The following is a 71,566-nucleotide window of genomic DNA, read 5'->3' as shown; positions in this document are numbered from 1 at the left end:
ATCCTAGAGGAGCACACAGACATAGATCCATGGAAGTTCATCCCAACGTTATCTGTCAGGGCAAAACCTGGAAGCAAGTTACGTAAACTTCCAAACTGGAAGGTGGATCTACACATTGCAGATTTTTATGGATAAAATACTATGCAGCCTTTATAAATAATGTTTCAGAGGAATGGTGACATGGAAACATGCTAATATGTGCCACTGAGTGGAAAATGAAATATAAACAGGTATGTACTGAATGTCCTAAATTAAAAAAAAAATCAGATATAAAGATAGTACATAAAGATAAGACATTAATGTACAGCATGATGACCATAGTGAACAATACTGTATTGTATATTTGAAAGTAGCTAAGAGACTAGGTCTTAAAAGTTGTCATCACAGGAAAAAAAAATGGAACTCTGTGAAGCAGTGGAATTTTTTTTTTGTTTTGGCCACTTGGCAGGTACGATCTTAGACATGGAGTCTTAACCACTGGACCACCAGGGAAGTCCTGTGTGCAGCAATGGCTGCTAAGTAGGCTTACTGTGATCATTTCATAATATATATAAACCTTGAATCATTATGTTGTACACCTGAAACCAATATAGTTATCTGTTAATTGTATCTCAATAAAAAATAAATTTAAGAAAAGATAACACACAGGCACAAAAATGGCAGATAGTAGTCACCTCCAGGTTTCGTGGCACTATGGGCAGTGGGCCCTGCAGGAAATCTATAATGGACTCTTTAGAAGCCATTCGAAAGGGGGCTAGGGACTTTCTCCTCAAACTGTAAGCTGCTCTGCTAGGCAAGCAGAGGTTTCCCTTAAGTTGCATGTGTATTTGGAGTGACTTTGGGGGTGCTGATGGAGGTTGCGGTAAAGCCCCCCAAGCCACCCTCTGGTGCCAACCTAAATGATGTTTTTCTATTTTTATATTTGTTTGGTTTTCTAAATGTTTTACGATGAGCATGCTTTACTTTTTATATCAGGAAAAGATTAAAGAAAACATTGCTCCATAAAAGAAAGAGATGTCTGTATGTTGAATGAACGGACACAGTGTCCTGCTCAGGCATGTAGGCGGCTGGAGAGGGCCTCCTGGGCACAGAGCCGGGCCCACTGCTTGCGGCTTCCTCGCATCCCAGGCCTGCTCTGTCCTTCTCATTTGCAGCCTTCTCTCCTCTGGCTTCTGGCACTTTAGACCAGAACACCACCAGGCAGCCTCGGGGCTCCCTGGCTGGCCAGAGTCCCATCCTGACTGTGGGCCATGGGGCTCCATGGGACATGTCACCGTAAGTCATGTCCATGCACAAAGACACTTACAAGGGTCGTTCAGTGATCTTGGGCCGCTGCTCTACCTTTAATTATGGTGGCCCTAGCTCCAAAGAGCAAAGATCATTTACCGATTGCAGCTGTGGCCAGTAGATGGCAGAGAATGACTGTCCCCAGTTGTAAAACTGGTATTTAAAGCTGCAGAGATTTCTCATTTTCTGATCATTTCTTTCTATTTGGAGGAGTGTGACTATTATTATAATCTCTTACTGATGGCCTGAAAAATCCAGAAAAACATCTTTTCAAGAGAGCATTGTAATCATCTAAAGTCCATGGAGGTGTCAGCCTTCTCTTTTGCTGTAAACCAGGTGGAATTAAATAGAATTTTCCTCCCTTGCCCCCTCCCCCGCCCCTCTTCCAAGTTATTTAGAAATTTTCACAGACAGTCAATGGGGAGGTGAATTTGTCACTGCAAGCTGAGGAGTTAGATCTTCTCTGGAGAGGGGTAACCTGGGAAAGAGGGCTGGAGGTGATGACACAGTCGGAGGCGGAGGAGACACAGATGTGAATGGGGAGAGACAGAATGATCTCTGGCCAGCCAATTGGAGAGGAAGTGAAAACAGAGGAGACCAAACGGCTGGCTATTGGTTGAATTATGTCTCCCCACTTCCAATAAATTCATGCGTTAAAGTCCTAACCCCAAGTATCTTAGTTGCTCCAAGGCTTGTGGGATCTTCCCTGACCAGGAATGGAACCAGTGTGCCCTGCATTGCAAGGTGGACTCTTAACCACGGGACTGCCAGAGAACCCCCATCATCTGTTCTTGTAAATAAAGTTTTATTGGAACATAGCCATGCTCATTTCTTTGCATGTTGTCTATGGCTTCTGTTGTGCGGCAAAATCAGTGCTGAGTGGTCGCGAGAGAGACCATATGGCCCACAAAGTCTAAGATATGTAGTATCTGTGGCCCTTCACAGAAAAAAATTTGCTGACCCCTCCTCTAGACTGGGGTGGTCTGAGCCACCCACCACTAGAGGCTGTGGCCCCTTAACAAAGCACCCACAAACCCAGAGGTTGGCCCTGGTGGTAGTTACACATTGCATGGCATTTAACCTGCAGGAATTCACATGTAAGTGCTCAGAACAGAAAGAGATAAAAATCACTATTTTGTGCAGCAATTTCACCCTCTACCACTCAACGAGCAGATAGCTCGGCTGAGCATGAGATTCATGGGAATATGACTCTCCTGTTCCCTCCATCTCAGTGCCCATGTGTGTCCCTTGCATGAGCATCTCCCCCGCTGCTGTGCACAATTCTAGTGTTGACTCTTTGCTAAGCTACCCCTTGGTAGCTCAAACAGTAAAGAATCCACCTGCAATGAAGGAGATCTGGGTTCGATCCCTGGGTTGGGAAGATCCCCTGGAGAAGGACATGGCAACCCACTCCAGTATTCTTCCCTGGCGAACCTCATGGACAGAGGAGCCTGGTGGACTACAGTCCATGAAGTCGCAAAGAGTCAGACATGACTGAGCGACTGACACTCTCACTTTCAAGCCGTGTTGGGGCACCATAGGGCTGGATCCAGACCTCGCACATAAACCAAGACAAATGCCCCTCATCAGAGACTGAGAAATTCTTTCCCCACCTGAGGAGGTCAGGTTGGAGACATGAATGATGACTGATGCCTTGTGGAACCCAGTGATGGCAAGGAATTGCATTGATGGAGCTGGTCTGCAGCAGGTGGCCCCCTTGCTGAACAGAACGTGGCCTCCTTGGGCCTTTCACCTGCATATCTCTCAGCACTGGCCAGTACGTGGGGCTAAAACACCATCTAGGATGGAGCAGACCAGTGGCTCATGCAAGGTGAAAGACTCTAGAGCGTATGTTGATGTCACAAGCAGATCGCAGCCCCTCAGCCCAGGAGGTCAGGCGAACTGTTGTTCATTAGTTACTGGAAGATAACTGGGGCGCTGCACTGCTCAATTACCATGACCATAGTCTCCACCCACAGCCCACCCAGATACACAGAACCTCAAGAAGTCCACATTCTGAGAGATTCACAGCCCGTGGAAAAGATGGGCTGTTTCATTTTTCAAGTAGACAACTGGAAACCAAGCGATGAAGCGAAAGGGAAAGAGCTTGAGGCACTTTAGACCCTAGCTGGTGTCTAAATCCTTGCAGAGACTCAATCTCAGACTCTGAGAAGTGTTCACCTTAACAACAATAACAAAACAGGTATTAACTCATGTAGTGATGAGGTGAATGTTATTTTTATTCCCATTTTACAGATGAGGCACATGACAAGTTGCACATTTGTCCAAAGTCCTGGGCCCTGAAAAATAGAGTCCAGGGCCCCCAGGGGCCATGGCAAACGCTGATGGCCAAAATCCTGCTAGAAAGCAGACAGTGTGCCATTCCTGGAGGGTAGTTCACCATCTCCAGCCAGATAGCACTTGGTCAGTGGTCACCTCAGCCTCCCCCACCCCCCACAGCCTGGGGTATTCCCAGACCCCCACAGCAAGTGCCTTGAGTCAGAGCGCAAAGGTTGGAAGCTGAATTTCTGGAGCTGAGTTCCTTTTTAAATTCCTTCAGACTAGTCTTCTGCTCCCGCCTGCAAGGTCATCTGAGGCCCCAGGTCTCTCAGCTCCCCAGCTTGGGGCCCAGAACCTTGGCTCTGGCTGCACACTCAAAGCATCTGGTGTGGAAGAGAGAAGTGGGTGGGACATTTGCTCGTTTCTTTCTTTCTCTGGCCGAGACCCCAGAGAGGGTGGCGGCATGCTGGAGAGCTGGACAGTCGCCCTTGATGGTGGCAAGGCCCACTGTGCGGCTGGCAACATGTCCACTGTGGGGAACCCATCTGTCAGAGCCGCCACCCCTCCACAGGCATGTATGGGGAGGGGATCCTCAAACACAGCTACTTTTATTGATTTTTATCAAATATGGAAGACTGAGAATTTAAGGGACACTGACCAGTTCAACCCTGAGTCCTGACAAGGACAGAGACCTCAGGGCCTGGTTGTTCAATTCTTCAGGTGTAACCTTGGGCCACCTCTCTACCAGCAGGTTCACTGAACAGATGTGTTGTTCAGATCCATAAGAGCCAAAGAGTGCCAACAGAACTCCTGATAGATGGCCACCAGAAGGGGCAGGACCGCTGTGCCCTGCCAGGGGAGAGATCAGGATGGTTAACCTCTCCCTGTAAACCAGCCCAAAGACCAGTCTCCCATCTCACCTCAGGCTTCCTTGGTGGCTCAGACGGTAAAGAATTCGCCTGCAATGTGGGAGACCTGGGTTTGATCCCTGGGTTGAGAAGATCCCCTGGAGGAGGACATGGCAACCCACTCCAGTATTCTTGCCTGGAGAATCCCCATGGACAGAGGTGCCTGGCGGGCTACAATCCGTGGGGTCGCAAAAAGTTGGACAGGACTGAGCGACTTTCACGTCATCTCACCTCAGCCTGCAGTGTGCTGTGTGACCACTGGGAGGTGCTGTTGGCTCACAAGAAGCTCTGAGAAGCCCGGCCACCATTCCAGTCCCAGCCTTCTCGGGGTGAGAAAGGCCCTAAGGAAATCTGTGGCTTTGGGGAATTGTTTGGGATTTTCCTCCCTGGCAGGAAAGATGTGTCCTAATCAACCACAGAGGCCTGGGCTGGGCACCCCATGCCAGTTGTTGTGGAGCATGGAACAGAGAGGCAAAGAACAGAAGCCTGAAGGTGGCCCAGGTGACACTCCAGGCTGCAGTCCATGGCTGATAAAGTGGACCAAACAAAGGTTGAGACCAAAATTCAGAACCAAGCAGATACGGAAGCCAAGGAGCTGGGCAGAGGCATTCGGGGACCTGCAGGATATCTTGGCTCCTGGGTTCAGGGATCTCCAGGAGGTTTTAGGAAGAACCCTTGACCTCAGTGTGTGTGGTGTTTCAGGATGGGGTGCAGTTAGGGGACCAGACACAGAGCAAGCAGCTCAAACTGAGAGTGGATATGATGTTTGACACTTCCTTCTCATTTTCCATCATCCACAGCATCTCCAAGTTCTTCCATTTCTGTCTCCAGAATACTTCTGGAATTTTTCGACTTCAATCCCAACTCTACTGCCTCCACGCTAGTCCAACCCTCCATCATCCCTCTTTGATGAGTCTAGGATAGGATTTCCAGATAAAAAATGAGATGCTCAGTTAAATTTGAATTTCAGATACACAATGATTCTTTGTATATCACATACAACATTTGAGATCGACTTACACTAAAAGTTGTTCTCTGTCTGAAATGTCAATTTTAGTGGACATCCTATTTTTTTTCCTTCTGTTTTTTTTTTTTTTTTTTTTAATCTGGCCACCCTCCCAAGAGCTTCACCAGCCTTACACTCCTACAGCCCGTTCTCTACAAAGCAGCCAGAACGAACTCACGGAAATTCACCTGTCTGTACCCTGCTCGGAGCCCTTCAAAGACTTCCCAATTACCCAGGGATAGGGTCTAAGCCATCTGAATGGCACACGAGACCCTTCACCCCTTGAACACCAGCCAGCTCTCAACGTCATCTCCCACTGTCCCCCCCAACCCACACTATGACACCAGTATATGAAACATTCTGTTGTCACTTACATATGTCCCTTGCCTTCACACCCACACCCATCTCTGTCCAGAAGGCCCTTAAAGAACGTAAAACCAGTCATCAAACTCAACCACCACCTCTTCTTGCCAAGCTCTTCCTGACATGTCCCCTGTCCCTCCCTCAGGCCAAACATAATGACCTTTAACAACCTTTATTTCATTGTATCAAAATGATCTCTCTGTGTGTCTGTCTGTCCCTCAAGACTGCAGCCCCCTAATCAAGGCCCAGCAATGAAGTCAGGGAAGAAGTACGGGATTGTAGATAAAAAGGAGATGTAGCCAATATTCAGTTCACAACTCACCAGGTTTATTGCACAGGTTGGTCAGAGTGGGGAAAATAGAAAGGGGAGTAAGGAACCACTCCAAGGAGGAGCCCGGGGATGAGACATCACCACAGGAGCCACCGTCTCAGGTTCAGCCACAGGTCTGGCCACGGGTCTCACATGTGTGACCGGGGATCACCCTCTGCTCTCATAGTACCTCCAGCAGTGACCCTGTGAACAGCTCTCAGCAACACAGAGCCCGGTCTTCCAATGAGGAAACTTCATGTCGCTCAGCTCAGTGGTCCCTTTTTAAGAAGTCCATCAGTCGGGTGTAACAGTTATGCCCCAGGGTGTCTTGTCTCTGTCAGTTGCTCCTGTTCCAGTGAAGTCTTTTTGTGGACGTTGCCAAACAAATTTCTTATGTAAGTAACACTCTTTGATTTAAGACACTCTAAGACACTTGCAGTCCTATACCACATGCTTTAAAACCACTAGTATGGAAGTTCACATTGGCCACTGTGACTCCATTTAAACTGCTTAAGATAGCTGTACAAACGTATCTTAAATCCTGTGTTGCACAGAATATGAGTAGGAATCACAACACAAAAGAAGTCATCATAACAAGGCCCCTTCAAGGAGGGGTCATAACGTGATTCATCTTTGTTCTCACAGTGTACAGTGCAGAGCTTGACCCAGAGTGGGGCCCTCAATTCGTGTGAGGGCTGAATGAATGGGTGAATGGCCATAAGCGAGTCTAGATCTGAAACCCAGCAGGCCCCAGCAGTGGCTGCAGTAGCAGGACAGTCCACCAGGGGACAGAATAACCTCAGTTTTGTTTGGCTTGTTGAGGGAGTGGTACAGAAAGCTGCCTCCCTGGCATTCAGCTCCCTTTCCCAGTTCCAAGTTTTTGTTTATGTTTTGTTTTGTTTTGTTTTTAAATCATGGAAACACAGAACAGGAAGGGACCTTGTGAGACTATACAGACCAGCCCTCTGCTTTCAGATAGTTTAAAAAAATTGTATTTCCGTTTAATATCTGCTTTCAGACTGTTGGTCTTCCCTGGTGGCTCAGCTGGTAAAGAATCTGCCTGCAATTAGGGAGACCTGGGTTCAATCCCTGGGTTGGGAAGATCCCCTGGAGAAGGGAGCAGCTACCCACTCCAGTGTTCTGCCCTGGAGAATTCCACAGACTATATAGTCCATGGGGTGGCAAAGAGTTGGACACGACTGAGCGACTTTCACTTCAGATAGTTTAAAACATTCTTTGGTTTCTTACAGATAATCACAGGGAGCTTAGGAGACCTACTCCAAATTATACAGCAAGAGATGGAACAAGGAGGCCTGTGGCCCACAGTTTAGCCAATGGCATCTCATTGGCTTCTCCTGCAGCCCTCTGAGGGCGGCACCGCCATCACCTTCTGCCTGAGGACACTCACAGAGAGGTCGTTCTTTAGCCGAGTCAGTCAGTGGGAGAGCTGGGCCTCAGACACAGGTCTCCAACTTTCCTTTCCACTGCTCTTACCTCCCTCATAGTCACAAAACTTTGCTTGACTTTTTTGGGGGGTTGCGAGGGTTGGAGGTGAGGGGTGCTATTCTCCAGCAACTTCCTTGCAGGCCTTATCCAGGCTCCCCCTGAAGGAAAGTCTATGTTCTGGGCCTGCCTGTGTAAGGCAAGGTCGGTTGCCATGCCGGCCCCAGAGCCTGTCCTCCATTCCTCCAGCTGCTGGCTCAGCCTCATCCCAGAGGGGCCACAAGGAAACCACAGCCACGAGAGCTCTGTGAAAAAAGCTCAGAGGGATGGAAGGTTTTCGGGAATGGAGTCTCACACTATGTAACTGGTTTGTTGTGGAGTCTTGACTCAGTAGGGTACAGACATACAAAGCTTTTCCTTTTCTTAAGTCACTACCCCCAACCTGGGAACCGTCTGGGGGCCTCCCCATGTCAGAATTTCCTGAAGTGGAAGAAGTTCTTCAGCCATACAGGTGACATCAAGTATGTAGAAGCCCTATAGCAACTGTGAAGTGCTGGTCCAAGAAGTGCTAATTACTAACCAGTTAGAAGAAGCTGTATGTGTGTGTTAGTCCCTCAGTCATGTCTGATTCTTCTGAGACCCCATGGACTGTAGCTCACCGGGTTCCCCTGTCCACAGGATTCTCCAGCAAGAATACTGGAGTGGGTTGCCATGCCCTTCTCCAGGGGGTCTTCCTCACCCAGGGATCAAACCCGGGTCTCCTGCATTGCAGGTGGATTCCTTGCCAACTGAGCCACCACAGAAGCCCAGAGGAAACTGTTCATACCCTCAAAGAGCTTACAGGGATTGGGTAGGGGGAGAGCAATTCAAAACAGATGATAACAGAAGTTGAACTGTGGAGGGCAAGATAGTGTGGTGGTTATAGTAGGGGGGTCTCAGAATTGGTTACACCTGGAATCTTGCAGGTTCTGCTGTGTGACTTTGTTTGTTTGAGCTTTTTTTGGTTTGTTTTTATGGCCATGCCACTCTTGCAGGATCTTAGTTCCTCAAAGAGAGATCAAACCTGAGCCCTCGGCAGTGAAAGCTCAGAGTCCTAACCACTGCAATGCCAGGGAATTCCCTACTGGGTGACTCTGGATAAGTCACTTGCCCTCTCTGAACTTATTATCTCAGATTTAAAGTAGGGATGATAACACCCTCCCCCCTCAGGATCCAGAGGATCAGATGAGATGGCATTCAGGTCTTACGAGCTAGTGAAGGGCTTGGTGTGTGAGGTAAATGTTGGTTAGAGCTATTGGTATTAGATCAGCAGGAATTAGAAGGGAAGGGGGAGTAAGGGAAGGCTTGTTAGGGAAGGTTAGGGTTAAGCTTGGCTTTAAATGGGGAGATGAATTTGGAAGGTCAGATAGAAGAAGATTCTTATAAGTCTTGCCAAGCATTTGAATGAATGAATGAGTAAAAGCAAGGCCTCAAATTTCACTTCTATCCTCTCTCATGGATGGTCTGAAGACATGGTCACACAGGTGGCCTGACCCAAGAGGAGCATACCACTGAGAAGTCACAGGGAAACTGAAGTCTTGAAATGACCCTCCTACTCCTGATGAAATTCAAACCTCCCCATGGCTGGGGAGGGGTAATCCTGGGCCAAGCTGTGTGGTCTGCCTGTCCCTCCAGCCCTCCCCTGAGAAATGGATCCCTAAGAAAGTGCCTCCTGGTCATTAGTGGATAAATGAATGACCCCTTCCAGGGAACTAGTCTGCATTTCAATGGGAGCTGTCTGGAGACAAGCCCTTATCTCCCAGGATTTCCCAACTTTTTAGCAGCAAGAACTCCTGTTTTCTCACTTGAGAGCTCCATGAATTCCTGGAGCAGTTTACATCTTCATTGTTGGCTGAATCCTGGGACCCAGAAAGCATGATTTGATTTGCGTCTGTTTGAGAACCCTGGGCTCACTGGATCCACACACAGTTGTGAGGGGCAAGCTGGGCCAGAGAGAGAAGCGCTGGTGGCACTCCTCCGCTTCTGCTCTTCTTTGGATAAACAGTCTACTCCACGTCCTTTTCTCTGCCACTGTGCATTGCTTGAGGTAGGCCAGATTTGCGGCAGTGACACAGAAGCACTGAAATCTCAGGGGTTTACCACAGGAAAGACTTGTTTCTTGTTCAACCTGTGATGCAGGTTGAGTGACAGGTAGCTGGGCTGTCTGGAACATGTGTCCTCTGAGAGCTCCACAGCAGGGAGGAGAGAGACAGGGAAGCTCGAATCTTAGTCATCTGGGGCGGCCATGACAGACTACCACAGACTGGGTGGCTGACACAACAAAAATCTACTCCCCACAGCTCTGGAGGCTGGGAAGGCCAAGATCAAGGTGCTGGCTGATTTGATTCCTGGTAAAAGCTCTCAATGGACATGAGTTTCAGCAAACTTCGGGAGACAGTGAAGGACAGGGACGCTTGGTGTGCTGCAGTTCATGGGGTCACGCACAGTTGGACATGACTTGGCAACTGAACAACAACAACAACAAGCTCTCTTCCTGGCTTACAGATGGCCACCTTCTCACTGCGAGCTTCCTGGTGTCTCTTCTTATCAGAGCAACAGTCCCGTCAGATTAGGGTCCCATGCTCATGACCTCATTTAACTGTAATTCCTTCCTGAACCCAAATACAGCCACCCTGAGAGTTAGGCCCTCAACATATGAAGAGGAGACACAACTCAGTCATAGCTCATAACAAGTCTTAAGCCCCTCCGCCCCCAAAGTGATGTACATGGCTTCCAACAACTCTCCCTCGGTCAGAATTCATCACGTGGACCAACCTTAACTCCAAGGGAGGCTGGGAAGCATAGAGGAGCAAGCGGATATCTGCTGAGCATGACGCTTGCCACACATGGTCTGCTGGGCAGGGTCAGGTGAAGAACAAACATTTTGAGAGTCAGAGCAGCAGCACTGAGATATAAGGGAAGAAACAAACTCCTGACGTGGCCTTCCAGGCAGGTTTGAGGAGCCAAGACATGGAACCCAATTCTGAATAGGATTCTTGGGGGTGGGGGTGGGAGGGTAGGAAACTTGTCCCTGTGGTTGGGATATTTTGAGGTTTTACTGTGTCTCCTGCCCAGGATGTGGACACAAACGTTTCCTCACAGTTATATCAATAGGGACTCAGGAAATTCAGATGAATTGGGCACAGACCAGGTTTTGGATTCCATTTTTTCAAACTGACATATTGCATATTTCCCTTCCCAAAGCTCCGTTTCTTATTTTTTATAAATTCATGTTCTACTGCGTGTGTGCATGCTAAGTCACTTCAGTAGTGTCTGACTCTTTGTGACCCCATGGACTGTAGACTGCAAGGCTCCTCTCTCCATGGGGATTCTCCAGGCAACAATGCTGGAGTAGGTTGCCATGCCCTCCTCCAGGGGATCTTCCCGACCCAGGGATCAAACCTGAGTCTCCTGTGTCTCCTGCATTGGTAGACAGGTGGTTCTTTACCACTAGCACCACCTGGGAAGCCCTCGTGTTCCACTACACGTATACATACAAGGGAGTTATCAAACACTGCCAAGGACAAGTCTTCAGGAAGCTGCCTTAACAACTAGATACTTGAGCAATGTGTTCTGACAGGTTGTTTGAGGGGAGAGTATGGGTCATGGCTTCCCTCCTGGAGGCTCACAGGGCCCACGCCTGCCTCTCCAACCTCACCCCTCTGCCTAACGACCCAGGTTCACTGGCCTCCATTCTATTTCCAGAGACTTAAAACCCTTGGCTGCTCTGGGGCCTCTGTGTTTACTGTTCCCTCTGCCTGGAATGTTCTTCTCCCAGATCTTTGCAGTCTGCTTCCTTTTCATCTTTCAAGTCTAAGTTCAGACCACCGCATAGAGGTCTGACTACCCATAAAAGGCCATAAAGTCTCCCACCCTCCCCCAGCCACCGCATAGACAGATACTCTTTATCATCAGTAGGTTTATTTCTTTGGTATTATATCAATGATCACAATCTGCACCTACTTGGGTTTTTTAAATATTTTTAGCCCATTTATTTATTTATTTGGCTGTGTCAGGTCTTATTTGGATGTGCAGGCTCTTTGTTGTGGTGCTTGGGATTCTCCACTTGTGGTATGCGGGTTTCTCTCTAGTTGAGGTACACAGGCTCCAGAGCCTCGGGCTCAGTAGTTGTGGTGCACAGGCTTAGTTGCCCCGCAGCATGTGGGATCTTCCTGGACCAGGGATCGAACCCACGTCGCCTGCATTGGCAGGTGGATTCTTAATCACTGGACCACCAAGGAAGTCCACTGTGCCTACCTGTTTGATTATTTCCTTCTGAATGGCCTGCAAGTTATTTCTCAGGTCTGGACCTATTGAACTGAGTTTCCCCAGGGAAAGCAGAGGAGACTATGGTGTCTCTAGCCTTTGTGTCCCCTGTGGGAGGGAGGGCCAAGGCTGACTCACGTATAAGAATATTTGAGTCCTAACATGGCAGGAGATTTTCCAAAGCCCTGGGTGAAAGTCACACATGAGAGTCAATTGAGCACCTGCTGTGTATAAGCTTAGTGCCCACTGTGTTCTAGGGATCTAGGCAATCCTGGGCCCTGCCTGCCTTCATGGAGCTTGCAGTTCCTACAGAAGGCCCATCAGTTCAGTAGTGACATTACATGTACCCCTCCTGCTCCTTGTTCTCCTCCTCATGACTGTTATATTGATAACAGTATCATTAGCTAACATATTTTGCTCATTCTCAACGTGGTGGGGCAGAGGACAAAAATTCTCTCCTCATACATTCATTGTCTAGAAAGAACTATACAAATAATAAGTGACACTTGTGTAATGCTTATTACCTACCATGCTTTGTTCCAAGCACCTTACATCTATTCATTCATTTTAAGGCCTACAGCAGCCCTATGAGGGAGGCAGTATTATCATTCCCATTTTTACAAACAAAAATACTGAAGCTCAGAGAGGTCAAGTAACTTGCACGAGGTGGCCCAGCCAGTGAGAATGAAATGAGCTATTATTAGTCACTAGCTGGGGAGTTCCCCTGTTTCTGTTGTGGTCATTGTTGACCTAGGTTGCTTAGGAAATTCTCTATCAGCTCCTACTGCAGTTTAGATCCTGTCTGCTGATAGTCGTGATAAACAACATTGCTGGAGGAGACCTGTGTGTGCCCGGAGCACTCCTGAATTTTCTCATGGCTTCTGTATGTGATTGAAAAACTTTAAACCTCAGTGAGGCCCTTCCTTCAGAGTGACGATTGCAGTAACTGATCTTGGCGGGGAAATCATGTTTATAATATTTTTTTTTGTTTTAAATTAGGATCTCACCCTGACCATTTTACTGTCTGTATTCCCAGATACCAAGCCTGCCCCTCCAGAATGGCTGAGAATGCATGAGACTGTAAACACCATCATATTTTGCATCATGCTCAAAAATAGTAGAAATCAGTGAGTTTATTCAATCAACATTCTTCTTGAGCGCCAACTCTATGCAAGGCATTGTTCTTGGTACTGGGGCTACAGCAGTGAGCAAAACAGCCTAAACCTCCCTGCCTTCATGATCCATACAGTGTGCCAGAGAGATAAACAGACAATAAAGAAAATGAATAAGTATAACATATCATTTGATGATAAATGCTATTGGAGAAAAGAAAAGGAGAGCTGGGGGTAGGTGCCCTTTTAAATAGGGTGACCTGGGCAGGCCTCACTGACAAAGTGACTTACAGGCAAACCTCTGAAGGAGTGAGGGTGTTTCCTGTGGCCTAGCTGGAGACCTTTGTATACACAGACCTGGGGCACTGGCTGGCTTGCCAGGGCCTGGGAGGTGGATGTCCTCTTTCTGACTGTTCCGCGTGCTCAGCAGCTAGTGGGTGGGGCTTGGCACCACTAGCTCAGACCAAGGGCACCCACCCACCCTGCCAGGGGCTTGGGAAGCTGCTGTGTTGAAGTGACCCCACCCCTGTGCTTCTCCTGCAACTGAAGGGATGGGTGGACAACCACAAGAAGCTCCCAAAGTCTCAAAGGGGCAACCCTCACTCCGCAGTGCTTTATCAGTTCCCTGCTGAGAGCCTCAGCTGCTGTCTGTTCTTTTGACTTTGTATCTTTACTGTGGAGGCAACCCTGCCATAGGCCCTCTGTCCCCCTCTGACCCCTAGGGATGCGCTCTGCAATCTTTTTCCCTGCTGGAGGTTGTAACATTTGCATCAAAAAGATGTTCTGAAAGCTGGAATGTGTGTGTGTGCCCTGTGTGTGTTTGTGTGCCGTGTGTGTGCACTCCATGTGTGTGTGCCCCATGTGTGTGTGTACATGTGTGTGTGCTCAGTGTGTGTGTGCTCCATGTGTACGTGTGTGTTCCATGTGTGTGTGCATGTGTGTACATGTGTGCACGTGTGTGTAAGCCCCGTGTGTGTGTGTGTGTGTGTGTGTGTAGATGTGTGTACTTTGGAAGGGGAGCTGTATTTCAGACCTTCACACCTAATGAATTCATGTCTTGTGCTTCGAGCACACGACTGCTGAGGTCAGAGTGGCCAATCGAAGTTTCTTTCCTTCATTCCACAGTGTAACATGGGGCAATGAGCCTGACTCTAGCATCAGACTGACTTGACCTTAAATACCAGTCCCACCACCACCTACATGCTCTGTGACCTCAGACAGGTCACTTGTAACCTCTCTGGGCATGCATTTTCTCATCTGTAAAATGGGGCAAAAAATAGCACCTTCCTCACCAAATTGTCCAGATTAAATGAGATGAGCCGGCAGTGGCCAGCAGGGGCCAACTTGGTTCTGCTCTTCACCTGCTCAGATCCAGCTGCCACACCCATTAACCTTGCAGTTGGGCATTCAAGCATGTGGTGTGGCTCCCACAGAGGCCAGGCCAGAGAGAATCCCCAGATCAGTGCACCACCCACACCCACATGGTCCACACTCCCTCCAGTGCTAGGGTGGCAGCTAGGGGTGCAGGGAGCTGCTCCCCCGTGGAGGTGGTGCCGGCGTGGGGCCAGCATAGCAAGTCATTGTGTCTCTGTTCCTCTCCTCAGCTTCTGGGCCACAAGCAACGTGTCATCACTCTACCATTTTTTGGGAAACGGCTTCCTCTCCTTGTCTGAGACTCTTTCTATTCTCTTTTGGGCCCTTTTCTTTTGCCAACTGCCCATCCCCCAGTCTCCCACTCCCCCATCCCCGTCCTTACTCATCCCTTGTCTCAGCAGTTAGTGGATCCCTCTTGTCATAGGGAGGCTCATTGGATCATATCGTGTGTCTCACTGGGCGTGAGAGCATGGCCCATTGTTGGGTGCTATTGGCGAGAGAGGAGGAGGGAGAGGAAGGGAGGAAGGGAGAAAAAAAGAGCAGACCTGGTCTCGGCCCTGGCTGATGGTGGACTGTGCCACCTCATGTAAGAGGGAGGGAGGAAAGTCTAGGGGAATTCTGTCCATAGCCCAGTGCTGGACTCTGCAGCCTGTACTTTATGCAGCAGAAGAAGGAGTCTGCACGTGGGGAGTGGGGGTAGGGCTGGACGCTGCAGGAGAGGAGGGATTGGCATGGGATGGGTGGATTGAGTTCTGGCCGGGTTGGGATGCACTCATCTGTGTGAGGGCTGGTGGAGGGGACCAGCAGGGCTTTGGTGAGGACCGAAAGAGATGTGGGTCAGGTGCAGGCAAGAGGGCAAGCAGCCAGGTGGGGGCAGAGGTAGGGGCAGCAGACAAGCAGAGAGGGACCTTGGGCCAGATGGCTGCAGGGGCCATGGGGGTCACCCTTTCTCTCCACCCCACATTCTCTTCTCTCTGTATCCTTTATTTTCTGCACACATCCCTACTCTCTCTCCCTCCCTTGGGTCTCATCGTCATCCCTTTTTTCTTCTAAGTCTCAGTTATTTCATCTGCCGAATGAAGGTATTCGTGCTGGAGACTGCAGGCCCCCAGTGTCACCTCTCCTGCTTTCCCTTCAGCTTCTGAAATCTGATTCAATAAGAGAAGACCTGCTGCCTCAGGACTGTGGATGTTCCCCAGGCTGGTAGTGGAGCACGAGGGCCCAGACCTTGGCTTCCCTGCCCCTGCTTGTGTACCAGCGATTGTGGAACAAGCCTGTTTCACTTCTCACCCAGGCTGGACATGGGCGAGGGTGCCAAATCTAGTAACAACTTTTCTTCCACAGTCAAATGGCTTCCTCTCAGCACCAGTCCCTTTAAGATGAGAGGGAAACCAGAAAAGGAGATCTTTGATATTGTTCAATTGAGAAATCCATCAGGTGGGAGAGAGCCGGAAATGCCAGAGAGAAGGGTTCCGTGGTCGCTGCTTTGGCAGGAGCACTGCCTGGACTTTGTTTTTGTTTTTGTTTTGATGGTAAATATCCCCTGACATAAACATAGGCAGAGCAGGGTAAAAACAACCTTTGGTCCCCAAACAAACAAAACAGGAACGGGACCAGCCTTGCATGGGCAATGGGTCTTGCTGCAATGATGCAGCTCAAGGGGCCTTCACTGTGGAATTTCCTGCCTTGAGCATGATGGATTTTCCATTCTTGTCCCTGGATGAACACCGCCTCAGTGCTTAGTGGATGGCAGGGGCCCTTGGCAAAGCCCCCCAGGAACTGGACAGCACTGTCTCAGCTGGGCCCAGCTTCAGAGGGGCGTGCCTCCCCCTCTGGAGTCGGGGCTGAAGCGAGTGCCGAAGACTCATTGCTGTCAGATGCCTGACGACTTAACTGGAAACCACCTTCCTTTTCTGTCCCATCTTGGACTTCTCCCTTCATGCACCAAACACTCCAGTCCTAACAGACTCATCTCTTCTTTCCAGGAGAGGGGCATCTTTTCCTGCATCCCTGAATGTCTGCTTATTCTGTTCCTTGTACCACTCTGCCCCCACCCCATTTCTGCCCATCCAAAAGACAGTGTAGTCCAGTGGTGACAAGCACGGACTCTGTCTAGATTTGATCCTGGGCTCCCTTGCTTGCCATCTGTATGGTCTCTATGCCTCCATTTCCGCACCCATTAACTGGAGGTAATGATGGTTCTTCCTTCGCAGGATTGTGGCTGATCCTAAATGAGTTATCATATGTAGTGCATGCAGGAGCTGCTGCTGCTGCTGCTAAGTCACGTCAGTCGTGTCCAACTCTGTGCAACCCCATAGACGGCAGCCCACCAGGCTCTCCTGTCCCTGGAATTCTCCAGGCAAGGACACTGGAGTGGGTTGCCCTTTCCTTCTCCAATGCATGAAAGAGAAAAGTGAAAGGGAAGTCGCTCAGTCGTGTCTGACTCCTAGCGACCCCATGGCCTGCAGCCTACCAGGCTCCTCCGTCCATGGGATTCTCCAGGCAAGAGTACTAGAGTGGACTGCCATTGCCTTCTCCAGCATGTAGGAGAGTATCTGGTAAATCAGAAGCACTATATGAAAGACTAGTAATTCATATCTAAATCCAACTTCCTTTCAAAAGTCAGCGCCAATGCCACCTCCTCCATGAAGTCCTCCTGATCCACTCAAGTGAAAATACTCTCCCTCCTTTAACTCACATGGATCCACTGCCACTCCCTGATCAGGCCCCCCAGGCTGGGGCACAGTCGACAGCAGACCCCATGCTGGCCTCTGACAGTAGTAGTGAAGCACACTCTGGGCCACATTTGGGCTGCTTGATGCCCCCTCTCATCCTGGGATTCTCAGCCTACAGTATAGCCAGATTGACCAGGATCTCAAAGCCAAACCCCAGAGATTTCCTGCCCCCCGCAGTGTAGCCCGCTGATCCCCTTCCTGCATGGTTGACCCAGTTCTGCTGACCTTGGGCTCCAGATGCTCTCTCTCTCTCCTGGCCAGCGATTATGGATGCATTTAGCACCTCCTTGAATCAGGCCCATCATTCACTGGGGCCTTGGGCCCTATGAGGGTGCTGAGCTGTTTTCTTGGTGGCCCCAAGCACCCCCATATACCTTTAACTACTCTACTCAGATTTTTGTTCATTGCCTATGCCACCACTTGCTGAAATGACTCTGTGGCCTTCAAGTGACCGTGGCTTTTCCATCCATTTCATAGCACCTAGCATGATGGGGTGAAAGTTTTGGTTTTGCACACAGTAGAAGCTTAAGGAAGAAGATTAAGGAATCCCTTCTAGTTCAACTGCTGAATTAAGCTGTGGGAGGAGGGAAATACAGCTGCAGTCACTCTGATCATATTCTTCTTAACTTTGAAATTCTGAGCATACTAGGGATCCCAGAGTTACCAAGTCACACATGCCCCTTGAGATCTAAACGATATTACTTTGAGTTCTCCCATCTCCATCCCCAGGCCATGACCCAGGCAAATCAAGAACGGTGTCCAAAGTATTGGTCAATATCTTAGGGTGGAGGTATAAGGAAGATTTATATTCTCATGGCCTCCTGTGCCACCCAGGTTCCTGGAGCTTTGGGCATGGTCTCTGCTTCCACCCTATTGACCAAGGCAAGAAACCTAGACCCTTCCCATCAAGAAAACAAGAGTAGAATTGACTGAAGGTTTTTGGCTGATGGATCCACGGGGAAGGAGTCACATCACACACAAGTCACAGACTTCATCCAGCTCCCCATCTCCTCTGTCCCTCTTCCTCTCTGCTCCTTACTCTTTCCCTCCAGGGTTCCTAAGGTTGCCCCAAGTTCTTCCTCCACTCCCTGAAGCCTTTGGGACCCTTTTGTCTAAGTCTTTTTACCAACATAGGTAGTTCTTGCCCTGTGGATTCGTGTCGTTAAGGAATAAAATTTTCTCCACCTCATTATACGAGCAAGCTCATTTCCCTCTCTGTGCCTCAGTCTCATGATATGTAAAATGGTCTGCAATCACTAGAACAGACCTGTCCAATAGAAATGTAATGAAAGTCATATATGTAATTTAAAATTTTCCAGTAACGGCATCAAAAAAAGTAAACAGGTGAAATTAGTTCTTGTTTATCCTCTCGGGTAGCAGTGAGGAAGCTACTAAAGAATTGTTTAACAACATCAGAGAGGTATAATTGATATATAATAAACTGCACATATTTAAGGTGTGCAATTTAAGATCTTACATATGTGTATACCTGTGAAACCATCCTCAGAATAAAGGGTCCTTGTGCCTCTTTGTAATTATATATGTTTAATAGTATACTTTAAGTCAATTTATCAAAATAGTCCTTTTTACATGTATTCAATATGAAAATTATTATTTTTTATTTTTTTGTCAATATGAAAATTATTAATGAGGTATTTAACATTTTTTGAATACCAGGTTTTAAAATTCCAGTGTGTCTTTTTTCACCCTTTTTTAAAATTGAAGTATGGTTGATTTCCAATGTTGTGTTAGTTTCCTGTGTACAGCACAATGATTCAGCTGTATATATATATATATATATGCATTCTTTCTCAGATTCTTTCCCATTATAGGTTATTACAAGATATAGAGTAGAATTCCCTGTGCTATGCAGTGAGCCCTTGTTGTTTATCTATCTTATGTATAGTAGTGTGTATCTGTTAATCCCAAATTCTTAATATATCCCTCCCCACCAAATTCCAGTGTGTTTTACACTAACGAGGTGTCTTCTTTCACACCGGTCACATTTCATGTGGCTGCTGGTGACTGTTTTGGACAACAGAGATCCATGGGATTTCTCCCTACCCCTCCCTTTCTTTCATTGAGGGGTTCTCTGTGTCTGTCTCTCTCCCAGGCATCGCCTGATGCATGCCCTCGTCTTAGACACTACAGCATTCTGTTCCTGGATCCTTTACTTGGCCCTCTCTGAATGGGGTCCAGCTTGGTGGCGTATGCCTTGGGGGTGGTGAGCAGGCTGCAGGGTTCAATTTGGCTTGAACCAAGCTGCAGCTGTGGTTTGTATGCTTGTCTGTGGTCTGGGTGCTTGTCTCCTGGTGCAGCCCGCCATCTGGACTCATGGTCACCCCCACCCTGGTGGAGACATCCAAGAAAGGGCCACTCACTGAAACCTCTCTTATGCAGTTCAATTCCAGAGAAGGTTCTGGATGAGGCCATTTCCATCAACAACAGACTTAAGGCAGATCAGCTGTGAGGTGTGTGACTAATCATAGAACAGCTAAGTGTGCAGATGAGTGACCTTTTATGATAAATGAGATTGGATTCAGCATCATTCTTATTTAAATAAAAGTAGAGTCAGAGTTTCCCATAGAGTAAGGTCACTTTCATCCCGGCAGGCCTTCTTAAATGGGAGAGAAAGTGGGTTATAGCTTCTGGGCTGGGAATCACGCATGACCCCCAGCCTGTCTTCCCACCCTTGAGCAACCATTGAGGATCACGAATAGGTGCAGCCATGATTACCACATATGTCTGTGTGTAGGTTGGGCTGGGGGTTGGTTGTTACCACAACCCAAGTATGTCAACAGAAGCATGCTCAGAGTGATTGTGTGTTCAGTTGTTTAGTCCTGTCCAACTCTGTGACCCTATGGACTGTAGCCCACCAGGCTCCTCTGTCCATGAGATTCTCCAGGCAAGAATGCTGGGTGGGTTGCGATTTCTTCCTCCAGGGGATCTTCCCAATCCAGGGATCGAACCCACATCTCCTGCATTACAGGTGGATTCTTTAACACTGAGTCACCTGGGAAGCTTAGAGTAAGGTGCAATGCGTAAAAAGATTAAGGAGTCCTAGAACAGGGAAGTCAGGTGGATTAGACTGTCCAGAGTGAGAGGCCTCCATTGGCCTGAGGCCTAGCATTGTACACTGAGACACTGACATGAGGTGAAGACGTGAAGGCCAGCAGTGCCCAGCCAGAGCACACTAGGAGGGGCTCAGGGAAAGCACAAGAGGGCAAGCAACCTTCCAGACCCCGAAGCCCTCAGAAGCAGCCCTTCTTGGCAAAACAGAACAAACCCAGGGTCAGGGAGGCCCAGCTTTCCCTTAGGCCTATGGGGCGCCCTGCTGAGGGTTGAGGGAGCTGCATGCTCTCCTCAGGGACAAGGAGGGAGGCTGGTAAGGGGACCCGACAGCTCCCAACCTCTAGGACGGCCATTTGGGTCCAGAGGGAAGCAACATCTTTGCTTTTGCAGCTGCAGCGGCAGTGAAGAAAGCGGGAGGGCATCCTGAGGCGGGAAATGCCTATCAGTGTCATCCCCAGCTGCTTCCGGCTTCCTCCTTCAAGGATTCCATGGCTCCTCTGTATCCCCGCCAGCCCCTGTCCGCTGCCCTGGGTTCTGGCCGGCAGCTGTGAGCCCCCCTCGAGGCCCACGTCATGGGGCCACCGAGGGGCTGTTGGCTCCCCATTGTTCTCGAGGCTTCTCTGGCATTCCTTTGACTCAGGAGGGGAAATGCCTGAAGCTTCCCCTCCACCTCCTCAGAGATGCTTGGCCAAATACTCATTACCAACGTGGATCCCTCAGAGGACACTGCAGGGAGGGTCTGGCCATGCCAGAAGTCCACCTGCTGGAGGCCAAGGACGAATCTGAGGCACTGACTTGCTCTCTGCTTCTTCGGCTGACCCTAAAGGCCCTTCTCTCCCTCTTGAGTGCAGTCACCCCACAGTTACCACACACACACCTGCACCCCTTGTTCCCCATCCTACCCATTTCCACACAGTTCTGCACACACTGTTGTACACGCACCCCACCTAACCCATTCTCCCCAGAAAGCCGTCAGGGGTGGCAGAGCCAGAAGCTACTGCTGCTGTGAATGTGACTCGAGGCTCTTTCAGAAGCCTTCCCTAACAATAGGCACAACTTCCTGGGTGGAAGCTGCCCCCAACCCCACCTACTGTGTGCCAGGCTCATAGACACTGAGAATGCAGTGCAGAACACCCCAGACCAAATCCCTGACCCTTCCACAGTTTATGTTCTAGTGAGAGGAGGTAGAGAACAATAAACTAACCAGTAAAATGGACAAGAAGGCGGTGACAGAGGACAAGATGGTTGGATGGCATCGCTGACTCAGTGGACATGAATTTGAGCAAACTCCAGGAGACAGTGAAGGACAGGCGAGCCTGGTGTGCTGCAGTCCATGGAGTCGCAGAGTCAGACACAACTTAGTGTCTGAACAAAAACAAAATGGATAATATGGCACATGGTGCTAAATGCTATTGGATAAAAAATAAAGGAAGAAAGAGGAATGGTGACTAGGAGAGGGTTTGCAGCTTTAAATACAGTGAGTAGGGAAGGTTGACCAAGAAGATGACATTTAAGCAGATATTGAAGGATGTGAAGGAGTAGACGGTGCTTATATCCAGAAGAACATGCTGGACACAGGAGTAGAACATGCAAAGTCCCTGTGGTAGGAATATACCTGGAACAAGCAAAGACTAACAAAGAAGCCAGTGTATTTGGAGTGGAAGACTGGAAGGAAAAGCAGCAGGAGGTGAAGCTGAAGATATAATGGAGCCCAGATCCTAAGGGCCTGAGTTGCCATTGTAATGAGGGAGATGAGGGCCACTGGAGGGTTCAGAGCAGAGGCCCAACCTAATCTGATTTAGATTGTAAAGGATTATTCCAGCTCCCGTGTAGAGAATAGAATGTAGGGGGCCAAGGGCAGAGACAGGGAGACCATTTAAGATCCTCTTCAAAATAATCCAGGTGAAAGGTGATGGTGTGCCCCAGAGGTAATGGTGGGTGAGACATGGCAGAATCTAGATATATTCTGAAGGTAGAGTTGACAGGCTTAGACAGGAGGGGTGGGATGTGAAAGAAAGAAAATAATCAAGGATGACTCAAAAGATTTCCACCTGACCCACTTTGGAGTTGTCATTTACTACCATTTCCTGCAGGGGGAGCAGGTTTGGGAGTTGGGGCAGAATCAGGCAGGTGGTTGTGGCCATACTTGAGAAGCCTATAAGATGTCTAAATGGGGAGGACATGTAGGCAGTAGGGTGCATGAGTCTGAAACTCAGGAAAGGAACCTATATCTCTCTGTGCACATTTTTAATGTTTTTATGATGCAGTGTGTATAAACAATTTCTATGATTGCTTTATGAGTGTTTAAATTTTATATAAATGATACCATGTTCCTGTTTGAGATTGATCATGTTGAAACATACCGTTCTTTCCAGTTAACTCTATAATGTCATTGTACCATTATGCCCCAATTTATAGACCCAGTCCCCTATTAATGGACTTAGGTTGTTTGAATTTCTAGATATTTTTTTTTCTGAGTCCATGGAGTGTGATAGAATGTTTTCTGCTGCTGGGCACACAGATACAAAGTGATTCAGTGCTTCTGTTTACCTCCATCTATGTGTCTTGGATCATTAATTCCAAAGCATTAGGAAATAAACCATATCTGTTGATTTCACTGTGCCCTGTTCTCTAAGCTGGGCCCAGCCAGATTTCTCCCTGATGACATTTGGTTAGCCGTGTTGTCCAAACTGCTGGAAAGTAACAGCAATAATTTGAACTTCATAAGTTGCCCCCAAACTTCACAGCTTCAGATGACAGGCATTTTTTTTTTCAAACATTAAACTGAATATTTTGTATTGGGTTATAGCTGATTAACAATATTGTGGTAGTTTCAGGTGAACAGCGACAGGACTCAGCCATACATATACATGTATCCATTCTCCCCCAAACGCCCCTCACATCCAGGCTGCCACATAACACTGAGCAGAGTTCCATGTGCTAGACAGTAGGTCCTTGTTGGTTATCCATTTTGAACATAGCAGTATGTACATGTCCATCTCAATCTCCCTAACTATCCTTTTCCCTGGCAACCATAAGTTCATTCTCTAAGTCTGTGAGTGTCTTTCTGTTTTGTAAGTAAGTTCATTTGTATCATTTCTTTTTAGATTCCACATATAAGGGATGTCATACGATATTTCTCCTTCTCATGACAGGCATTTTTATCTCATGGTTTGTGTGGATCAGGAATGGGGTACACTTAGCTGGACTCCATCTCGGGCTCTCTCACAGGAAGTTGAAGTGATGGCCAGGTACAAGCACCTCAAGGTTCACCTGGAGGATGGTCACTTCCAGCTGTCTTATGAGGCTGTTGGAGGGGCCTCCAGGCGCTCACTGGCTGTTAAATTGAGAGCCTCTGTTCCTTTTTTTTCAAGTTTTATTTCTTAAAGTGAATGATAGGTACATGTATCACTTTCTATATCCTTCTGTATTGTAAACATTGCCTAATGCAATTTTAATCTGAAGTACATTTAATTAAAATATAAATTGCTAAAACATATAATATCTCCGATGCTAAATTTTATTAAAACTTTGTTTAAAAATGAATTGGAAAAAAATCCTAACACGGAAATTTAAAACTGAAAACTACTCCTAGATCCCCTAACTAGCTACTTCACAGAGCCAAAATAATAAAACCAGAGAGGTTAAGTAGTTTGCCTATTCATCACTATAGACTGGATCTACTAACTTATAGTCTTTTCATCATAGGAGTATGGGTTAAAAGTAAATTGACAGCAAACATTATTTCTAGCACATATTTGGAACTGAGAAAATTAATTTGCTATGGATCATAAAATACCTGCTTTGCTATGCTAAGCACTCCCTATGCATAGTCTCACTCGACCTTATAAGGTAGGTATCATAATACCAGTATCCCCATTTTAAACATCAGGAAACTGGTGAGCCTCTGTTTCTTGCCAGCTGTCGGCTTAGGGCAGCTCACAACATGGTAGCTGGCTTCCACAGCACCAGCAAATGAGAGAGGATGGGAGAGTGCAATAAAGACAGGGGTCACAGTCTTACAATCTAACCTTGGACACAACAGCCCATCACCCTTCAGTTCAGTTCAGTCACTCAGTCGTGTCCGACTCTGTGACCCCATGAACCACAGCACACCAGGCCTCCTTGTCCATCACCAATTACTGGAGACCACCCGAACCCATGTCCATTGAGTCGGTGATGCCATCCAACCATTTCATCCTCTGTCGTCCCCTTCTCCTCCTGCCCTCAATCTTTCCCAACATCAGGGTCTTTTCAAATGAGTCAGCTCTTCGCATCAGGTGGCCAAAGTATTGGAGTTTCAGCTTCAACATCAGTCCTTCCAATGAACACCCAGGACTGATCTCCTTTAGGTTGGACTGCTTGGATCCCCTTGCAGTCCAAGGGACTCTCAAGAGTCTTCTCCAACACCACAGTTCAAAAGCATCAATTCTTCGGCGCTCAGCTTTCTTTATAGTTCAACTCTCACATCCATACGTGACTACTGGAAAAACCATAGCCTTGACTAGACGGACCTTTGTTGGCAAAGTAATGTCTCTGCTTTTAAATATGCTGTCTAGGTTGGTCATAACTTTCCTTCCAAGGAGTAAGCATCTTCTAATTTCATGGCTGTCATCACCATCTGCAGTGATTTTGGAGCCCCCAAAAATAAAGTCAGCTGCTGTTTCCACTGTTTCCCCATCTATTTGCCATGAAGTGATGGGACTGGATGCCATGATCTTAGTTTTATGAATGTTGAGCTTTAAGCCAACTTTTTCACTCTCCTCTTTCACTTTCATCAAGAGGCTCTTTAGCTCTTCTTCACTTTCTGCCATAAGGGTGGAGTTATCTGCATGTCTGAGGCTATTGATATTTCTCCTGTCAATCTTGATTCCAATTTGTGCTTCTTCCAGCCCAGCGTTTCTCATGATGTACTCTGCATATAAGTTAAATAAGCAAGGTGACAATATACAGCCTTGACGTACTCCTTTTCCTATTTGAAACCAGTCTGTTGTTCCATGTCTAGTTCTAACTGTTGCTTCCTGACCTGCCCTTGGCCATACTCTATTTGTGAGAAGTGAGTCACTAGGTTCAGCCCATACCCCAGGGAAGAAATAGACAAGAGTGGGAATCTCAGGAGGTGGGAATCATGGGGACCATCATAGAGGCTGCCTACCACAGAAACCAGAGGACTTAGGTGGAGAGGGGTCAATGAGACCATGTGCCTGCAGAGACACACACTAAGAAGGATGAAGGGTGAGGTGGGGAAGGGGGAAGAGCCAGAGAGCAGAGCTGGGGGACGACTCTGAGTTGAGCTGATGAAAGTATCTGGCAGAGACTCTTTTTCTCAGATTTGGCAGTGAGAGTGAAGTGCCTATCAGTGAAGGGATGGGAAGCTCCTAGCACATTTGAAGGTCAAGGGAAGGAGCCAGTGGAGAGACGGACAATGCAGATGGTGGAGGGGGAAGGGGAAAGTGTGGAGCCAGACCCCCCTAGGACAGGACAAAAGAAACCTGTCAATTGCTGGAGAGCATTTACATAGTGCACTGTAGGCTACAGGTGCTTTTACATATATGTACTTATTTGATCCTCATACCAACCCAGAAATGTTAGCAGGGCAAGTTATAGCATCACCCCCATTTTACCCCTGAGGAAACAGGTGTAGAGAGGGGCTGTCTGAACCAGGGCTAGAATTCAGGTATTCTACCTCCAAGTGTTTCAAGTCCGTGTGGCTTCCTCACAGGGCCCCAATACTCTCAGCGTGCTACTCCCCTGCTCAAAAACCAGCCTTGGCTCCCTCGTGCCTGTGAAGTTGAGCTTTTCTCACCCTAAGGGTACTGATGAAGGGCGACAGTTTCACTTAAGGCAGGGTTGCAGATGGGAAGGAGTAAGAATTCCTCAACCGCCAAGGGGGCTGTAACTCAAATTTGGCAGCTTTGGGGTGGGAGAGGGGTGTGGGGAAGACCCTGCAGAGTGGCCTGGTGACATATATGTCAGGGTCTACGGGATTCTAGACGCCGTGAGGCAGTGTGCGGGGACTGTTGCCTGGTCAATGTGGGCCAACAAGGCCTCCGAGGCTGACTCTCCCATTGGAGGGGTGGTTCCCGTGAGTTCCTCTCTCAGCCACTCAGCGTGGCTGACTCTCCTGACTCTGGCAGCATTTGGAAACTCACTGGGGAGATGTTGGCCTCCCTCTGGGAATGTCTGCCTCCAGCTCCACCCCCCTCCCCCACCATGGCCTTAACCTTGCCCCAGGAGACCTGGAGCACCTTGGAACTGGGGGATGTGTCTTGCCCAGCAGGCAGGGAATCCAAGCCCTGCCCTTGGTGAGCTCCAGGACACACATACAACACACACACACACAGCAACATACACAACAACACACACAACTCACCCTGGCCCCAGGACAAGAAGCCAAGAACACCCGGCCATCTGGAACCACCTCAGCTACAAGGGTCCTCAGAGACTTTTCAGAGCCTCATTTTTAGATAAGGAAAATGAGGCAAAGGAGAGGAAGCTACTGAGTGGCTGATAGGGAGGGAGGCTGAATTGTCTGAGGGAGATGTGATGCTAAAGCGGGAGTACTGCTAAGGAGAGTGTGAAGGACCTGATGCAGGCAATGCTTGAGAAGGCCTGGGAGTGGCATGCAGTAGGTGCTTAACAAATGCATCGTAAATAAATGAAAGAGATTCTTGCTGCAGGAGTGGGGGAAGGACCAGGCCACAGGGGTATAAAATTCAGTCCTGCTGGGTTCAGATCTGTGAGAATGGAATAGCCTGGCTGGGCTTTTCTTTCCTTTTTTTTTTTTTATGATCAGTCTGTTAGTTTATTTTTATTTTTTTAAATAAATTTATTTATTTTAGTTGGGGGCTAATTACTTTACAATATTGTAGTGGTTTTTGTCATACATTGACATGAATCAGCCCTTGGGCTTTTCTTTTCATGGGACACAGCTCTGATGGGAAACTGAGGTGGGGACAATGGGGGGCGGGGTTAAAGGGAGGGAAGCCCCACCCTTAACTGGGGCAGGGAGTTCCCTCCTTGCTTTCTCCTACAATTTTTATGGAGCATTTACTTAGTGCCAAGCAAACGCTGGTGCACACGCACACAGACACACATACACAGCAGTGACACACACTATCAACACCTCTGTATCCCAGATCAGGAAACTGGCCGTGAGAAGTTCAGGACCTCACCCATAGTCTCACAGCTGATAGTGGCCATCTGGTTTCAGTGCCTGCGCTCTTAACCCCTACACTACATGCATGCCCTTCTGGCTGTAGGGACAGCAGGGCCCTAAGGAGACTGCCCCAGGGAGGCCTGCAGTCACAGAGCTCCCAGTCTAGAGACAGAGAGCAGCTAGCCAGGAGGGACACCGCCGTGGGACCAGGGCCCACACAGGAGCAGTGAGAGGGCCACGGGTGCCCCGAAGAGGGGCCAAACCTAGATCTAGTCCAAGCCTGGTCTAGCGCACTAGGGAAGGTCTCCCTTGAGCACTTAACTCTTTCAGCTGAGATCTTGTTTGATTCTTGCCACAGCCCAGTTTACAGAAAGGACAACTGAGGCCCAGAGAGGTTAGATGACTTGCCTGGGAACACAGAGTCAGTGAGTCACAGAGCTGGGACCCAGAGTCCAGAATCAGACTCCCAGGCTCCCCCCTCCTCCCGCCCCCACAGCAGGAGCAAATGCAGACAAGCTCCAGCGAAGGAGGGAAGCTCTGCCATGGAGGAGGGTGTGAGGCAGCGATCCTTGGAAAATCTCTGGCCGGAGCCTGCACACTCTGGCAGTTCCTGGGGGCAGACAAAGGGGGGGCCGCACCCACCAGGTCACCAGCTGAGAGGTAACTCCATGTGCTTCTTCCCCAGACCTTCTGTGTAATGGACGCGGTGTTCACGACACTGTCCCCTGAGTTTCCATGGCAACTAGGAATCATCTCGCTCCCCAATCACAACTCATAAGATGTTCTGCCTGTTGTGGCCAGCAGCTGTGTCAGGTTGTGAAGAATAACAGATGCCTGCCCTTTGAGACTCAATTTGTTCTCCAGTCATCTCCGATGGGGCAGAGGTAGATGCGGGTTTAGTTGGGGGGATCAGGGTGGGGGAAGGTAGTAAGGGGTTTCTAATACTTAGAATGCATCCACCTGCCTCAGCTCAATGTCACTAAAGATAGACCATGATCAGCATTCATCCCACAATCCCCTGCTAGAGCTAGTAAGGCAATGTCTCTGCTGAAGACATGCTCAAGATTCAATAGACCCAATCTTCAGTTACCCTAAAAGATTCCATTTTCTCACCTGCTAAATGAAGATAATTTATTTTTCTTTTTGGCCGTGCCACGTGGCATGTCAGATCCTAGTTCCCTGACCAGTGATTGAACCCATGTTGCCTGCATTGAAAGTGTGGAGTCTTAACCACTGGACCGCCAGGGAAGTCCTGGAAGAAAATTATACCTGTTTAAATAGATTGTTATAAAGAAATAAGATGACATCTAGCACAGAAAGTATGTTTTAGTAAAATGTGTAGCACACAGCAGGTGCTCAAAAATGTCAAATTTGGAAGGTCCATTCTAAACATTTTTGCCTGCCCCCACAGATCCTTATTAAAACCTCCACAAATAAGTAGAAAGACAGAAGCCCCAGGGGTCTTCGAGAATTCAAAGAGCCCAAGTTAGAGGTCAATCAGATGTGCATAACACACTGGTTTATTGACAGTGGGCCTACCAGCATGAGAGTCCTGGGTTTTAGTCCTGGCTTCCCTTGTAACTCAGCTGGTAAAGAATCCACTTGCAATGAGGGAGACCTGTGTTCGATCCTTGGGTTGGGAAGATTCCCCTGGAGAAGGAAATGGCAATCCACTCCAGTATTCTGGCCTGGAGAATTCCATGGACTGTACAGTCCAAGGGGTTGCAAAGAGTTGGATACGACTAAGCTACTTTCACAATGATTGGCTCTGGGGCCTTAGGCAAGTCACCTGCCCTCTTTGGTCCCCAGTTAGTCTTTCCATTTGGACTGGCTTAAGCAGAGGTTTTTCAGACTATGTTCCACAGAAGCTAAGGTTCCTCAGGGACACTGAGGTAGGGAGAGGGACAAGACTGAATGGGGGGTGCCCCCGCCCATTCAACTTTGATGGAATTCATATGTGCCACAGCTTTCAAAGTAGTTTGAAAACTCTGGCCTCATTCTCCTGGATTTGCTAGGCAGACATGGCACCTTGGCTGCTTCCTTAGCCCCAGAGGTTAGTGAGTCCAGTGGCCTGGCAGCAGCCATACCAGAACATGTCCCCAACCCCAAAGGTATCCCAGACTTCATTTTCCCCCATGAAAAACCAACCCGAGCCTTCTTCCTGCCCTGGCACTTCTCCCTGACAGTCCCAATGGCCCAAGCCCTGGCTGCTTCAGCCAGACACCCCAGACCATTATGGTCAAGGGCCTGGGGCAGAGAGGGGGCCTCTGAGGGGGGAAAAGGCCGGGCTGGCTGACTCTTCCCCTGGGGGGAACAGCAGGAGCCAAGCCCCAGGCCACTGGACCAGTTGCCTGCCTCCCAGGGTGTTCTTGCTGAGTGTGGTGGGTGGGGGCCTAATCTGCATTTGGGACAAAGCCTACCCGGTGCTTGAGTGTTGTTGCCATGGAGACTCAGAAAGGTGTTATTAGCATCTTTTCAACTCAGTGGCCCTGTGTGGTCCGGTCCCGTGCAATCTTAGCAGTAGCACACCATCACCCTGGCAACCCATTAGCCTAGTGTTGTTACCATGGAAACCCCAGCAAGGTCGATCAGCCCAGGAATTCCCCCGAGGAGATGTGCGCTGGGGGACCCACCCATGGCAGTGCCCACTCCTCAAGCCTCCCAATTGACAGTGCCCCAATCCATGGGCACTGAAGGTAGTTTAGGATCTTTTTTGGATGAGCTCAGAGTCAGTGTGACAGGAAAGAATTTGGCCCTGCAGAGTGGCAAATCTATATGCTTCGTTACCATGGAAATGGTGCTTTTTAAGGATCTCAAAGCACAATGCAAAACTAACTCTTCCAGGAGATTGAAGCTGGCAGGAAAGGAGGCTCTGAGCCTCATTCATTTGTGCATTCATTCATTCATTCATTCAGCATTCATTGACTACCTATTAATACAGTGAAAGCTGTGTATGTCTTAGTGCTTCCCTGGTGGCTCAGACAGTAAAGAAACCACCTGCAATGCAGCAGACCCAGGTTTAATCCCTGGGTCGAGAAGATCCTCTGGAGAAAGGAATGGCAACCCACTCCCAGGTGACACTAGTGGTGAAGAGCCTGCCTGCCAATGCAGGAGACATAAGAGATGCAGGTTTGATCCCTGGGTCAGGAAGATCCTCTGGAGGAGGGCATGGCAACCCACTTCAGTAGTCTTTCCTAGAGAATCCCATGGACAGAAGAGCCTAGAGGGCTACAGTCTATAGGGTCACAGAGTCAGACACGACTAAAGCAACTTAGTATGCAAATGTATGTGATGGCTTCTAACTATAGAACCATCTTCTCACTCACTAACCCCCAGTTGAAAGAGGACTAATGAGATGGGGGTAACCATCCTACTTCCTGCTTCAGTCTCCATTTGAGGAGAAGGTATTGGCATGCCAAAGAGAATGGAATCACAGGGCCTCTGTATGTCTAGGGATACAAGGAAAATATTTGCCTTCTGTAATCTCCTGTTTTAACTTACACCCTTCTCAAGTCTTCAGGAAATTGGGATCTTTGTGTAGTCTGGATCACCAAAGGCTTGGCCAGACATGTGAGAAGATTCTAGCAACCACAGTTGCATGAAGTCAGAATAGGCTATGCAGGTGAGTAGTGAGCTCTCCATTACTGGAGGTATGCAAGCAGAAGCAAAACAGCTGCTCAGTGAAGACTGTCTATAGGCCATCAAGCACAATGATTAAGAGCACAGGTTCTGGGGGCCGACCGCCAGGCTTCAACTCTTGGCCCAATTGACTCGCTAGGTGACTTGGGGCAATTTTCCTAAGCTTATCAAGCTTTGGTTTCCTTGTCTATAAAATGAGAATGATAAGAGTTTCTACCTCATGGGGCTGTTGTGGGGATTACATGAGTATAATATATGCAAAGCACTTAGAACAGTATATAGTAAGTGTTCAATAAATAGTAACTTCTATTATCTACTGATGGCTCAACTAAGGTCCCTGCCAACACCAGGACTCTTGGTTACACCTTGGGGATAAAAAACAGATTCTGGCAAGGCTAAGATTGCAAGCTCCCCTGTTGGGAACCTGCCTGAGGGAAGCTCTCATTCCTTACCTGCTTCTAGCAATGATTTCCCAAGTGCTTTGGGAATCAGTGACTCCACTGAGCCTCAAGACAACTCAAGAGGTACAGTGATCATCGGCATGTTACAGACAAGAGAGGCCAAACTCGGAGGGGAAGGGTGACACCGCTACCAAGGGGCAGAACAGGGATGGGAGCTTCCCTTCTATCACGCTGCCTGGAAGTCCTCAGGGCTGCCATATGGGGAAGATGGCAGTTGGAAGGGGCATGTCACGGGGCAGGCAGAGAAGGAGCCCTGCTCCAGCAGTAACTTGTGGAGAGCAGCTCCGCATGGTTTGCATTTTTCCTAGGAGGAGCTGAGGCCCAGAGAGCAGAAGAGGGTGTTTCCTAGAAATGCTGTGGGTGTGGCTAGTGTGCACTACCCATGGGCAAAGGACAAGGCCAGGCCTGCTCATGTGTACTTACTTGAACCTAAACTTGAATCCTCCCGAGCGCCCATCCCTTTGATCTCACTGAGAAAGCTGGGCCTTTGGGCAAAGTCCAAGGGAGTCATTAGACTCTGGTCTGACTTTTCTGTTCTCAACCTAATGGCACAAGTATTTAACTGATGGCTGGTGGCCTGAGCAAGTGATTTTGCTTGCTGAGACTAGTAAGGTGAACTAGTGTTTTCATGCCATTTGGAGACGTGATGAAGAAGGGGGCTGTTTAAATAGAAAAAACCTGCTGTTAGGCTGGAGAACAAGAGTAATACTCATGGTCTCCTGAAGCTCCAGGTTAAAAAATATATATATATATTACCTGGGAGTATAAGAAATGGACAAGGGTGACTGATAATCTTTAATAATCAGCATGGCATGGCCACTAACCGATCGGAATGTTCAGAAACACCCAGGAAGGCTGCACTAGAGCACACAGGGAAAGAGCAGCCTTGGATTGGGCCTTGCCAGGCAGTGGGATGCTCCTTTGGGCCTCTCCTGGGAGCACATGCAGAAATCAGATTTGTTGTTGCCTCCAGAGGCTGTGAGATTCCCACAGTAGCTGCGGGGGTGCAGGGGTGTGCCTGCTGGGGGAGAACTGGTGGAAATGCTCTTCGGGAAAGCCCGAGACTCAGACAGCCTAGGAAAAGTCTGGTATGGAGGCAAATAGGGCCCAGCCTGGACTCAGAGAGCCGAATGCCACCTTTTGAAGCTACCAACTGGAGAATTTTAGCCCAGCACCCTTGGGTGGCAATTTCTGTCCCTCTTCCAGGCACAAGCAGGTAGCATGCATGCATACTGTGCATGCTGTGGAGCAAACGCACATACCTGCCCAGACAGTGTTCACACAGAGAGTCCACCTGTGCGCATGACCTGTAGAAACCCTCTCAAGTCATGGGGCCTCCACACTCACACCCACAAAATCATTCACAGACTCAGAGTCCTGCAGCAGAAGCAAGCAAAACAGTCAGCTTTCACTAACTCCAGTTGGTTGCCCTCCACATACACCTTGGTCTTTGCCCTTTCTCACTCCTCCCGGTGAACCACAGAGCTAAGGTGACCTCAGGAACTTTCCTTTAATGGCCAGTGAGAAGTCCCTGCCATTCCCAGGCTCAGCCAGCAGGGAGCAGCCTCTCACGCCACACTGAATTTCACCGGAGGACTAAGGGGCTTGGAGGAGAAAGGGAGGCGGAGCGCAAGAAAACTGGAACATCTAAGAAGCGTGCCAAGTGTCCAGCCAGCCTGAGAGCAGGCCCAGGCACAGCCAGCCACCCAGTCCTGTGGGTGTGGGGCCTCAGCCCCTCCTGCCCAGCTGATGAAATCGATAGAGCCTTGGGCAAGCTAATGAGGAGATGATATTTTAGTTACATAGCAGGGCCCTGCTGTCGCTCTGCCCAGCCGAGAGCTCAGAAGGGAATCAGCTAGCACACACGACTTGAATGGAATCTCTCATTTTGTGAATCATAGCGCCTCTCATGGCCCACTTTCTGTCTGTGAAATGGGTTTAAGAATAAATCACACACACTCACTCCCTCCAAGCCGTAGGCTCTCTCTGCCAGGACTTCCTTTTTCTTGCTTTAACTCTATTCACCTTGCCACATACTTCTCCTCAAGGAAGCTTCTTGGACTCTCCTCCCCAACTGGATCCCGCCACTTCTCCATGATAAACTTCCTGTGCTTGCCCACAGGGCCCTGACACCGTCGTGGTCAGACCTGCCTTTGTGACTTTTGAATAACACAGGTCTCCCTCACCAGGTTCTAAGGAATGTGGCACAGAGCAGGCACTCAAAGGCATTTGTTGAATGTTGAAAAATGAATTTCTACGGCCCTTGGCAGGAGACACCCTCTGAGGTAGGCATTGTTCACACCTGTATCACCTCTGTAGTGTAGCAAACTTTTTCACTTCAGAAACTTCAGCCTCTCGACAAGCCTGTGAGGAAGCTAGGGATTATCATTTCCATTGTACAAGCTGTAAAACTGAGGCCCAGAAAGGTGAAGTGTGACCCAGGCTTAGTGCTTGGAGGAGCCAGGATTTTTAAGCCTCCAGATCCCGTGCCGATGCAGGTAGATGTAAGAGACGTGGGTTTGATCCCTGGGTCAGGAAGATCCCCTGGAGGAGGACGTGGCAACCCACTCCAGTATTCTTGCCTGGGAAATCCCATGAACAGAGGAGCCTGGTGAGCAACAGTCCATAAGGTTGCACAGAGTCGGACATGACTGAAGTGACTTAGCACAGCACAGCACCCCGTGTGGAAAGGTGCTATCATTAGATTTCCCTGTCAGTCATCACTTTGGGCATCATCACCTCCATTCTGGTAAAGGTCATGCTCAGTCTGGCAAGAAAGTATATATTTGGCAAGGACACAGAGTTTGGTGGAGGCACAAGCCTGGATTCTTATCTGGGCATCGCCTGCACGTGACCTTCAGGGCTGGAGGAGCATCTAGTCAGGCTTCATGGGGGAGGCGGCCTTAGCTGGCACTTGAAGGACTGTGAGAATTAGAGAAGGCAGAGAGCCAGGGAAGGGAAGGCTGGGGAGACTAGAGGTGTACCGAGAAATGGGGTTTGGGTGACGTAGGCCAAGTCCTTCCCAGCCTCTGCTTCCTGAAAGATACATGAGACGCTCACTCTGTCACACTACTGCTGGGACCAAGGCAGCAGCCAGGTCCCACCCTTGCCAGAGGCAAGGCAAGGAACAGTCTTCTCTGCGGTCACTCACCTACCATCCTGCACAGAATAGGTGCTTTTTCTGTTGAGCTCATTGTCCAGGAGATAGGTTCTTTTGAATCGGTCTTGGGTGGGGGCAGGCAGAACAGGTTTTTCTTGTGCTCTGGTTCTGAAAATGTTAGCCTCGGTTGAGGCGAGTTGGAGCTACTTTTGCAACTTGCACAACGCATGGGATCTGAAACTTGACAGGCCATTTGGGAGCTGGGATGGGGGTAGAGAGGGCTATGGAGCTGGGCTATGGGGTAGCCCAGAGTCGCCTTGGGGTGGGGTAGGAGGGGAATCAGTTTGAAACTCCTGGGGAAAGGAGCATCTGAGGTGATGCAGGTAGAAGGGACCCAGAGGTGAGCCCTCCCTCCTGAGATGCCTCCTCCCCACCTCCCCCATCCCTGTGTGCTCTCTCCCCTCCCTGCTTTGTTTTTCTTCTCTTATCATTCAGCTTAAGAGTTCCCAAAAAGGTGAGAGGACTCTGCACACATGGGTGCTAAGTCACTTCAGTCGTGTATGGACCGCAGCCCACCAGGCTCCTCTGCCCATGGGATTTGCAGGCAAGAATACTGGAGTGGGTTACTATGCCCTTCTCTGGGGGATCTTCCTGACTCAGAGATCGGACCTGTGTTTCCTGCATTGGCAGGCAGGTTCTTTACCACTAGTACCACCTGGGAAGCCCCAAGAGGACTCTAGGCTATGAGGAAGTTTGGGAGTCTAGAGATAGGGGTAGGAAACCTTATGACAATGCCAGGGTCACTGACTCCTGTCCCCACAGTTGCTGGGGAAGGAGCCAGAGACATCCCTGCCTAGATGGAAAGGTGGCTTCTTCATCCAGGCCAGGCCAGTCTCCCAGATCCCACAGACACAAGTACTGCTGCTGCCCTGGGACTGAGGGAGCCAGAGGGAAGGCTTCCCCATCCCCGGGGAGTGACTGCTTGGCATTTCACTAGTGCTTTTGGCTTCCTTTAAAACAGTGTCACCTGGGTCCTCATTCCGTTACATACCACAGAAGATCCTCAGATGAACTTAGTCTCTTTGTGCCTCAGTTTCCTCAGCTGTAAAATGGAGTTATGATGGGGACTAAGTTACCCAGGACAGGTGATGCACTCAGAACAGTGCTTGGCACCCAGGAAGCACTGGCTCCTTACGTGTCTGTTAAGACTGGCTTGGAGTGTCCCTGTAAGTGAGTCCCTTTCCTTTTCTGAGCCCAACTTTCTGTAAAAAGGAAGAGGCTCAGGAGGCTGAATGGCCTCCGAGGAGACTGCCAGCTCTGCCCTGTTAGGATTCTGTAAATATGAGGGAGGGGGAGCTGCAATTCTTGTCCTGTGAAAATAGATGAGGGGGAACTGGGACCCCCAGAAGATGAAATGACTTGCCTAGGGTCACACAGCCAGTTACAGGCCAAGGTGGGATTAGGATCCCAAGTGCTGAGCCACTAGCTTCAGGCCACTGGGCTGCAGCCTGCCAATTCTCTCACACTCAGGGAAGGTCAGAAAGCATTTGGCTTGCAAGATGGGAGAAGTATAACACGGAGGTTCCAGGGACTTCCCTGGTGGACCAGTGGTTAAGACTTTGCCTTGGGCTTCCCTAGTGGCTTCGACGGTAAAGCGTCTACCCACAATGTGGGAGACCTGGGTTTGATCCCAGAGTTGGAAAGATCCCCTGGAGAAGGAAATGGCAACCCACTCCAGTACTCTTGCCTGGAAAATCCCATGGACGGAGGAGCCTGGTAGGCTATAGTCCATGGGGTCACAGAGAGTTGGACACGACTGAGACTTCACTTTCACTTTCACCACAAGGTGTGCAGGTTCGATCCCTGGTCAGGGAGCTAGGATACCACATGCCTCGAGATCAAAAACCCAAAACATAAAACAGAAACAATATTGTAGCAAATTCAATAAAGACTTTTAAAAAATAAAATTAAATGAAGTTTCCAGCAGCCTCTGGGGCCAAGGGAAGCTTAGACAGACCCACGGACCCCAGTCATGGACTTCCTCAGTGACCAGGGGTCCTGTTTCCCACCATTTCTTTGGTTTCTTCTCCCAGAGCACTGATTCCCTCTGGAGAGTGGCCTGAAGCATCTTCGCTGTTTGCTGGGACCCCAACAAAGCCCTGTTCACAAGCAGGTGCTTCCTACCCACCCCCTCTCTCCAGGCAGCCAAGGCAGGTGAGGAGGCTGAGACCCAGAAAGGCTGAGGGGAGACTTTGCCAAGCTGCCCAGCCAGCCCTGGGCAAAAGCAGATTCCAGACTGGAAGTCAGGTTTCCGGGTCTCTGGCCTCTGGTAGAAAGGACCCTGGGGCCAGGCAGTTCTTTTGGAGCAAGTGCCCAACTCTGAAATTCCGGATCAGGTGCTGCCCAAGGAAACGCTGCCACAGGGGAGAGTGCTGAGGGCCATCAGTGCCCGGGTAGGCCCTGTGACCTGTGGGTTGTCTGCATGTGCGCATGTGTGTCAAGTCGCTTCAGTTGTGTCTGACCCTGCGATCCTATGGACTGTAGCCTGCCAGTCTCCTCTGCCCATGGGATTCTCCAGGCAAAAATACTGGAGTGGGCTGCCATTTCCTTCTCTAGGGGATCTAAATGACCCAGGGATTGAACCAGTGTTTCTTTTGTCTCCTGCATTGGTAGGTGGATTCTTTACCACTAGCGCCACTTGGGAATCCTGTGGGTTGTGTAGTCAGCTAACCTGAGCTGAGAACGGAGCCAGCTTTGAGACTGCCCTGGCCAGTTAGTGGCTCTCTGAATCTGAACAAGTGACTTAACCTCCCTGAGCCTGTTATTCCATCTATAAATTGGGGACAATGATGGCTGCCCTGTCCATTTCTCAAGGTCAGACTGAGGCTTAGTGAGGATAATATTACCTCCCACTAGGGAGCTCATACATGAGCCAGGCATGGTGGCCAACACTTGACCTGCATCATGGCATTCCATCCTGGCCAGAGTGCTCAGAAGAAGCCAGAGGATCCTGTCCACAGAGGAAACAGGGCTCACTGAGACACTGGTTTTCAGGTCTCACAGAGAAGTGAGCGGTGGTGCTGGGAGTTGAGTCCTGATCTGACTTCAGACTTCCCCTTCCACAGACAGCCCTCTGCTAGTATATCTATGGTCAGATAGCATGGCACAGGAGCCAGCTCGTAACAAGTTGATTAACTTCTTTTAATTCTAGACCTTGCTGCAGAATGGGAGTTCTCCTTCTGGGCCCAGACAAAGGTTCAAGGGCTCTGTTGGAGGATTTGCTGATGCTCCACATGAGAAAGGCTTCCATGGCCCACCATCTGTTTTTATAAATACAGTTTGAAGCACAGCCACTGTGGTTCATTCACATTTTGTCTACGGCCGCTTTTGCAGGGCAATGGCTGACTTGAGGGCTTGGGACAGAGACCTCACAGCTTGCAAAGTCAATTTACAGGAAAAGTTCACTGATCCCTGATTTGAAACATTCAAGGAAATGTCCTAGATGCCCCTCTGGCCTTTGACTGAAGTCCAAGGCAGCAGTCAGGAGTGTCCTTCTCCGAGCACTGGACAGTATGTAGGGAAAACTGGATTTTCAAAGGAACCCTGGAGAGACCTTCCATTTCAGGGATTCCAGAAAAATGCTGGCTCAGTCAGCAGCCCCTTTTAGGATCAGAAAAGAAGGTAGTAAGTCTTCTCCACCATGCCCTTTGGCAGTCAGCTGAGAGAGGTTCACTCTATTCAGAAATTTGGAGTTGAGAAATTTCAGTTGAATAAACTTCAGACCTGAAAGATAGAATTCTATAAACACCTCGGAATGGTCAGCCCCAATTAGCAGTACTGAGTCAGCCAGGGCTTGTGGGAGAACCTGAAATGTTACACATCTAAGTGGCTATGGCTCATTTTATACCACATATGGGGTTCTGAGAAGCCTTCTATAGCCTAGTCTGTTTACCTCCCTAATCTCTGCCTTTTGGGGACTGATTTCTAGGTGGATTTGAAGAACTGTTGTTTTTCAGGTTCATCTGCCTCCCCCCCCCATGCCCTTCCATGTCTTGGTCCAGTAGTAATCAGTGAACAAAAAGTGAATTCCTTTTTTTTTTCTCTTTTTCAAAACAACTCCCCTACTCTGATTCTATTGTATTCACTTGGTCAAGATATCTCCAAAAGATGGCAACCCTTATGTCCCACCTTCTTTGGGTTTGATGTCTAATTATACTTACAGATGGCTTCCCAGGTGGATAAAAAGAACCCATCTGCCAATGCAGGAGATGCAAGAAACACAGGTTTGATCCCTAGGTTGGGAAGATCCCCTGGAGGAGGGCATGGAAACACTCCAGTATTCTTGCTTGGAGAGTCCCATGGACACAGGAGCCCAGCAGGCTACGGTCCATAGGGTTGCACAGAGTTGGACATGACTGAAGTGACTTAACACACATGCATGCCTATCTTTACAGAAAGCCACCAGCTTTACTTCTCCTCATCATCTGGTCCAAGGAGATCAGACTTAACCACCACCCACTAGCATCCAGTGATGACACATGCCTGGAGGACCCCGGTAGCTATTCCCCTTCCTTGTCCCCACCTCCATTGTCCACCATCTTCCTGCCAACTTTACCAAATGCAACTGGGTCTTCTGGGGCCAGTGTTAGCTGGTCAGTCTCCATTAGCCTTTCTTTGATTCCACCAGTCCACACCACACCATCTATTTCAAGTGCACTTACTGGGGTTTAAGTACATTTTGTACTTAAGTCTTCTCTCTAATTAGGGGATCTTTCATAGTACTATAGAAAGAGTTTACATTGTAGAAGTCAAAGTCCAGATTCTAGATTCACTTACTGGCTCTGAGCCTTTGGGCAAGTTCTCTTAGCCTGTTTTCTCATTTGTAAAACGGGGGATCTGTGTTGTCCAGTTGTTAAGATAATAAAGAGTTGATATTTTTTCAAAGAGTTCTGTAAACTGTTAAAGGGCTACACACTTATGGGTCAGTATTAAGTTGTCCTGTCCTGCCACCACCCACCCCCTCCTTGGTTTCATGTGAAATTAGAGCTTTGGGGGTGATTAGGGAGGTAACAGACCAATCAGCATGAAGCCAGCCCACCCCAAACCTCCTTGCCTAAAACCAGTTCCTTTGACGACCAGTTTGCCTAAAAGTCAAAGTAGTAATTTTGAAAGAAGGCATTTTGTACCAATTCTCCTAAGAGGCACTTTCAACATAATGTCGTTTTTTTAAATCACTGTCACAATCTGCAACATTTTGTCAATGATAAGATTGTTGTGTATGCTGGTGGGTGGTGTTTTCTATTTTACCTTTCATTGAGTAGCTTTATGACTTTTTAGCAAGTGTCTCAAGACCCTTTCTTCAAATTGTATATTTCTAGAACTAAATACCTGTCAAATCTGTAGAATTTCCAACAAGACTTATTGAAGGCACCTTTTGGATCACTCCTGTCTCCTCTTCACTGGGTTTTACTCTGGATTGTGTATGCCTGTGTGCACCTAATGAGTTGGTTAACCAAATTAGCATGTACCCAACGTTCCTTTCTGTTCTCCAAGATATTGGCATTGTGACAACAAGCATGAAGAAGTGAGACAGATGGGGCAGAATTGCATCAAACTCCTTGCATTTTATTTCTCAGGCTATCTTGTGCATCAAGCAACTCTACTTTGTGAGACATAAAATGATACATACAAAGTCATTACCAAATGTATTTATTGCAGGAAACAGAACATTTCTCAAGAAAGGCAAACTGGCTAAAAGTCCCGGGAGTGTTCAAAAGTAGATAAAAATAGAAGAAGGCACGCACCAAGGATATAAAACAATTTTTAGTAGAAATCCCACTTTTAATCAGAATGTTCTTAAATAAATTTTTTTAGAGTCCTTTAAAGGACACTGCACACAACAATTAGGACACTCAGATGCCAGCACACTTAAAACTGGACTGCATGTTATATGAAGTGGTCAATAAGCATAGTGATTCTTTTTGTGAGTTTTTGGCAAATTAGTTAGAAGCCATCTGACCTAGAACCAATACAGAAGGCAGGCACTTCCGTCCCTGTGCGTGAAGTTCATGGGCATGGGGCAGGTGGGGGGGAACGGGGACCTCAGGGGAGAGGTGTGCCCCTCCTGAACATGACCTCCAAGAGTAAGGGCGAATTGTCAGCTTTTCACTCTTTATTATAAAGACATATTTACACTGAACAATCTTTACAAACACAGTGAACACAACTAGGGAAAGGGGATGCTTTCTTAATGAAAAGGGCCTTAATAACTTTGTATAAATTAGTCTAAGAATCATACACAACCACTTTAAATAAGACAGCCCCCCAGCACCCCCACTGCTCGTGTCCCCAGACTTTCCCAGCCATCCCTTTCCATCTCATTCCCCACAGGGCTGGGCAACTGATGCGACAGGAGAAGCAGAGAGGAAGAGGGGGAAATGGCCCAGTCCCTGGTGGGGGAGTCCATGGCAGAAGAGGCTTTCTGGACACTGGTCAGCCCCCACTCCGGGCTGAGAGGCACTGAGGGGTCAGTGGGTGCCCAGCCTGGCTCCCCAGGGTGGGCCTTGAAGCAGCAGCAGCAGCAGCAGTAGCATTAGCAGCAGTGGAGGGAAGGGGAAGGGTTCGGGTATAGGCGAAAGGGATTTGTTGTGGGACTCGGGGGGCCGGGACTCCCCCTGCTCCCACACATACATGGGTGGCCATCAGGCTCCTGTCTTCCCTTTTCTCCTTCCCAGGCCTCTCAGAAGAAAGCCTGCTGAGATCCACACTTCCTCCCATCTTTCCTTCCTTCCTCCCTCCCTTTCTTTCCTCTCTCCTTTCTGTCTCCCCCCTCCCCAAGGAAAGGCCACTGGGAGAGAAAGTCCTGTCAACATGAAGGGAAGGTTATTGAGTCCAATTGGTTAAGGCCACCTCCTGGTTCCTGGGAGTCTTGGTGCCTGAGCTGCAGCTATGAAAATACCTGGGGTCTGCGAGTGTCACAGGAATGAGAGTGGCTGGTCAGTCACAGAACTTTCCAGGCCAGGTTGAGGAATGGACCTGAGAGGCAGGCCAGGGAGGTGGGGACAGCTCCGTCCCACCATGGGGCAGCTCATAGCCAGCTCCCTCTCCCTTCCTAGGCACCCCGAGCCCCAACCCTGGGAGAAAGGCACTTCATGGCTTTGGAAAGCCTTGTCAAGAAGGAAGAGGACATCCTCACATGGGAGCGGGAGACCTGGGCCCTCATTCTGGCTCTGGTGACACTGAGCAGGTCACCATCCCCCTCCAGGCCTCTGCTTTTTGCAGGAGTTTGCATAAGGAGGTGGAGCTAAGTGATCTCCAAGGTGCCTTTTGGCTCTGATAGTCTGTAATTCTTGGCAAAACCAAGTGTCCTGCTTGGCTTTCGTTCCTGGGAGGGTACAGAGTCACCTCAGGCCCATCTCTTCCCCTCCAGAGCTGGAGCTGAAACCAGCTGGGGTAGGGGGAGAGGGAGTGAGTGAGAGGGACAGTCAGGCCACGCAGCAAGGCGGTGAGAGAAGTGACAAAGTATCCATAACAGCTTTATGGAAAGCCCGAATGAACTTCTTGGCCAACCGAGTACAGCATGGCCCCTCTCCTTCACCTCTTCCTTAACTGGGCCAAACTCAGGGAGGAGGAAGACACCACAGTAGCTATTCCTCTCTTCTCTAGTGCTTCACCTCCTCCTTGGCCAGAGCACCAAGCCTCCATTCCCATGCCCCCCAAGGCACCCTGTCTGCATCCCAACATCCCATCCCTCTCCCCTCTCACTATAGTCTCTTATTGCTCAGCTTCCTGTGCCCCTCTGGCAGCCAGGGGAAGGCTGATGCCCTAGTTGAAGAAGGGAGGGTTCCACCCAGCCCACAGGGCATACCTAAGGCAGGAAGGGCCAGAGATGGGTTAGGCATTAGGGTATCAAACAGAAGAGGTAGGGCTTAAAGCAGGGGGAGGACTGGCATTTCAGCGCAAGGCCTCCCAAGTCAGGAATCAGGGGCTGAATGGATCCTAGATGGGAAGGCAGGTGGGGGAGAAGAGCCAGCCGGTGAGCAGCTAGAAGAGGGGCCAGGTGAGGCGAATGGCTGTGAGGGCTCCAGAGAAGCAGGCCGATCTACGAGGAGTAGAGAGAAATCGCAGGGGGTAGGCGCGTGGTGGCCCCTTCAGTCCTAAAGAGACAAAAATGACCAGAGAGAAGTCATTGATGTGTCCTAGGTCAAAGGAACCGCCCGGGGCGGGACAGAAGACCAGCTTCACCCTGCTCTGAGCAAGCCTGAACCTAAAGCCTCAGGTCCCTGAGCTGGTACCCCTGTCCTGGAGACAGGAGGAAGGACAGCAGGTCACCTCTAACCTCTCCTCCCATAGCTCTGGGCAGCTCTCTTCCTGTCTTCTGCCTGCGGTTACCCCCAAAGCTCCCTGCCTCCTTCTCTGCCTCTGGTGAGGATCCACACCCACACACATACCCTGGGGCACATCCCCCCAGCTTATCAAAGCGCCCCCCCTCCAGTCTTCCAGAACACTCCACCTGGGCCAGCCAGCCCAACTCTAGGCAGCCGGGCGGACGGGAGCCAGCACCTGACTCCTGGGGGAGCGCCAAGCCCCTCTCCAGCCTCAGCCTCCTGTCTGTAAGCCCCAGGGTTCTGTGTGGGGCTGGGACTGCCGGGTGCAGGTCTCTGGCCAGCGATCAGCAGCAGGGCCACCCAGCTTCCAGACTGTTCCTCTCCTGCCCCCTCTGTACCACCCACTCACCAGAGACTCAAGTACCTGCTTCAGAAAGGCATGGGGCCCTTGTGGGAGAGGCGTGGCCGCTGGCGCCGAAACTTCCTCCGACCTCCCTGCCAGGGCCCTGGGCCGCTCCTCGACCCCCTGGGCTGCACCAGGTAGCGGATGGTGCCTTCTTCCATCTCCTTCCCGTCAGAAGTCTGCAGCAGGGGTCCTGTAGGAAGAAGAAAGCCAGTGAAGCCAGTCATCCCCAAAGGCTGATGCAGGGGGCCGGAGCCCCAGGGGAGGGTCAGTTTCCCCATGAGGTGGTGCTCTCATAGCTTGTCTTTCTTTTTGAATCCATGAACCGATGAACTTTTTGCAATGGTTACACGGTTCTGGGGCAAATGGAACCCACGACTCACAACTTGCAAATTATACATCTGACTTTATGTCCTTTTGAGAGTCTTATCATGTTTCTAATGAGCACAAATACATGTTCTGTGTTCAGAACGTCATCAAGAGGTGCAGTTTGGGGTATCAGGCCTGTACTGAGGCTGGGGCATGGCAGACAGTATACCTCCCACTGCACACTGGCAACTGATACACTGAAAACATTTCAGACACAATATTTCAATGAAATGAACTCCCCCCCATCACGTGGCCATCACCTAGATTCAACAGTGATCCAGATGGAGTTACATATACTTTGGTTCTCCTGTTTCTTTCTTTGCGGAGGTATTCTAAAGCAAATCTGGAACATGATGTCATTGTATATCCTTTGATATGCAGGTGACCCACTTTTGAGTCCTAGAGCTCTCAGACCTCCCCGCTGGGCATCTCATCAGTGTCTAGCCATCTTGGGGCTCACTTGCTCCCATGGCCTCCTGGTGGCTGTGACTGGGGGACTGCTGTGGGGGCAGTCTCTGGTTCTCTGTGTCAGGGGGGCAGGGCGGTCTCTGACTCTGCCTTATGCTGGATTCTACTCAGGCTGTGACCAGATTCAGAGGCCAATAAATATTGTACAAATGAATGAGTAAACAAATGGTGAACGTCACCTGAAGCAGCAAGTGCATCAGGAAGGGGGCTGGGCTGCTAGAGTCGCCCCCCTTCCCACACCTCTTTTCATCCCCAGATCACACCCCCATCCTGTGTCTGATGCATATTCCTTCTATTCTGATCTCAGTTGGCTTCTTTTCTGCTCTAGGGGCTCCCCTCTACATCTGTGCACAAGGTAGAAACCTCCTGATGCCAGAGCAAGCCCTGCCAATAGAATCCAAGTGGTGCTGGGTGTTCCTGGGTGCGATGAGGGACAAGACCCATGGGCCACCTCTCATGGAGGCTGACGTCCAGCCAGGGCAGGCAAGCTGGCACACCACAGACAAGCCAGCTACCAGAGGCCAGCAGAGCAGGGAGTGGTGACGGTGTTGGGCAAGAGGCAGACCAACAGAGTGTTGGGCAATGCCCAGGATGGGGCTGCTCAAGGCAGATACAGCTTCTGAGGCCAGTGATCGTGAATCTGTCTCCCTCTTCCCACACCAGCAGGTTCGCCTCCAGCTATATCCCTCTCTCTCGAGACCTGTTTCCATCCATCCAGGAGTCTCCACCACTAGCTCACAGTTTCCATATAACCGCCTCTTGGCTGCCAGTTCCCCCATTATACCCCTGGCGGCTCTTCCTTTCCTTCCTCCCTGCCTCCAGCATCCCCATGCTCCAGTTCCTTCCTTGGCTAGTTGGCTTTTGTGATTCCTCCTCCACTTGCACACAATTTCCAGGCATTTATCCTTCTCTTAGGCCAGAAGCAGGTGAGGTCTGTCCTTAGGGCCCTCCCTGCCCAGGCCCCTGGGGCCTGCCGCTCTCCAGCTCTGGCCCAGACATGCATGTGCACACTCTCTAGCCCTCCACCCTCCCGGAGAAGAGTCACAAGCCCATTAGGACCTCTCTGTTTACCAGCCACTCTTCATGCTTCTGGTTGGGGGTGGGTTAATGTGGTCCCCTAAACCCAGCACCTAATGTAAATTCAAACACAAATTGTCTTCGCGCTTTGGGGCAGTAGGTGTGGACAGGGGCCAGGAGGCTGCTTCCTCCTGTCGTGGGGCTACCTTCTGCAAAGGGGCTGGAACGTGTGTAGGGACAGGAGGGAAGCCCCTTCACTCAGCCCCCCACCCCAGCTGCTTCAGCTTCTGCCCTGTGTTTTGGAGCCCCCTCAAGACTGTCTTGCCCTCTGCAAGAGGATAGGAATGATGCTAATGAAAAGTGAGTACCAGAGAAACACTCGGGGCAAAAAGGACTGTGCTGAGGGTGTGGCCAGGCACACAGAAGCACCCTAAGGACCATAAAGGTGTCAATGAGGTCTTGGTTCTTGCGTCTGAAGGGTGACCAATGGCACAGGCTATGGTCCCAGGAACAGCAGGCAGGAGAAGAGAGGCACAGTGCCCAGTTGGGAAGGGTATCATCTGCAAATGCTCAGACCCAGGGCTCTAAGTGGTGGTGGTAATCAGGGAGGGAGGCCTGGTGGGGAAGGCTGCTAAGAGGGAGGGAGGCCCAGAGCCAGGATGAGGAGCATGGCTGGTGGGCTCAGACTCTAGCCAGGGAGATGTCTAGACACTAGGGCTGCAGAGAAGAACTACCTAGGCTGACTGAGTTCTCAGCCGGGCCCTGGAAAGCAGTCACCCAGAAGCCCCAGGCATCTTGCACCCCACTGGACGGGGGGCTCACTGTCCTCCTCATAGCCAGAAGTTTGTGGTTCCTCTCCCACCCTGATCCCATCACCCCCTTGTTTCCTATTTTTGATTCTGAGTCTGGTTCACCCTAAGATAAGCTGACACCTGAAACCCAGGCTTTGTCCTGTCTAAAGGGGCCAATCAGAGGCTTCTGATTCTCATCACTACAGAGGTCCCAGCTACACAAGAGAATTCCCCTGTAGAAATTGGGGCCATCCCCAGTGAACTTAAATATTTTCCTCTAACTCATCTGCTACTTAAAGGAAGGCTAGGGCAATCTGGCCAAGAGTCGCAAGCCTACAGGGACCGAAGTGCCATCAGCATCTCCACTGTGAACCACAGTCAGGGGTAAACAGGGTTTGCTTTTCACACCACATGAACTCCAACCCTGCCAGAGCACAATGAGGTGTGTGCCACTTTTCAGGAGCATGCCATCCTCACTTGGAATGAAGATCATTTTTTTTTTCCTATTGCCATCCAGCCTGTCTTGTGATGGCTTTAAAAGCCCACACAAGTGCCCTGGTGGCACTGGCTGTGTCCCCTCCACTGCTCTGGGGTCCTGCATATGTCTCTGGGATGAGGTGCCCCTCCTCTGTCTGCCCAGCCCCATGCCCTGAGCCGTCTTCCCATGCCAGCCAAGCCACTGAGGACACCTCGTGCCCTGGCAGCCCTGCTTGTCTGCTTCACCTGTGTTAGTCCTTTACAGACTCCAGTTACCTGGGGGCTTAGCTCTGAGGCATTGGGGATGGAGTGGAGACGCCCCCTCCCTGAGTCAGAGAGGTCAGAGGCTGTCCTCATGCTGTCACGGTGGCCAGGCCTCAGCTCGGGCTGGGGAGAGGCAGGAGGGGGCTGGAGAGAGAGAGAGGTGCTCAGACAAAGACCAAGGGCTGCTTGGCCCTGGCTCAGCAGTTTGCAGACTCAGAAGAGCAAAGTGTATCCCAGGTCAGGAGGCAGCGGAGGAGTCTGTGTGTGTTGGTGGGGGTGCATTCCAAGTCAGGGCACAGTGTTGTGGAGGAAGCATGGATTTCAGGCCTGGAACTCTGACTGGGGACTCGGGCTGCGGACAGCATGTGAGTCTGCGCCAGGGGTGAGGTGCTTCAGAAAAGCTCCCTTTTTCTGACCCAGGACAGGAGGCACGAACAGCAGGACCTGTGTCCTTGGACCCTGGGCTGGTGGCCACCTGCACGGAGGTGGCCTCCTTGGCTCCAAAAGAGGCTGGGGGAGGCGGTGGTGGAGAGGCAGGGGGAGCCTGGGAAGTTTCCAGTGCTTGGCTTAAGCAAAACATGAGGGCAACGAATTTACCCAAAGCAGGCTGTGGAGATAAGGCAATCTAATGAAAAAAGGTGAATTGAAGCAGGAAGTGGCAGGGTCTGAAACAGACAGTGCCTTCCCTCCTGTTGAAACCGGCTCTGCCTTTACCTCAGTGCTATCCCAACAGCTGGACACCTAAAGGGTCTGAATGCTGGTCGGTCAGTGAAGTGTCTCCCTGGAGGATCTGGGGGATCCCCAAGCATGCCGATCAGGCAGGCCCAGCTTGCTTTGGGATGCCCTCTCTGCACCCACTCTCCCTGAAGGCACCACTTGGGGCCATTTGCCAGTGGTAGTGTCCCCTGGGTGTCTTGTCTTGCCAAGTGCACTGGGCGGCAGGCTCTCAGAGGGCAGGTCCCTGCGGGGTCCTTCATTTGTATCTTTCGCTCACTTTCCGCCGTTGCCTGCCTGACAGGACTTTGTCAGGAAAAACCCTGCTCCCCTTCTTCTCAAGTAGGTGGTTGACCCAGGGTTCAGGCCCTGAAAAGAGAGACCACTGGACAGCTAGCTGAAGGCAGGTGGTGCCAGAGCCAACCAAGTCACCTTCCTGAGAAGCCAGGCAGGGCTCCCTGGGGCCAGAGCAGTGCCAAAGGCAAGAGCTGAGAAAGCAGGTGACCTACAAAGAGAGAGGTGGAGCCCCGCCAGACCCCTCAGAGCCTCCAAGATTGTATTGTGTTCTGAAGGGCCTGGAACCAAGGAGGACCCAGAGCCTGCCTCTAGGAAACGTGCTGCCCTGCTTTCTGTCTCCCTCGGCTCCCACCTCCCCAAAACTCCAACCCTGGCACTGGCATTAGTCCACCTGGTCTTGGCCTTTCTATTCTGTGGTGCCAGTCAGGCAGCAGTGACAGCCAGATCACAGGACTGTGGCACCTGGAGGTGGGAGCTGGCAGCCCCAGGAGACACTGACGCACAGACAGGCAGCCTGGACCCGGATGGCTGGGCTGTGGGTGGGGACCGGGCTTGGGGACGATTGCCAAGTATGCCAGGTGGGGCTGTGGTGCAGGTGGGGGCCAGCTACCTGGAGGTATTGATCGGGTCAGGTGCTCTTGCCTGGTTTGGTGCCTGGAGACAGGGGGACTGAAGTGCAGCATGACCATGCCTGGGGTGGAGGGGAGGCGGGAGGGAGCCAGGATCGCGAAGAACTGAGTCCCTGAGGTGGGACCTGGGACCGAGGCCTTGGGGAGGGCCTTCCCGTATGGGAGCAGGAGAGCAGACCAAACAGGACTTGGGGGTAAGGGAGGAGACCAGCCCGGCCCGGCCCTGCCCGGCCCGGCCCAGGGGAGGCTGCCTCAGCTCACATGCAGGCTGCAAGGAGCAACATCTGGGCTCCACGCCGCCGCCCCCGCCGCGCTCTCCTGCCTATGCAACAAGTGTCACGTCTGCATCTTGGCACATCATCCCCAGTGGCCCGCGCCCCCGGACCGGCCGGCGGCCCCTAACTTTCCACGCGGGAGCCCTGCCCACCCGGCTCAGGTCAGTTCCCTCCAATGATCCACGAGGGGAGCGGGACGCGCCTCCCCCCGATTCCCTGCAGCACGTGGGGCGTGGGGCGTGGGGCGCGGGGCCCCGGGGCGCAAGCCTGCGGCCCTGAGCTCCTCAGACTGCGAGGGGTGACCGGGAGGGGCCAGGCTCCGGGCGGGTGAGGCCCCAGGCCGAGCCGAGCCCCCTACTCACCCGGAGGGAGCGGTGCCCGCAGCCGGCGGGCCCCTGACCCCGGGCGCCCTGTCAGTGGGCGGCCCGGCGCGTGGCGGCTCCGGTACGGCTCGCGCGCGGCTCCCTGGAGGCGGAGAGGGAGCGAGCGTCGGGGCGGAGGGCGGGGAGCGCGGGGGCTGCAGCGCGGACGAGCGGGAGGGCGCGCACTCACCTCCGCACACCGCGCTCAGGCAGAGCCAGAGCAGCAGGAGCGCCTGCACGCAGAGCCGCAGATTCATGCTGCTCCGCCGGCCGCCGCCGCGCGGCCCGGGCCAGGGGGCGGGGGTTGGGGCGGAGAGGCCGGGGGCCGAGGGAGGCGCGAGCCGCGGCTGGGGCGGGCGGCAGGGCGCGGAGCTCGCGTGGCTCCGGGCCGCGAGACGGTGCGCCCCGAGCCGCGCCGCGGGCTGGCCGGCCGCCGCCTCCTCTCTCCCGCAGCCTCCCTCTCCCGCCGCCGGGCAGCGCCGCCCAGCTGGTCTCGGCGGCTCCGGGGGCGGCAGCGAGCCCGTTCCAAGTGGCTGGCGGCTCGGCTGTGGCTCCAACGGCCCGGGGCTCAGGCTGCCAGCGGGAATGCGCCCCGCTCACTCCAGGGGCTGCATTTTGTAGCCTGTGGCTTGGCCGCGAGCCCACTTGGTCATGTGGTCATCGGGAGGGCTGGAGGGGGGGCCAGGAAGAGGGAGAGGGAGCGAGCCTCCCGTACCGCCCCCCTCCCGGCACGCACTCGGCAACCCCAGCCAGGGCGCGAGAGGGAACCTCGAGGTGGCCCCACAACAAAGGCGGCGCGGCCGCTCTGACAGCCCACAAACGGCTCCCCGGACAATGCCCGCCTGGCCGGGGGCCAGAGGGTTCTGGAGACCTGAAGGATTTCAAACACAGGAAGCGTTTGGGGCGGTGGAGGGGCACACTTAACCCTTTGTCGCCACGCTTCCTTAACAGCTGTCAAGGAACCGAGGCGCTGCCCCCACTCGCCCCTCTACCCCTGACTCGGTCCATCCGCACGGCCACCCCGCAGTTGTAAGGACTTAGCCGAGACCCTCAGGCACTGGCCCGCCTCTCTCCTCTGTGTCTTCAACTGGGTTTGAATTGTGCCCGGTGCCCCCATTTCTCCTACTATCCCTCCAGGAGGCACCCTCTAACTGGAATGCCCCCACCCCATCCTTCCACTTCTCATCCAGAACACTTGCCAGGATAAAGGATAATCCAGAAGAGGCTGCCCCGGTTCCTCCTCGTCCTTGGGACATGCGACAGCTCCTAAGAGAGGGCATCTACTCTCTTGTTCCCCATTATCACAACAAGGGACCATTTACTGACTCCAGACAGCCTAGGCTGGATTCATTTTGCATGTACTTGGGACTCCTCCCTGAAAGTGGGTCCCGAATTTGTTTGCCTTCCCCGTCTAGACTGTCCCTTCCTACAGCCTGTGAGCTCCCAAGACAAGGAACTACCTTTCACCGCCCTGGGAACCCCCTAAGATAGGACCTTGTCTTCTCATCCTTCTGCCTCTCTCCAAAGTCCCCAATATCGGGCTCTGCACATAGGTGGCACTCAACACATGTTAAAAGACTAAATTGAAAGGTGTTTTCACATTTAAGCTGGCCAAGCAGTTTGCTTGAAGGGCAAGTCCGGATTTACACAAAAAAACACCTTGAATAGTGTGTGTGTGTGACATTGAAGATGTGAGAGACCACCGTAGATTTAACATATTTTTTGAAATGTTAAGACAATCCAGTGTACGCCCAATTTTTTAGGAATCTCCATCCAAGATAATTGTCAACTCCAGAGTGTGGGTCTCTGCTTTGTTCACAGCTGCATCTCCAGGCCTAGAACAATGGCTGGGGCATGGTTGGTGCTCCCTACATAATTTTGACTATATAAACGAACTTTTCAAAACGCTTCCTATCGCCTAAATCAAGGTAGTGGGAAGGGGATAATATAGGGTTCTTGTTCATAGCCTACGGCCAGATTGGCCCCAGTCCAGTAGGAAAAAGGCAGAGTCAGGAGAGGAAGAGGTGTCTTCACCTCTTCATCCGTGAGGCCCAGGCAGTGAGCAGTGGGCATTAGCAACGTGAGATCATTTCCCTTGTGCTGCCCCCTGGAAAGAGTCTTCCCTCTCCAGGCGGAGAAACACGGGACCTCTAGTTTTCACCCTCAACGGCTGCAGTGCCTTGCTGTTGTCACCTAAATTTACTGCATCTCGCGGGGATGATCATCTCCGTGCTACTCCCTTCAGGGTTGTTAGGGGATTGAATGAGATAATGTACCTGAAGGCACCGGTGCAAATCGGAAATCAACCTTTGCGGGATGCTTTTTAGGAACCGTGATCCTCTAACCGCTGATGGAACTAGCCCAGGCATTTGCGAATGAGCGCCCCCGTAAGTCCGTTCATGGAAGCGTTCATATTTAATTGCTCCTTCACCAGGGTGTGGATGGGCTATTTGCCAAGTGGTTAAGAGCTGCTCTCTCCAATGTGATTGGCCCCAATGACATCCTTTCAATTGTTGCAGAAAGTTCTATTGGACAGTGCTGGGCTAGAGTAGCTCAATCATTCTTCTTCTCTCTTTCTTTCTTTATTTGGCTGTGCTGAGTGTTAATTGAGGTATGCAGGATCTACTTCCCTGCCCCGGGGATCGGACCTGGGCCCCCAGTGTTGCAAGCATGGAGTCCCAGCCACTGGACCACCAGGGAAGCCCCTAATTCTTTCTTCTGTAATCCTTTTCCCTACCTTACTTCGTCTTCAAAATGCGCAAGGGAACAACATACAAAAGCAAAGCCAAATACAAATTTAAGGCAAACAACTCTCAGTAAATAGAAGGCTGCGCTGTGTAGCTTGTGGAATCTCAGTTCCCTGACTAGGGATTGATCCCAGACCATCAGCAGTGAAAGCTTGGAGTCCTAACCACTGGAGTGCCAGGGAATTCCCAAGGCATGCATCGAAAGCAAGATTTAAAGAGCTGACCACGTGGGAGAATTATGTTTTAATCTAATCCTTCTCTCCACTTCACTGAACTGCATCCATTTTTCCAGTCCTGGATCCAAGATCACATCTTTTTCCTTTCTTAGTCCTCTAGATATCATCTTTTTCCTTTCTCAATCCACTCTTGCCCACGGTAACTTTATCTTCTTCTTAACAGCTATGGCTATAACTTTCATTGGCAGTTATTTTGGCCTGCACTTTTGTATCTGCATGCCATGTTCTGTGGGCCTGTGGAGAGGGTCCACCGCCAGGATACCCATTCTGGAACCAAGGCCTGTGAGGTAAGGGATGCAACTCAGCTTAGTCACCCTGAAACCCCTGTGGATTCCTATATATCTCAGTAGCTTATTCAAATAACTAGTTTGCATACTTGTCTCCACCCACTAGACTTGAAGGTCATCAGAATGATAGCAACTCACGCAGTGTGTGGCACAAAGTTGGCACTTGGAGGCCACTTTTTGAAGAAATAACTGACTGTTGGTAGAAATGTGTGCTGTCTTTTGTTTGGAAGAGGACACTGTTGAGTTCATATTAGCAGAATAAATGTTTAAAGGTCTTTCTCCAAGGGTGGGGAGGAGGTGCAGGGTGCCGTCCCCACCTTCCTGCCCTGAGGCAGCAGCATTCTTGCAACTGGGGCTCAGGCCTGTAAGGAGGGGCAAGATTTGGTTTCCAATCAAGTTCAGGGGCAATTCTGAGGACCGGGGTAGAATCCAGTGTACTGTTGGGGACAGAGATGAGATAGAGGACCCCTGTGAAGCCAGCCTGTGACTCGTTGCCCTCATGGGCGCTGTGCACAAGCTATTCCATTCTGCTTGGTGCCCTCTGTATGTCTTCACCGCCAGCCTCTGCTGCTTGGTTGACTCCCTGTCCTCTGGGTTGCAGTGAGCAGGGTGGTGTATCAGAAAGAACTCAGTTTCTGGAATTTCAAATACCTGAATTCAAATCCTGATGCTCAGCCTCAACCCTTAGCTGTGTGACTTTGGGCAAGTTATTTAACCTCTCTGAGCCTAAGTGTCTTCAGTTAGTAAATGAGGGTAATAATAGTACCTACCTCATTATGTTGGGAGATTAAACAAAATAATGCCTGTAAAGTACTTAGCACAGGCCCCAGCCACAGTAGTTGCTCAGTCAATCTTTGTTTTCTCCTTTTACTGATACAATCCTCCCACCCACCCACCTTTGGGCTCTGGCCTCTGACCTTTTGGAACTGATCAGGAAAGAACAGCTCTATCTTTGCCCTGTTCCATCCATACCTGTCTTCTCAGTAGCCATCAGAACTGTTCACTACCGTATTCCCCCAAAGCACCCATCTCTACTGGAGTTAATCTGATGAATACACTTGATCCAGGAAGTTAATGCATGATAGGAATTTGAGGTTTGCCTCCCAGGTATGGTATTATGATAGTAGTCCGTTGAAGTATGTCCTATTCCCCAGAGTAGCATCAAGCTCCACCCTTTCAAGCAAGGCGATATTTTTGTGACTTTGGCTCAAAAAAGACACTGCACTTCATTGTGGTGTGTGGGCTTCTCTCATTGCAGAGTGTGGGCTCTAGGTGCGCAGGCTCAGAAGTTGTGGCACATGGGCTTAAGTTGTTTCATTTGACTGCTCTATATAGAGCTCCAGCTTCCCTCATAGCTCAGTTGGTAAAGAATCTGCCTGCAGTGCAGGAGACCAGGTTCAATTCCTGGGTCGGGAAGATCCCCTGGAGAAGGAAATGGCAACCCACTCCAGTATTTTTGCCTGGAGAATCCCATGGACAGAAGAGCCTGGCAGGCTACAGTCCATGGGGTTGCAAGAGTCAGACACGAGTGAGCAACTAAACCACCACCACATAGAGCTCACCTTGCTTCAGAGTCAACTCAAAAAGGGACCCCCTCTGACAACTTACAACCAAACCTTCTTTTTTAAAAAAAATTTTTGTTGGGGTATAGTTAATTTACAGTATTATATTAGTTTCAGGTGTACAACATAGTGATTCAACATTTTTATAGACTATACTCCATTTAAAGTTATAAGAAATTGGCCATATTCCCTGCACTGTACAATATAATATATCCTTGTAGTCGATTTATTATATACTCAGTAGTTGGTGCCTCTTCATCCCCTGCTCTCACCTTGCCACTCCCCCCTAATCTCCCTAGTGGTAACCACTAGTTTGTTCTCTGTATCTGTGAGTCTGTTTCTGTTTTGTTATATTCACTAGTTTGTTTTATTTTTTAGATTCCACATATAAGTGATATCATACAGCGTTTGTCTTTCTTTGTCTGACTTATTTCGCTAAGTGTAATGCCCTCCAGCTCCATCCATGTTGTTGCAAATGGCAAGATTTCACTCCTTTTATGGCTAAATAATATTCCATTGAATATATACCACAGCTTCTTTATCCATTCATCTGTTGATGGACACAGGTTACTTCCATCTTGGCATTTGTAATAACACTGCTGTGAACAGTAGGGGGTTGCATGTAATTCTTCAAAGTAGTGTTTTTGTAACAACCCAAGTTTCAACTCATAGGTTCATCCACTGAAATCTCAGAGTGCATTCCTGTTGTAGCCCATTTTTCTCTTCCTGTCCCCACAGAGGAGGAGGAGGATGTAGCTAAAATTTATTGAGCATCTGCTGCACGTGAAGCACTGTTCTAAATGCTTCACATATGTTAACTCATTTAATCCTCATGCCCATGAAGCAGTCCTACTTCTTACCATTCCCATTTTACAGCTGAGGCAACTGAGGCTAACAGAAGTTAAGAAAATTTCCCGGATCTGCCTAACCTGGAAGACCACACACTTCCCTCACTGAACTTTGAGAAGCAAATTCTCACTTCCCTGAGCCTAATATATCACTTTATTTGCACTTCTTTTTTTTTAAGATTAACTTATTTATGGCTGCATTGGGTGTTGGTTGCTGCGCATGGGCTTTCTCTAGCTGTGGTGAGCAGGGGCTGCTCTTCATTGCAGTGTGCAGGCTCCTCTCGTTGCAGAGAGCCTGGGCTCTAGGCACGCAGGCTCAGTAGTTTTGGCACATGGGCTTGGTTGTTCCATGGCATGTGGGATCTTCCCAGACCAGAGGTCAAACCCATGTCCCCTGCATTGGCAGGTGGATTCTTAACCCCTGAACCACCAGAGAAGCCCTATTCACACTTCTAACACTGCACTCCTACTGTCTTGAATCAAATTAGGAAGCAGTGAAGCATGGTGGTTAAGCTTCTGGGTTCTGAAATAACACCACTAAAGTTACTAAATAGGTAACTTAGAGCAAATTATTTAAGCTTTCTGAGTTTTAGGTTCCTCGTCTGAAAAAAAGGGGGGTGCTTATCTCCCTGGAAAATTGGAAGGGTTAAACCCAACAATACCTAGGAAGTACTTGGTACACTGCTTGACTCTTCTAGTAAGACAAGCATTATGTAAATTTTGTATATTCTCATAGGTATTTGTGTATATTGTAACAATAGTATGAGGTAGTAAGGCTATGTCTTACTCATTTTTGTGTTCTTACCAGAAGTGCTTATGCCCAAAGCAAATACTCAATAAATATTCATTGAACGTGGGAAGGAACTGTGTGTGTGTTAGTTACTCAGTCGTGTCTGACTCTTTGCAACCCTATGGACTGTAGCCCACCAGGCTCCTCTGTCCATGGGATTCTCCAGGCAGTACAGTCATGTTAATAATCAATCTGGGTTTATGATAAATATCAGGTATCCTTATTTGGGCAAAATCATCACAGCCTGTCCAACAGGTTCTGAGATGGGTCAACAGCAAGAGCTAGCAGAAATAACACAAAGATGTGAACTCCCCCCACCCCCAATTGGTAGTGGCTGTTTTAACAGGAGTAATATAAAAAGTGGAGTGATAAGTGCACATCCGGAGAGTGATTAGCCTAGCCAGTACTCGGAGAAATCTCCCTAACAGAAAGAGTCCCAACCCCCTCATTATGCAGATAGAGAAACTGAGGTCCAGAAAGGAATAGTGACTTGCCCAAGGTTACACAGAAAGCCGGTGGCAAAGTCGGGACGGAGACCTAGATCTGATTAACTCCTGTCTCTTGCTTTTGCCTTGGTGCCTTCCCTGCATACAGCTGTCAGTCACTGGCTGAGCAGTGCCCCAGCTGACTGTGAAGCCACTCAGAACGGCTGTGGTTAGTCACGGACTCTCATTCACAGTCAGGCCTTCTGGAGCACATCGTAATAATGAACTTTCCCAATATCACTCATCCAATTTGTTCCCTAAGACATAAGCTAAATTAATGATCAGAGAAGTTCAGTAGCAGCAACCTTGGTGAAAAGTCTTTAAGAAGAGCCTCAAAGCTTCCGCTGTCTCTGTAGCTACTTAACAGGAACTTGAAAAACAGCAGAAAAGGCCAGCTGCTGGTTGATGCCTCACTAACTAGCTCCTTGACAAATGATCTTTGCTTGGCTCAGCACCAGCAGAGAACATGAATTTTCACTGTCTCATTACTACGTATTTGTCTTTCCAATTCTATTGGCTGGAATTGAGCTTTCTAACTCATCTATATGCCCCAGAGCAACCAACACAATGTTTGCCATACAGTAGAAACTTAATACATCTTCAGGGATTAACTTTCCCACTTTGACTGTGAAACCATGATGTTAATTACATGGAAACTAGCCTGAAACTTACTCTATAAATCAAAAGATCCTAATGACCAATTGGGGGAAAAACCGGTTGTTGGGATTTTGGGACATTGCCAGGATTTCTTCTTCAGCTAGCTGTATGATTCTCCCCTCACCTTGGTGTCCAATCCCTCCCAGTCTTTATCATCAACTGGATCCTAACCCTGGCCAGAGACTAAGGTCTTGCCTCTCACACTTGCCCTTGCCCCAAGCATGCAGCATCAAATACTAAACATTATAAGTTATCGCTTTTGCAAAACTTAGAGAAGTAGCCATTTCGCAGCATAACCACACTACCTCTATTCACATTCCTGGCTTTAATTCCATAACTCAGTCCCCTTGCGTGCTAAATCCTTTCACAGGGCATGTTTCTGCCACTTGCAAATGGGTTCCAAATGTCCCAGAAATGTTTATTCAACGTTGACATTTCTTCCAACTTCTTTGCAAACAACATACGTTCCTAGTTTCTCTTATATGTTGAAGAGATCAGGGGTTCCCTCACAGATATGCCTCACATGACACAACCATGTTCCTGAGAGGTATTATGGCAATAGAATTCAGATCACTGGCAATACATCAAATATTTTCAACAGACTGACTGCTCACTAGCGGATCCAGTCCTAAGAGGGAGCCTCCAAGAAGGTAAAGTACTGCTCTTCCACCTCCACTGCCACCCCAGCCCCACAGAGTTGCCCCTTTTCCCTGCATCCTGCCCATTCCTTCTGATCCTTCAGCCTCGCCCACAGCCACACAGGTCCCCGTTCCTCCCGTTGGTCTTTCAGAGCAGTTTCATTTCCTCTGCACATCCTCTATGACGTCTCCCAGGAGCCTCCATCCTTCCTCTCCTCTAGGGTCTATAAATACACTGGTCCCCCGGGGGGGCCTATGAATTCCTTCCTCAGGCAGCAAGGCCCTGTGAACTAGGATGGCCACTCCCGAATGAGCAGGTTTATCTCCAAGGTCCACTGGGCCATTGAACCTTTCTTCTTCATGCTTTGCTGGCTAATCTTAACCAGACTTACATAAGGTGGGATATTATACCACCTCAAATCTGGTACCTTTGTGTGCTGAGACAGAGCAAAGATGGATGGAGACTAGATGTTAAGTCCATGACCAGCTTGGCTGTGTGCTTAGAGCTCTGAGATAATGAGGTTAAGCTAGCGAGATCATCTCGGTCAGCTTTGCTCCATCCCAGATGCGAGTTTGTACCCCTATGGTGATCAGAGGTGGCGTCATCACTGCATGGGTCTTAACCCAGACCACAGACTGAGAGCCTCTTGATGTCTCACTTCTTCGTCTTCCATACATTTCCGGAACACAGAAAGAAAGAGCCCGGTAATGTATTAACTTTAAAAAGGTAACATTTTGGGGGGAAAAAAGAAAAAGAAAGGTAGCCATTTTACAGCAAAATCTCACATATTAGTTTCTGAAGGCAGCTGTAACAAATTACCACAAACTGGGTGGCTTAAAACAGCAGAAACTTATTCTGTTCAAGCTCTGGAGGCTAGAAGTCTGAAATCAAGAAGGTTCTGGGCGGGAATCCTTCCTTGCTTCTTTCAACTTGTGATGACTCCAGGCATCCCTTGGTTTGGGGCTGCAACATCTTCACATGGCCTTCTCTCTGTCTGTGTGACCTCCTTCTGCCTCTCTCTTTTCTAAAATATTTATATATTTGGCTGCTCCAGGTCTTAGTTGCAGCATGCAGGATCCTCAGTCTCCATTTTGGCACATGGGATTTTTAGCCGTGGCACGTGGGATCTAGTTCCCTGACCAGGGATGGAACCCGGGCCCCCTGCATTGGGAGCTCAGAGTCTTAGCCACTGGACCACCAGGGAAGTCCCTGCTTCTTTCTCATAAGGACACTTACCATTGGATTTAGTGCCCACCTGCATGGCTGACCTCCTCTTGAAATCCATAACTTAGTTACATCTGCAAAGAGATTTTTCCAAATAAGATTACATTCACAGTTTCTAGGGGTTTAGACATGGACATATCTTTTGCACACTCCCATTCAACCCACTGCACCCCACTACCTCCGCTCGCATCCCCAGCATGCTGGAATCGTAAGAGCATGAATTTTTCTGTCCATGTTGCCTCCAAATATCTCTCAAATCTGTATACTTCTCTACGTTTCAGTGCCCCATCCTCATTTAAGCCCCATCAGTCCTTGCACATCATTCTCCAAAGCAACCAGAATAGTTAGGCTGGCCTGCTCAGCTTGCCAGTCTTCTGTGGTTCCCAGTGGCTCTGAGGGTTGAGACCCAACTCTTGGCCATGACCTGCGAGGCACCAGCCACCTGTCTTGCCTCTCTCCCTCTTTCTATCTGTAGTGCCATGTCCTTTCCTCTTGGAGAACTCTCTACTCCACCCCATCTTCTCCTGGCTAACACCCATCATGCATCAGCTCAGCTCTAAGGTCAAATACCGCTTCCTTAAGCGATGCTTGCCTTGGCCCCCAGCCCAGTTGAGAAATCATCTTCATATCTCTCATAGTGTGCAATTAGATTTGCATTGTATCAATAACTCTCCTCACCTACCTCCCTCGCCAACCCCAATCGATTGAGCTCCACGAGGGCCTGTGGCTGTCTGGTTTCATCACTGTCCTCAGAATCTAACCAGTGTCCAACACATAGTAGGTGCTCAGTCATTATTTGAATGAATATATGAATTAATTAATTCATCCAAACATCTGTGTTCTCATCGCTCATGTTCCTCTCCTAAAAATGAGAGAAGCAATGCCTATCTCACAGGGTTGAATAATGAGAAAAATGAAATCATGGAGGGAAAGGGGCTTTATAAACCCCGAGATGCCTACTCATTTAAGGAATCATGATGACACTCACCAATGTCATCAACCTTTTGGGAGCCAGGGAGGTGCCCTGCCCAGGGTCTGAGGCAGCAGGAGATTCAAGGGTGGAAGCGAGAAAGGACTCTTTAGAAGAAGAGTTTCTGTAGGAGCTCTGCTGGGTAGGATAAGATTACAATGGACACTCCATTCCCCTGCTTCAGACTTGCAGCTCCCAACTTATCATCCTCTGGGATCAAAAGAAAATGCCACTCTCCTCAGGTGTAAAGATTGCCCTGAGTCACCCCGGGCATCGAGGGTTTTGATCGTCTTCCTTTAAAGCATCTGCTCCAGGTGCGGGCCGAGGGGAGGGTGACAGCCTCCCAGGCTGGGTCCATCTCCGCTCGTGCTTTCCACGAGGTGATCCATCAACCTTGGCACTGGCTTCAGGCGCTGCCCAGCTGACAAATGACTTTGAAGCGTGCCTCTGGACTTTTCATTCTTTCCCTTCCTTGCCTTCTTGGCTTTCACTGCCAACAGGCGGGGAGGGGATCACCTCCTTCCTCCTGCTCCTCTGGCACATCCATCTAGAAGGCATCCCTGGAGGCCTGACATTCCAGTTCTTCAGTGTCTTGCATTTGATTTCCCCAGACCCTGTCAAGTCATAATCTCCTTTCCTGCAGGGAAGGGACACTTCCACCTCTTCCTCCATATCCTCTCAGCTCCCTGCATTTGGGTCAAGAGACCTAAAAAGGCCATTTCTCATTTCCACCTTGTCTTCCATTGTTTTTTCCCCTGGGATGTCTATGCATTCATGGTCCTGAGATGCCTCACTGGTCTGGAATGTCCATGACGAGCCAATCCTCTGAATCACAAACTTAAAGAAGTTGGAAAGAGCAGAGCTCATTAGGCTGTCGTTTCCCCAGTTTCCTCCTCTGACCTGGACGTTTTCCCACTGCCTGGAGGGTGCGCTTCCCTACTCCTTCGCTCAACTGGGCTTTGGGGCTCTGTCTACACAGTCCCAGAAAGGTAAAGGACAAGGCCAGTTTCTGAATAATTCAAACAAAATCTTGTTTAATCTCAATGATTTGGGCATCCTATTACAAAGCACCATTTCGGTGCAAGGCTTTGGGATAATCCCCTCTAATAGCTATTACAGAATCGGAGCTGGAAAGGACCTGGCAGTTCATCTGTTCAAAAACCTGTTCCTGGGACTTCCCTGGTGGTCCCGTGGCTAAGACTCCGAGCTCCCAATGCAGGGGGCCTGGGTTCGATCCCTGGTCAGGGAACTAGATCCCACATGCCACAACTATGAGTTTGCATGCCACAACTAAAAATCCCACAAGGAAGATCAAAGATCTCACCTGCCACAACTAAGACCCAGCATGGTCAAATAAAAAAATTAATGAACCTGCTCCTTTTTAAATTTTGTATTATAGTTTTTCTTGAGAAATAATCAACATACAGTAAACTTCACATTTGCCTGCTGTACAAAAAGGGTACAATTTGCTAAGTTTTGACATATGCGTATCTCCATGAAGCCATCACCACCATCGCATTTCCATCACTCCCTGAAGTTTCCTTCTGCCCCGTTGTAATCCTTCACTTCATCCCCTCTGCAGTCCCCCATCCCCAGGCAACCACTGATCTGCTTTCTGTTACTGTATAGTTTGCATTTTCCAGAATTTTATATAAATGGAATAGCACAGTATGCATTTTTGGGGCTGATTTCTTTCCCTCGGCAGAATTATTTTGAGATTCCTTTATGTTGTATGTATTAATAGTGTCATATGCATCAGTAAGTTGTTTCTGCTTCTTGACTATTGTGATAAATGCTTCTATGAACACTCATGTACTAATTTTTGTATATATGTGTATCTTCAGCTCTCTTAGGTATGTGCCTATGAGCTTTTCATATGGTAACTATATTTAACCTTTTGAGGAACTACCAAACTATTTTCCAAAGCAGCTGTCCCATTTTACAATCCCACCAGCAAAGCATGAGGTTCCTATTTTTACTCATCTTACCATCTTATTGTTCTACTTTTTTTATTCGAGCCATCCTAACGATGTAAAGTGATATCTCACTGTGGTTTTGATTTGATTTTCCTAATGACCACTGACATTGAGCATCTTTTAATGTGCTTATTGGCCTTTCATACATCTTCCTTCAAAAAATATCTATTGAAATCTATCCCATTTAAAATATTGGGATAAGGAATTCCCTGGAGGTCCAGTGGGACTTTCACTGCCCAGGCCCAGGTTCAATACCTGATCAGGGAACTAAGATCCTCAAACTGCACGGTCAAAAAATAATAAATTTTTTAAATTAAAAAATTTTAATTGGCATATAATTCACATAAGATTCACCATTTTATAGTGTGCAACTCAGTGATTGTTAGTATATTCACTAAGTTGTGTAACCATCACCACTATCTAATTACAGAACATTTCCATCACCCTAAAAAGAAATTCCGTATGTATAAGCATTCAGTTCACCCCTGCCTCCATCCCCTAGCAACCATTAATCTATTGTACTTATATCTCTATGGATTTGCTTCTTCCATGTTGTTGTCATTCACTTGCTAAGTCATGTCCAACTCTTTGTGATCCCATGGACTGCAGCCACACAGGCTTCCCTGTCCTTCACTATCTCCCAGAATTTTCTCAAACTTATGTCCATTGAGTTGGTGATGCCATCCAACCATCTCATCCTCTGTCACTCCCTTCTCTTCCTGCCTTCAATCTTTCACAGCATCAGGGTCTTTTCCAATGAGTTGGTCCTTCGCATCAGGTGGTCAAAGTCTTGGAGCTTCAGCACCAGGCCTTTCAATTCAGGGTTGATTTCCTAAAGGATTGACTGGTTTGATCTCCTTGCAGTACAAAGGACTCTCAAAAGTCTTCCTGGGTTGAGAGGATCCACTAGAGAAGGAAAAAAGCGACCCACTCCAGTATTCTGGCCTGGAGAACTGTACAGTCCATGGGGTTGCAAAGAGTCAGACAGGACTGAGCAACTTTCATTGGGGCTTCCCTGGTAGTTCAGAGGGTAAAGTGTCGGGAGCCGTGATAGGCATTACTGACAAAATGGAGGCACGGCCCCAACCCCCTCTCCTCATCCCGCAGGCACGGTCTCGGGATGAAGGAGTTAGGTCTTGTGATTCTGACTTGTCCTTTCCTTCCTCCAGTTGAGTTGGCTGGAAAGAATGTTATAATCCATAACGTTAACTATTGACATTTGTTCAAGGATCTTTACAAAGAATGCTCCAGGATGAGCACATAGGCTGCAGCCTGAGATCATGGGAAACATTGTTATCTGAAACCTGCCTGTAAGGGGAATGTTTATGGCAAAAGAAGTTTGCTGAGTTTAGGGGTTAGGAATAATTAAGAATAGTTAGAAGCTAAAGGTTTAAGGTATGTTGTAGTGTTGGCATATTTTACTATAACTTATGGAAACTAGGTATTTTAGAGCTACTAATAGCCAAAAGCCTTTTTAGGAGATAATGAGCTTAAGTTACTAGGGGATAGCAGGATTTAAAGAGATAAGAAATAAACTGAGGAATGTATTATACAGCCCAGAGACAAACTTGAGTTACAATTTTGTCACAAGGACACTTAAGAGGGAACTCTGAAGGACAACAATGATTTATGGAGACCGTAAATATGGGTGAGGGGAAACTGAAGATGTCATACCTCTGACCTAATGCTTTTGTAAAAGTATAAAAGAAAACCTGATGCTTAAAATAAACATGCAGCCCAGTGCTTTGAGCGAGAGACTGCATCATTTTCGTTCGCCGACCCCGTTCATCCCTTCAGGGCGTTTCCCTGGCTGCTGGAGCTGGACTCCGGCAGTAAAGCATCTGCCTGCAATGCGGGAGACCTGGGTTCAATCCCCAGGCCAGGAAGATCCCCTGGAGAAGGAAATGGTAACCCACTCCAGCACTCTTGCCTGGAAAATTCCACAGACAGAGAAGCCTAGTAAGCTACAAGTCCATGGGATCACAAAGAGTTGCACGACTGAGCAGCTTCACTTCTCAGTCCAAAGTACTCTCAAAAGTCTTCTCCAGCACCACAATTCAAAAGCATCGATTCTTTAGCATTCGGCCTTCCTTATGGTACAGCTCTCATATCCATACATGACTACTGGAAAACCCATAGCTTTGACTAGATGGACTTTTGTTGGCAAAGTGATGTCTCTGCTTTTTTAATACACTGGCTAGGTTTGTCATAACTTTCCTTTCAAGGAGCAATCATCTTTTAATTTCATGGCTGCAGTCACAGTGACTTTGGAGCCCAAGAAAATAAAATCTGTCACTACTTTCACTTTTTCCCCTTCTATTTGCCATGAAGTGATGGGACTGGATGCCATGATCTTAGTCTTTTGAATGTTGAGTTTTTAGCCAGGTTTTTCACTCTCCTCTTTCACCCTCATCAAGAAGCTCTTTAGTTTCTCTTCTCCTTCTGAGTGGTATTGATATTTCTGCCATCAATCTCAATTCCAGCTTGGGATTCACCCAACCTGGCATTTCACATGATGTACTCTGCATAGAAATTAAATAAGCAGGGTGACAATATACAGCCTTTACATACTTCTTTCCTAATTTTGAACCAGTCCATTGTTCCGTGTCTGGTTCTAATTGTTGCTTCTTAATCTGCATACAGGTTTCTCAGGAGACAGGTAAGGTGCCTCTTCCATACATTTCATATAAATGGAATCATATACTATGTGGCCTTTTATGAATGGCTTCTTTCATTAAGCATCATATTTTCAAGGTTCATCCATGTGATAGCTTGTTTCAGTACATCATTCCTTTTTATGACTGAACAATATTCCACTGTATGGACATACCACTATTGTTTATCTTTTCATCAGTTAATGAACATTTGTAGTTGTTATCATTTTTGGACTACTATGAATAATGATGGTATAAATGTTTGTGTACAAGTTTCTGTGTGAACATGTTTTAAGGTCTCCCATGGCTGTATATACCTAGAAGTGGAATTGTTGGGTCATATAGGAACTTTATATAGGGCTTCCCTGGTGTCTCAGATGGTAAAGAATCTGCCTGCAATGCAGGAAACCCAGGTTCGATCCTTGGGTTGGAAAGTTCCCCTGGAGAAGGAAATGACAACCCACTCCAGTATTCTTGCCTGGAGAATTCCATGGACAGAGGAGCCTGGTGGACTACAGTCCATAGGGTTGCAAAGAGCCGGACGTGACTGAGCGACTAACACTACTACTACTATAGGAACTCTATGATTAACTTTGTGAGAAACTGTCAAAGCATTTTCCACAGCAGTAGCACCATTTTACATTCCCACAAGCAATGTATAAGGGTTCCAATTTCTCTACATTCTCCCCCAACATGTATTTTCCACTCTTGCTTTTATTATAACCATCCTAATGCATGTGAGATGGTATCTCACCGTGATTTTGATTTGCATGTCCCGAATGACTAATGATGGTTCATGTGTAACAATTTAGAGATTTCTTTGGAGAAGTGTCTGTTCAGATCTTTTGCCATTGTTTTTTCGTATATTTATTTATTTATTATTTTATTTGGCTGCAGCAGGTCTCCGTTGTAGCATGCAGGATCTTCGTTGTGTCATGTGAGATCCTTTCATGTGAGATCCAGAGGTTGCTGGTTTCAGTAGCTGTGACACGGGGGTTTAGTTGCTCCTTGGCATGTGAGATCTTTGTTCTCCCACCAGGGATAAATCCCAGGCCACCTGCATTGCATGGCAGATTCTCAACCACTGTACCATCAGCAAAGTCCCTTTTGCCCAGTCTTTACTTGAGTTTTTATCTTTTTATTGTTGAGTTGTAAGAATTCTTTTATATTGTGGGATACTAGACCCTTATCAAATGTGTGATTTGCAAATATTTTCTCCCATTCTGTGCACTTTTTCACTTTCTTCATAGTGTCCTTTGATGCACAAAAGTTTTAATGTTGATTAAACCCAATGTGTCTATATTTTGTTTGGTTGCTTTTGCTTGTGGTGTCATATCTAAAAAACAATTGCCTAATCCAAGGGCATACAGATTTACAGCTATGTTTTCTTCTAAGCGTTTTACAGTTTCACCTCTCTTACATTTAGGCCTAGGATCTATTCTGAGTTAACTTTTATGTATGGTGCTAGGAAGGAGACCAGCTTCATTCTTTTGCATGTGGATATCCATTTGTTCCAACAACATTTGTTGAAAAGGCTATTTTTTCCCCATTGAATTGTAAACAGCATTGTTTGAAAACTTCAGTTTCTGGAACTTCCTTGGCAGTCCAGTGGTTCAGACTCCACCTTCCAATGGGTTCAATCCCTGGTCCCACATGCTGTGGGCCTGCAGCCAAGAATTTTTTTAAAAAAACTTCAATTTCCAATTATTTTTGTTGCTAGTATATAGAAATAAAAAGTGATTTTGTATTCTGAAACCTTGCTAACATCACTTCGTAGTTCTGATAGCTTTCTTGTAGATCTCAGTAGATTTTCTACATAGATGATCATGTTATCTGCAAATAAAGTTTTATGTCTTCCTTTCTTATCTAGATGCTTTTTGTTTCATTTTCTTAACTATTTGCATTGGCTAGAACTTCCAGTAAAATGTTGAATAAGGGCAGACATCCTTGCTTGCTCCTGATCTTAGAGGGAAAGAATTCGGTAGTTGACCATTAAATGTTATGTTAACAGTAGGTTTTTTATAATACCCTTCATCAAGTTGAGGAAGTTTCCTTCTATTTCTAGCCTGCTGAGAGTTTTCCTTAGGAATAGATGTTGGATTCTGTCAAATTCTTTTTCTGCATCTATTGAAATAATTATATGCTTAGAGTTTTTTTGTTCATCAATATGGTGAATTACAACTGCTTGATTTTCAAATGGTAAACCAAATTTGCCTTGCTGGAAAAAACCACACTTGATGTGGCTATATTCTTTTTATATATTTAGTTACATTGATTTGTTAAACTTTTACATCTGTATTTATGAGAGATATTGGTTTGTAGTTTTCTTGTTGTCTTTTTCTGGTTTTGTTATCGTGGTAATGCTGATAATAAACACAAATAGAATTAATGGGGAACTATGTTTTCCTTTTCAGCTTTCTGAAAGGGTTTGTATAGAATTGGTACTACTTCTTTAAATGTTTTATAGAATTCATTAGTGCAGCCATTTGGCCAAGAAGATGTCTTTGTAGCATGTGTTTAACTATAAATTCACTTTCCTTAATGGAGGGCTATTCACATTTCTTCTTGAGTGAGCTTTTATGTTTTCCAAGAGACCTGTCCATTTCATCTAAGTTGTCAAATTTATTGTTTATAATATTCTCTTAGTATCCTTTTAATATCTGTAGAATCAGTAGTTATATCACCTCTGTCATTCCTCATATTGGCAATTTGTGTCTTCTTCTTTTTCTGATCAGTCTGTCTAGAGATTAACAATTTTATTGATCTTCTCAAAGAATCAGCTTTTGGTTTTATTTATCTTCTCTATTGTTTATTTCTTTTCTATTTCCTCAATTTCTATTCTGATCTTTATTATTTCCTTTTGTCTACTTACTTTGGGTTTAATTTGTTCATCTTTCTCTAGATTCTTATTATGGAAGCTGAAAATCATTGATTTGAGACTTTTCTTCTTTTCTACTATAGACATTTAGTGGCATCTCACAAATTATGTTATGTTGTGTTTTCATTTTTATCCATTTCATAATAGTCTCTACATTTTTATTTCTTCTTTCCCTTGTGGATTATTTAGAAATGTGTGATTTAGTTTCCAGATATTTGGGAAATTTCCAGAGATTTTTCTGTTATTGGTTTCTAATTTAAATTCATTGTAGTCAGAGAATATACTTTGTATGACTTAATTATTTTGAATTTTTGAGGCTTGTGGCCCAGAATATTATCTATCTAGCTTGGTAAATGTACTGTATGCTCTTGAAAAGAGTATGTATTCTGCTGTTGTTGGATGGACTGTTCTATAAATGTCAATTAGATCAAGTTGGTTGATGGTGTTATACTTATCTTCTAGATCCTTGCTGCTGATTTTCTGTCTACTTATTCTATCTATTAACGAAAGATGAGAGTTGAAATTTTCTACTGTAACTTTGAACTGTTTTGTTTCTACCTGTAGTTCTGTCAGCTTTTGCATCATGTGTTTTGAAGTTCTATTATGTGGTGCATAAACGCTTAGTATTGTCATGTCCTCTTAATGAATTGATCCACTTATCACTATGAAATGACCTTTATCTATGATATTAACTTTTGCTTAATATCATTTAATATTGCTGTTCCAAATTTCTTTTGATTAGTGTTACCATGGTGTATAGTTTTCCCATAATTTAGCTTTGTCAACCTATTTTAAACTTTATAGCTAAAATGCTTTACAGACAGTCCCTGACTTACACTGGTTTAACTTGTGATTTTTGACCTTTTGATGGTGTAATGCAATACATATTCAATAGAAACCATAATTCAAATTTTGAATTTTGATTTTTTTTCCTAGGCTAGCAACATATGGTACCGTACTCTCTTGTGATGCTGGATGGCAGCACTGAGTCACAGCTCCCAGTCAGCCATGTGATCATGAAGGTAAATAATCAATACACTTAGAACTATTCTGTATCCAGACAACTATTCTGTTTGTAACTTTCAGTATTCAATGAACTACATGAGATATATAACACTTTATCAATAGACCTTGTGTTAGATCATTTTTGCCCAACTGTAGGCTAATGTAAGTGTTCTGACCATGTTTAACGCAGGTTTACCTAAGCCATGATGTTCAGTGTTGTTGTTGTTCAGTCACTAAGTCATGTCCAACTCTTTGCACCCCATGGACTGCAGCACACCAGGCTCCCCCATCCTTAACTATCTCCTGGAGTTTGCTCAAACTCACATCCATTGAGTCAGTGATGCTATCTAACCATCTCATCCTCTGCCACCCCCTTCTTTTACCTTCAATCTTTCCCGGCATCAATAAGTTAGGTGTATTAAATGAATTTTCAACTTATGATTGGTTTATTGGAACATAACCCCAAAGTGAGTAGAGGAAGATCTGTACTTGTTCAGTTCAGTCACTCAGTCGTGTCCGACTCTTTGCGACCCCATGAACCGCAGCACACCAGGCCTCCCTGTCCATCACCAACTCCTGGAGTCCACCCAAACTCATGTCCATTGAGTCGGTGATGCCATCCAACCATTTCATCCTCTGTCGCCCCCTTCTTCTCCTGCCTTCAATCTTTCCCAACATCAGGGTCTTTTCACATGAGTCAGCTCTTCGCATCAGGTGGCCAAAATATTGGAGTTTCAGCTTCAACATCAGTGCTTCCAATGAACATCCAGGACTGATCTCCTTTAGGATGGACTGGTTGGATCTCCTTGCAGTCCAAGGGACTCTCGAGAGTCTTCTCCAACACCACAGTTCAAAAGCATCAATTCTTCTGCACTCAGCCTTCTTTATAGTCCAACTCTCACATCCATATATGACTACTGGAAAAACCATAGCCTTGACTAGACGGACCTTTGTTGACAAAGTAATGTCTCTGCTTTTTAATATGCTGTTTAGGTTGGTCATAACTTTCCTTCCAAGGAGTAAGCGTGTTTTAATTTCATGGCTGCAGTCACCATCTGCAGTGATTTTGGAGCCCCAAAAAATAAAGTCAGCCACTGTTTCCACTGTTTCCCCATCTATTTGCCATGAAGTGATGGGACCGGATGCCATGACCTTAGTTTTCTGAATGTTCTGTACTTGTAGGCAGCATGTAGTGGGTTCTTGCTTTTATATCCAATTACAATCTCTGCATTTTATTTGGGTATTTAAATCATGTACATTTCAATTAATTATTGATATAGATTTAAGTCTATCATATTGTTATCTGTTTTCTATTTGTCCCATCTGTTCTTTGTTTCCTTTTTTCTTTTTCTTATTTCTGTCTTTTCTGGGACTAGTTGAATATCTTTTATGATTCTATTTTATCTCATTTATTTGTTTATCAGCTATGACTCTGTTTTATTATTTTAGTGGTTACTTTTAGGTTTATAGCAAACATCTTTATCTTACCTCAGTTGATCTTCAAATGGTATATACCACATAACCTATACTATGAAAACATATTTACAATAGTAAATATATGCCCTTTTCTCCCTTCCCACTGTTGTCATACATTTTGTTTATGTACATTATAAATTCCGCACTGCATTATTATTATTTTTGCTTAAATAGTCTACTATCAAAGATATTTAAATAATTTTTAAAAATCTTATCTATTTACCCATATGGTTACTATTAATATTTCTTTCTTCCTTTGTGTAGATCCATATTTTCATCTACTATCATCTTCCTTCCATTTCTGGTAGTATGTGTCTGTTTGGTATTTCTTTCTTTTTTTTTTTTTGACCCTGCCAGGCAGCTTGCAGGATCTTAGTTCCCTGACCAGAGATCAAACTTGGCAGTGAATGGGTCAAGCCCTAACCACTGGACCACCAGGGAATTCCCTGGCCTTCCTTTTTGAAAGATATTTTTGCCTGATATAGAATCCCTGCTTAAGAGGGGTTTTTGTGTTTGTTTTTTTAAAAGATTTTGCTCTACAGTCTTCTCATTTGCATTGTTTACAATGAAGAGTTTTATCTTTGTTTCTCTGTACATAAAATGCCCTTTTTCTCTGGCTGCTGTTAAGACGTTCTGTTTATCACTGATGTTGAGAAATTTGATTATGATGTGTCTTGGTGTCATTTTCTTCATATTTCTTGTACTAGGAGTTTGCTGAGTTCCTTGGATCTCTGAGTTTATAATCTTCATCAAATTTGGAAAAATTTTAGCCATTATTTCTTCAAATATTTTTCTGTTCCCTCTTGTCTCTTTTTCTCCCTCAGTGACTCTGATTATATTTAGATTATGCCACTTGAATTTTTCCTACAACTCACTCATGTTCTGTTCATTTTTTTAATTCTCTTTTCTGTATGAATTTCATTTTGAATCCTTTCCACTAGCCTTTTTTTCTGCAGTGTCTAATCTGCCATTAACTCCATCTAATGTATTTTTCACCTCACATGTTGTAGTTTTCACCTGTATAAGTTTGATTTGGGTATTTAAAAATACCTTCCATGGCTCTACTTAACTTTCTGAATATCAGGAATATGGTTACAATAACTGTTTTAGTATCCTTGTTTACCAGTTCTAACTGTAAATCAGTTCTGATTTGACTTCTGTTAATGATTTACCACCTTCTTATTGGCCATAGTTTCCCGCTCTGTCAATGCCAGGTAATTTTTTTATTGGAGCCACAAATTGTGAGTTCTACTTTGTTGGATTCTTTACTATGACTGTATTCCTACAATCAGTGGTTCCCAACCAGGGATGGCTTTGTTTCTCTGGTCTTGGCATCCAATAAGTAGAGGCCAGGTATGATGGTAAACACCCTCCAATGTACAGGACAGCCCCCACAACAAAGAATTATCTAGCTCAAAATGTCAGTTGTTCTGAAGTTGAGAAACTTTGCTATATATACTCTTGAACTTTGTTCTGAGACTTAGCTACGTTTCTTGGAAATTGTTTGATCCCTCTTGGGTCTTACTGTTAAGCTTTGTTAGATGAGACCAGAGCAATGCTCAGTGTAGAACTCATTATTCTCTAATACCAAGGCAAGACCCTTCTGTGTACTCTCGCCAATGCCTCAGTTTTAGCTGGATGGGAACCAGCATTATTCCCAGCCTTGTGTGAATGCTAAGCTCCAGTCCCTCTAATCATTTGGCGTAGTTCTCTCCCCAACATCAGATACTTTCTTCACACATGTTCATGAACCTACATAGAGTTTGTTCCATTCCTACTTCACTCGCTGCATCTAGCCTGCCTCCACAGGATGTCCTGGAGATACCTCACAGTCGCTATTTCTACTTTCACCCCCCACCTCAGACCCACTCTTCCTTCCATATCTCAGTCCATGATGCCAGTCCCCTAAGCTCGAAATCCACGAGTTGTTCTCCCCTCCTGCCTCTTCACTCCATTATTCAGTCAGCCAATTTGGTCTTGCTAATGTCTCCAGCATTCTGTTCTTACTTTCCATCCCCACTGTCCCTACCTTAGCTTGGGCCATCATCATTTCTTGCTTGAACCCTTCACAAGAGAGTTCCATGTTGCATCTCCAGCATCCCCTGCCACACCTCCTTATACACTCTCATCTCTACTACTACAAAAATTTTCACTGCCCATCAAGCAGGCCACACCCTTTCATAAA

The 71,566-nt window shown here is 48.0% G+C and overlaps 1 protein-coding gene across 1 annotated transcript; it reads right to left on the bottom strand.

Moving 5' to 3' along the window:
• Positions 1-40,158: 40,158 nt before the first annotated feature.
• Positions 40,159-49,533, bottom strand: APLN (apelin). The gene is made up of 3 exons (XM_081564210.1): positions 49,138-49,533; positions 43,306-43,477; positions 40,159-42,710 (listed from the first exon to the last, which is right to left on the bottom strand). Exons 1-2 carry the CDS (start codon positions 49,202-49,204, stop codon positions 43,311-43,313), a joined length of 234 nt encoding a protein of 77 aa, XP_081420336.1. The 5' UTR covers positions 49,205-49,533; the 3' UTR covers positions 40,159-42,710; positions 43,306-43,310.
• Positions 49,534-71,566: the final 22,033 nt, after the last annotated feature.

The sequence above is a fragment of the Giraffa tippelskirchi genome, chromosome X, assembly GCF_054371585.1.
Source record: "Giraffa tippelskirchi isolate mGirTip1 chromosome X, T2T-mGirTip1v1.2.pri, whole genome shotgun sequence".
NCBI lineage: Eukaryota > Metazoa > Chordata > Mammalia > Artiodactyla > Giraffidae > Giraffa > Giraffa tippelskirchi.
This window is presented reverse-complemented; position numbering and strand designations above follow the sequence as displayed.

Excerpts from the sequence above, each read along its gene's own strand:
- APLN (XM_081564210.1), bottom strand. The coding sequence starts at position 49,204 with ATGAATCTGCGGCTCTGCGTGCAGGCGCTCCTGCTGCTCTGGCTCTGC. Across the intron at positions 43,478-49,137 it reads CCTGAGCGCGGTGTGCGGAG|GACCCCTGCTGCAGACTTCT; the intron begins GTGAGTGCGCGC and ends TTCTTCCTACAG.